Raw genomic sequence first — 72089 nt, forward strand, 5'->3', positions numbered from 1 at the left:
AGCTATCCCCCTCTACCTATTTCTGGCAAAGTTTGACTGAAGTTTCCAACACTTATACTGGGGAATTGCTGATTAAGTGTAAGCTTTTATTTGTTTGTAGGAAACCATAATTGATCACTGCAGCTTCAAAAGCTGGATCTTTTATCTTTATGGCAAAGGGAACGAGGTGGAGTTAGAGCGGTGTTGTGGTGATGGGTAAGTCTATACACGATTGGCAGTTATCAGGCTTCTTGTATGTAGCTTTTTCCCTTTACACCTTTATTTAATACTTTTGTTTCTAAGCTTTTTCTAGCATCATGCGAACGACCTTGCAGCCATTTTCTGAAACCATGCATTTTAAAGAGTCTGACAGTCTAAGCACAAGAGGGCACATTGCTTGCACATTGCTTCCTTTCTCTAACTGCTGGGTAATGCCTTTATGCATGTAACCCTGTTGTTTTCAGGTTTTATTTTTTGGACATATGCCTTTACAGGACATTTCTCCACATCTTCAAACTGCAGATAACAAGGACGATAAAAGAGCAGGAGCACCATCTGGTATAAAGCTTAAAAATGGTCTCAATCTTGTAGAATTTAAAAAAACAAACACCAGAAAAAACAGAAAAAGGTGAGATTATATATACATATACAGATATGTGCCTCAAGGAGCTATATCTTAGAGTTATGAAGTGACATCAAAGTTTCAAGCTCTTTTTAGTTCTTCTTTTCTTTTCTTTTCTTTTCTTTTCTTTTCTTTTCTTTTCTTTTCTTTTCTTTTCTTTTCTTTTCTTTTCTTATTCTCAGTTCTTTGTTACACTGCAGCTTACTTTCCTGTGACATTGCCTTTGCACAGCTTGAGCATCTGAGTGTGTCCTGGACAACAAAGTCCATTAGGAATCTGGCACTAAATAAAGGTCTTGGCCACCCTCCCCCTGAGTCACATGGCAGGACGTGCAAGTAAGAACATCTTTGTTGGATTTCAAATACAGAATTTCTTCAGAAAGTTGATAATGTTTTGGGGTGAAAGAAGGAAAGTTTCTACATTTATCAATTGGAAAAAAAAAGAAAAAAATGTAAAATCTACAAGTTGGATGCTTTGGCTACTCTATTGCTTTGTTCTGATGGTTTCTTTATTGTTTCCTTCATTAACTAGAAACGATCCTTTATTGGAAATAATCATCCAACACTTGAAAGAATTTTATGTGTGAGACAGTAGTGTGGTTGGGGTTTTTTTTTTTATAATGAAAGGAGTTTTAATCCTCTCCTTCCCTATCTCAGAAATCTGCAAAACAAGCTTTTTCATATTTGAACCAGCAACAGGAAAAGTGCTGTGTAAAGGTGCGTGATGGTGACATATTGCAATATATTTCTCAAATCATAAAGCTGTCAGAAAGTGAAATTTCAAGATCGTTTAGTGGTAAAGGTGATACTCTGTTAAAGTCACTTTCTTATCAAGTTATTGTTGCTAAATTATTACAGAGATACGTTGCTGAAAAACCTAGTGACTGGTGAAATTTAAAAAAAAAGATTAAGCAAGCTGTGAATAAAAAAATCACCTTTCACTTTGCCTCGAGCTCTGTTTTTTTGTAATGATAGCTCATTTGGTTAGTGAAAACTGTTCTGGTTATTTAATATAGTTAATATTTACTGAGTGTGCTTAAGCATCAGCCAGTTCAATTGAGTGGTTTAGAGTCAACAACCACTGGTCGTTCACTGTTTCCACATCTCTAAAATTATTGAAAATTAAGTCAAGAGAAACTGAGCAGGGAAAGAAGGAACAGAAAGTCTCCAGACACTGGGATTTAATTCGACACAGAAAATTGTTACAGCCAAGCCAAACTGGGAGGCCTTGTTAATCTTCAGGAATATGCAGTGGGCACGCTGATTTTATCAATGTCATTGGTATTGTGGTACAGTAATGTTGTCATGGTAAAACACACTGCGGATTTACTTAAACAACTGCCTTATTTTGTAAATGTAAAGCTTCAGAAGACACAGGACTGGAGAAACATAATGCTGGTGCAACATGCCTGGGAAGAGGAGGTTTTTAGAAGAGTATTTTGGGATGAAAGGCAATAATTAGACGTGAGGAATCTGAGTAAATCTTTAAGTCAATGACTTATAGAAAAGAATTTTGTTTCTAGTCTTTTACCATAGTGAGTTTTGTTTAGTGTTAGACATCTATACTCTTTTTCTCAACTTCTTTGATGATCCATCGAGATACCTTGACATTTGATCTTTGAGCCATTTGAACTGTTTGGTGTTTTGCACCAGGAGGTGCTGGTCCATTATGACCCTGATAACAAAGGCACTTAGGTAAGGTACCATTTAAAAAGCTATCTATTAGAGCTAATACTATAAGAAGAGAATAGCATACATATACTTATGTCCCTTAGATGCTGGGAGTCCTGAGCAGTGTATAGCATTGAAAAGGACTCCAAGCCACCCATAGCACACCATGCAGACCTTGTCCATAGCAGAGATTCTCCTCTTTTGGTCATTAAAGCTATTATAAGATTTTCTTACAAGGGAACAGCTCCATTTATCATGTCTACAGTCAAACAGAAATGATGTTTTCATGAGAACTTGCCGCGCTGTTAGATAAAGGCAAGGCCAGGCAGGTGGTGTAATTGCAAGTACGGAGCAGGAGCTGCCTGCAGCCTCCTCTGTTGGAGTGAGCTGGTGGAGGTGATCCTGCAGCCAAGGTGTTTGTGCAGCACAGGCCCGAGGGACAGGCTGTATGTGCAGCGGAGCAGGATCGGTATCACTGTATTTGCACCACAACTTTATGGCTGTGAGTCATCCTCTTGATTTTTGTGGCCTTGCTATCCGTAAGATTGTGGTCCTAGATAAGGCCTTTCCATGAAAGCAAGGTTTGGGGCAGCAGACTATCAACGTAGACCTCATTGCCCATATCAGTGGACCACACTAGTCATAGGACCACATCAGTGCTCTGCGATCCTTTTAAAAAAGATACTGCCGTCTGTTAACAGTCTAAAATAGGACCCATGAACAAACCAAACAGCTTGAACTGAGATGAGAAATGTTGCTTTGAAGGTGGATTGTGGGGAGAAAAAAAAAAAGGCACAGGGTAACTAAGCCTTATCCTTCCAGAGGAAAACTGTATTGAGAATGCCAAACTAGCTGTAAAATTACTGACAGAGTGAGAAGATCACTGGTTGGGATTTCACATGATGTTCGTTATGGGAACCTAAGCTGCGTGGGAAACAACATCCACAGAGCAATTGTATGCCAGATGAGTAAATTTGATAAAATATTATACAGCCAGTGTATTTTTGCATACTTCTTTTCGGTCATGTTTCCTTTGAAATATATTTTTAGTAGTATGTAAGCAGCTTTTGTGGTATAAGTAGTATTTATTGTAAAATGCGTGTTAAGCAAATTAAAACAAAATTTTCAACCATTGTTACTCATGGGTGTGTTAAGTCAGGCTCCTACAAGGTATTGAGCATGGCTGAATTTTTCTACTGACATTTTCAATAAATACTTATCTTTCTGTCAGTGAGACAGTCCCTGTGGGATGTTTGCTGTTTTTGTTCTTTGTTCTCTGTAAAAAACCCAAAAAACCTAAAGGTATAATTAAAGGAATAAATGCTAACTTCCTTGTGCACAAAAGAAGAAGGTTTAAAGCGATGCAGATGTCATCTGTCCAGACATTCACAGTGTGGAAAGGGAGGAAGGCTTGTAACATTGCTACAACTGGTTGACTCTAGAACTAGTATTTTGTGGGCAGGATGGTTATTATTTTGTTGCTGAAGTCAGTAGGAGACATGCCTTTCAAGCTGTTTGCTCTGGGTTTTTACAATGGTTTGTGGCAATGAACTGTGCTGCGGGGTAACCTTGTGTTTTACTGCGTGCATAAACACAGGATACTCACAGTGTCTGGATTCTAAACTCCTACCACAGGTTCCTGTGTCAGGCGCACGGTCTGGGCCCTTTGCAGTCAGTGAAGACAGTCTTCGCCAAATGCAGCTCGGAGAACGTAAATCAGCTCCTCTACTGAACTGACAGCAGAACTGGGGAAAAGTAGTCTCTAACTATGATAGGGTGGTGTGGTTTTCCCCAGTGGTAATTTTACAGTGGCCTAAGTAATGAAAATTTTATTTATAATTCACAGTAGAAAAAGAAGAGAAGCTTGTGTCTTTATTTACACAGTACAGCCTGGAAAAGTGCAATATTATTTTGGTAATGGTTGCATTATTTGAAATTGGTCCTGTACTTATATTTTCTGTATGTTATTCCAAGAAATACAGCAGAAAATCCACAGTTCCTATTATAGGCCTCTTTTTGTCTAAGAAGTTATTTATGCTGAGTGGTTTTTAATATATTCTGTGCTTTAAATAGTTGTGTGTAAGGAAAAATATAAATGAAGTTTCCTCTGGGAAATGCTGCTATTATAAAAGGCCTAGTTTAGAAGCTGTTTTTTCACTGAAATGCCCCTTAGGCAGTATCAGCTGTATTTATTGATATCTGCATCTGGCATATTTAAATCAGAAGCTGGATCAGACCTGAGGCAGGTTATTTTAAAATTTTTCAGATCCTGATGAGCAAACAGGTTTTATTGTCAACTTTCTCACCAACGTCAACATTATTTTAGTGCTGAGATTACTTTGTTTATTTTCGTACAAGATCTATTTCTGCCCTCTACACCTCTAAAATTATTATTTGGACAAGCCAAACAACAACAATAAAAAAGAGATTTTTAAAAAAAAAGTTTTGACAAAATAAAATTTCTGCATTTGTGCTATGGGAAACTGAGGGTCTTATCCGATTGCTTTCACTTGAACCCTCTTTGTACCATGCAAAATCAATACACGCCGTGCCAAGAGGCTTGTTCTCAACACTTAACCTGAATGGGAAGCAGATGAAATGTTTAAAGGGCAAAATGCAAATAAATGCAATAAAGGGAAAGCCTGTTTATCTGCATATGCAGTGTTAGTTCTAGGGCTGTGTCTAGTAACCTGAATAAAGCTGGCCGTCTTGGAGGTAGACTTGTGTAGAGACTACCTAGCGAGCTGTTTCTGAGCACATTAAAAAAAACTGCTGGGAAGCTTGTTGCTTTCCTTAATGACCGTTACGTTTGCTATCACTCCTTAGAAAACTTTTCTTTGTAGTAGTAAAATGCTCTGTATGCTGTCCTGGTGATACTGCTTCACGTTCTTCTGTCCGAATAGTCCAGACTCTGGTCTTAAGCGTCCAACCTGGTGTCAGGCATGAAAGGCACTGATTTTTGTAATGTTTACTCTTGCCTTACCACTGGGTGGGGATGGGGCGGGGAGGAAGGCGGTGGTGGTGTGTGTGTGTGTGTGTCTGTGTGTGTAGAATATACATCTGTGCTCTGAAGATACCATTTCAGTGGCACCATTCTAGCCTGATTGCCATAAGATAACTGAAGGTTTGTGAGGATCTGTGCTGTTAAGACAACTGGAGTTTGGATGCGGTATATAAACATGTTGTGTGAGCCTTGTGGACATACTGTGAAATTGTCATGGCATAGCTGATTAGGTATGGAGCTGCAGTCCTGGATAGAAGGCGCTGGGGAAGCAGGACAGCCAGAAGGGGTGGGATAGAGGAGTAGGTATGAGAAGTAGCTTATGAAACAAAGCAGTGTAAGACTGGTTGGGAAACACAAAGGAAGAAAAAAAGAAGTAACTCAGAGGACACGTGGTGCAGAATTCCCAATAAATCCTTGTTTATGCTAAAGACATTTTGCTATCTTCTGTGAAGTGCAGCACTAGATTCTGGAGGCTTGTGTTAACTCGCAGCCCACTAGCTAAAGAAAATGCGTAAGACCTAGAAAGCGCTCTAGCTTGAGAAACAAACAACATACACATTGGCTTGCCCTTCACTCCAACTGAAGTTATGCTATATGCTAGTGGATTGCCAATACATTTTTATCTCTTTATTCTTGAGTACAAGCTTTTGTATTTGTACATAAGTAGATGATCTAAAAAGAGCTATAAATATAGATTGGGCTGTGTAAGAAGTAAATCCTGAGTATGTGCCCAGGCAAGGAGGAGTTCTTATAGAACAGTGCTTGATTTTATTGCAAATACTGGAAGAGGGTAAGAAAAGCAAAGAAAGAGAAGGCATGGAAGGGTAAGTTGGCCATATTACTTTGAGAAAGGGTTTTACTCATGTTCTCATGTCAGGCTTTGTCTGTAGCTATGTAAGAACAAAAGTTTCCAGTCAAAATGTGGATTTTAAGGTGATTACAATGTTTTAAATCAAATCACTCAGATTCAAATTAAATTGAAAAGTTTTGCCATTTTATCTTCAAGGTGAATCCCTTCTCAGCAAATGTCTGCAGATGTTCCGGTAGGTGTCTGAGCCATCTTCTGCCAACCATCTTTGTATTTACCCACTTAATGAGGGGGGGAGCATGGACAATGATCAGTGTTCTGCATGGAGCTTTGTTTGCTGTGTGGTTTCCCTAGCTATTTCTCTGTATAAGAAAAGGGCAGGTAGGGCTTAGTTCAGAAAGGATACAAAATGCAGCTTTGCCAGCTTATCTGGAGGATATTTTGAGGTTCCAGCTTTTATAATGAAAGGGAACTACTCATGATCCTGCCTAAGAGATGGCTTATCACCACTGTGCTGAGCCCACACGGTTCTGTCTCTGTGGGACTGGATAAATGTATGCCACATCCCCAGTTTAGAGGGAAAGCTTCATCCTTGTTAATGTAAATGGCATTCGTCCCCTCTAGGCAATACACTTGCTAGAACAGCAGTCAGACATGAGTGCCAACTTCTGCTGCAGGAGGAGAGGTTCACTGCATGAATAGGGAGAAGCTTTCCCAAATATCTTCAAAACTTCTGAACTCTCAGTATGAGAGAGATCAAAAGCTGCTGAACTCTTATTGTGGGCATTACAACAAAAATAGACAAGATTTCCAGCTAGCTTCAGTAGACCTGTGGTGTGTGCAGGAAATGGAGATGTCCCTCTTGCAGTAGAACTTGCTCTCTGTTGCCTGTTCTCAATTACAGAAGCAGCACGGGGGTTGGCCTCTGAGCAACTAATCAGGAATGGGAAATTGATATCAGCAGCACATCAGAAGAGTGTTTTATGTTAATTTTCCAAGATGTTCTTTGTGAAATAAGGACAAGCTTGGCCAAAAACCTAAAAATAAATAAATCTCTCACCAAGGAAGGCCAGAAGAGAAGATCCTTCTCTCTACCCTTACAAAGCTGCTGTATATTATACTAGACAGTGTTTATGTTCACAGACAGTACAGACTGAGCACCAGAGAAATGTCAGTAAATAATAAAAACAATAATCAGCGAACTGCCTGAGAGAGTCCTTTCTCTTTTATTCTGGATGTTTGAAGTGATTTTCATATGGGGTAACTCTGGTTTAGTAGTGAAACATTAATGCAGTGCCTCAGACAATAGCTGTAGGCTGCTGGAAAAGATTCTGCTGTCTGTGTAGAAAAATAAAGGACGTACTTCAGTGAAATATTCAAGAAGTGGCAGAGAGATTTTGTTACTGTGTTTTACGAATGCACAAAAGAGATCCCTGCAGAGATGGAGAATGAGATGAAGGGAAATCCACAAAACTGATTATGCTGAAACCAGTGCTGCAAAGACATGCTTGAAAGGACAAGGTGTAGGGGCTTGAGAAAGTCTGTGTGCATGCACACTTGTATGCTAAAACAGTGGTAGGCCAAATCTCAAGAGCTTTGGGTGACTGAAATCATATCTATTTTTGATTCTCTCATGGTGTCCCTAATCACGTGTGAGAGAGGCATTTTGCAAGCGTGCAGCTATTCTCAAATGTTCTGAGGTCCAGAGCGCTGGACTTCTTTACTAGTGTTTGCCATGGTGCTTACCTTTCCACACAAATGAGCATGACAGCCAGTATTTGAGAGGTGGCAATACATCTTCTTCCTTGGTGTTAAGTGCTGTGCTTAGCTTGCTGTAGCTGGCTTGGCTTTTTCCCTAAAGCTTCTCTGGATGCTATGGCTTTAAAGTTTGGAATAAATGAAATCTCTTGTATTAAACAGATGGTTTTAGCAAGCCCAAAATATTAAAGACACTCATTCCTCCAGTGTTTTGGTGATTTTTTTTTTTGTTTGTTTTAAATACTTGAGTTGAACAAACATTTATTATATGTAGTGCTTATTTATAATCAGCTTCATAACCCATATGCTTGAACCTCCCAACCAAAAGCCAGAGCAGCTCTCGGAGTCCTTCCCCCCTTCCTCCAGGACACATTAGTAATAATTTAAAAAACTTTTATTGATTTGCTAAAGATAAAGTTTTGCTTAAAGAATTACATGTAATAATGCATTAGTACTCCATACTTCCCTGTCTTGACGTTCTTAGCGTTACAAACATCAAGGGACAGAGCCTGTGCATTGTATGCGCGCACAAATGTGACAGTAGTTCATTTGGCTCTGAAAATATATGCATTTTCCTTGGAATGTGCATTTCTAAAGTCTGCATTTCACTCTGCATGTTTGTCTGCCACTGCATACAGACCTGTCCTCTCCTGTTCTTCCTTTGCATAGCTCGCTGCTATTATTCTCTCGTTCCTCCTGCCCTTGATGAAAATGGAGCACGTACGGTTAAAAAGGGAACTCTTTCTTGTTTCATTAGGATCTTTTTAGTTTGCCCTATTAACTGGTTGAAGGGGACTTTTGTCCTTCAGCTGACTCCATCTTCCTTTCACAAAGGGCTTGTGTTCCTCTTAGAGGCTTTTTCCTGTCACAGCTGGCTTCTGTGGCCATTAGCTTCAGAACAGGAGTGAGGCACTTTGACATCCAGAGCGCCGTGCTGCTCTCTGCATCCTGACACCTCTTTCCTGCCGCTGCTGTGGACCAGCAGCCCATCTCCCAGAGTACTAGCGGTAAGTTTGCCCTCATTTGGCCCCCTCTTGCCTTGCACTCTGCCCAGTTCAGTGCTTATCATTTGATTAAATGCAATTCTTCATTGTCATGAGCTATGTGTTGTGACATAAATTCTATGTTTTGAAGAAAGTGCAAAGAAAGAGAAACCTCAAGCCTTGTACAAATAAAATGTGTCAGACATATATGATGGTCTTGAAAAAATTGTTCAGGGATGAACAAGTGCTGGTTGACTTTAAGTGTCAGAATTAGTCTTTTGTGGTGTGGTTTTTTTGTTTGTTTGTTTTTGGTTTTTTGTTTTTTAACTTTTCTTTGCTACTAACCCAGAACTGACTCAGGCTGATGATATACACATTGCTCTTTGCTGTGTGATTTGACAAATAAATGCGTGACTATTTCCAGTGATAGCTTAGGTCAGCCGTGACTTTGTGTAGCCACAGCAAGTCTTTATAAGCTCCAAGAATGGAGATTCCCCAACCTGTGCGGTAGATCTAAGTATGTGTACGCGTACCTCTGAAGGAAGCAGCAGAGAACAAATCACTCTGAATAGTAGGGCTGAAGCACTTTAATAGACCTGAGGTTTGTTGCTGCTACAGCCGCTGATGCTAACAATGGTCATCTTTGCAATGGCACAGCACAAGTTTCATTCACAAGCTTTTTCCTGAGAGGAATAAACTAGGCGATACTTCTGCAGTGTTTCATCTCTGTTGGTTTTAGGATGTGTGTAATGGCTTTCCCTTTCTTAACAGGGAGCTTTGTTTGCAGCTAGTAGGTTGCTGATTATAATCCTTTTGTTTGCTTTTATCAGTGTTGCTCAGTCACTTGTCCTTCAAACAGTGTAATTCTCCTTGTGGGTTTGCACTTCAAACAGTACATCATCATCTGTCTCACTGAACAGGGTTCCATAGTCACCCAGTGAGCTCTGGGTAATCCTTGTAGTCAACATCTCTGGAGGAAAAAAAAGCATCACTGTATCTTGTCCAAATGAAACAAAGGTGCAGGAATCTAGTACATACCTGACTTCTGCATCTCATGCCAACTGGAGAGGCTAAGCATTCCTACTACTGAAAACAAATGACCAAACAAAACATCAGCACTGCTAAGGCAGGCAGTAGGAATTAAAACTGGAAAATTTGGGTGCAAAATTGGTAACAAAAAGAACTAAATGTATTCAGTCATCAAAAGCTAATTTGTCTCACTGCCATAAATAACAAAAGAGGATTTTTTAATTTTTTTTTATGTCTAGAAGACCTAGTTGTGGACAAGGACTCTTTGCACTAACTGTTGTAGCAATGTGCTACAGAACACAGAAGCATTCCCTGACAGCAGCAGAGTTACAAATGTGCAGACAGACGCAAACCCTGAAACTGATTGCAGCCACCAGTGGGGATTTCAGTATCAAAGACTTGTGCAGCACAGCAAATACATTGGACACCGATAGCAAGAAGGGAGAATCCAACCCAAAACTCATAGAATGACAAATCTCATCTTGACTCCAAAAGATAAGATTTTGGTGTTTGGGGGGTTGTGGTTTTTTTAGAGCTGGCTGGTAGAAGTCAAACGAAGCTGTTATATGAGTAGCAGAATTAACAACCCTAGGTTTTCTATGGATCTGTCCCCCATCCCCTAGTTTTTTGTCCTTGTCTCCGCTGTGCTCCCCTACCCAGTATGCTTGGCTGAGGAGAAACAGCAGCACAGATGTACAGTTACAAATTAACCACAATGTGCTCACTAATGGGCTGGGCGCTGCCACTTGATTGCATAAGGACCATCAGTTATAAATTGTTATTTAATGATCTACTCAGCCACCTATTTTTTTAATGAAACTTGTAAGGATTTAATTAATATGTTTAAGGCAGCTCCCTTCTGTCAAACTCAATCGAATGTAGCTAATATATTCAAAAGTTAGAGGAGAGAGCAGTGCGGTGCTACGCCATAAAGTCAATGTGAACGAGAGAACATCTTACAAAGCATCGTATGAGCGTCACAGTGAAGTGTGCTCTAGTATGCTAAAAGCGTGGTGCAAGGTCTCTGGGAAATGAGAGGTAAGGTAGAGGTAGGTGCCATATTCCACAAGGGCTTGGTAGCCTCACAAAAGCGCATCTGCAGGCACCGAAAGCAAAAGTCAAAGTAAAGGAAGAGCAGCAGCTGATCTCTGAAATGGAACAAAATTCTCTTTTCAATTAATAAAAGACTGTAAACAGAGACAACTGAGGGCAGGTCTGCCATATAGCAAACTGATTTTTCATACGTGCAGGTTGAGGTTAATGTTCTGACAGACTGAAGAGAATAGTTTGGATTTTGACTAATATTTGAATTTTCCGTAGTGATTCTTAGTGTGTATTTGCTAGCAATAACAGACAAAAGGTGCTGGGAGCTAGATAAACCAAACATTGCACAGACTTACTGTCATCACCATAAAAAGAAATGGTCAAAGTTTACAGAAAGATGTGACTGGGTGGGAGTAATGTAGAATATTTGTGGTAGTTCCTTAAATCTGCCTGTTTTAATTTGAAATACCCACAGTGGTTTTAGTTGTTGAACGCATTGTCTGCAATTGGTTATTTTCTTTCTGTAAACTTAAATGCATAGTGAAAAACAAGTAAAACAAGAAATGTATAAAGAATGTATAAAGAAAACTTGCATAAGGCATACATGTCATATCTAATAGGAAAAATGCAGTCTTGATTTTCACTTAAAAATAAGCGAGTGACATGTTTAGCCTTGGTCTGTGGTCTGATGCAGTATTTTAGAAGTGTAGTGTACTTCTGTAGTCATTTGTATTTTGAGTAATCACAAAATACTTGAAAATTCCCACACATTCAAAAAGGGACTTACAGTGAGACAGATGATTAGACTTTAATGTAAAATGAGCAGCAGCGATCACTATATAAACTCCTCCTTCACTTTGAGGCTGGCTCATGTAAACTCTCTTGGGCTTCATGATTAAAATATATATTCTTGTAGTAGGAGAAAGCCAGAGTAACTTTCAGTAAGTAATGGTTTGTTCATTCTTTGAAATTGCACAGCTTGATTTCAAGCAAACAAAACCCCCTAATGCTTCCCTCAACTCTCCCCAGCTGAAGTGCTTTTCTTTAGGAAGTGATATATAAGCCACGAGTTGGTTTTCACAACAATTTTAAGTCACAGTGTTATGTTTATATAACATACAGTTTATTCAAATCATCCCTCATCTGAATAATACTCTAGTTCATTGTGGGTGTGAGTCAGGCTGCGTAGAAAAGTTTCAAACTCTAGCTTGCTTTTGGTGTCACTTTTTTGGCTTCTTTGTTATATTCTTTTATTTTTCTAAATGTATCTTCTTCTGATTTCCTTGGCTTAGTTTTTGTTTCTCTGTTTTCTATTGTTATAATTCAAGCATTTTGTACTGTCTCTTTGAAAGCAGTGTAATCAATTCAGTATAGCATTAAAATAATTCACTGTATAATTAACTTCAGGTCTTTCAATACTTGCTTTTGATATGATGTACAAAGTTATTTCCCTTATGAATTTCAATAAGTTAAAACTCTACAGAGCTTAATGAAACTTTAATGAAATGATGTTTTATCACACTAGTAGTATTTTCTACCATCTTCAGTTTTGAAATGGGTGACAAATCAGTGAATGTAACTCTTGCATTTCCTAAATATCTTTGTGGAATATAAGGGATAAATACAGGCTGCATTAATGGTTACTGGTTAATGATTGTTCCTTCTATAAACACGTGCGAGCAATATTCTTTTTCTGAGTTCTATTCACATTCTTTTAAACTGGAACACGTTTCACATCCTTTAAAAAAACCATAATGTTGGAATTAGATTCACCACTTGCTCAGTGTGTTCTTTTGCTGTTCATCTTTTTTCTATTTTTCTTTCTTAAGTATCCAGTTCCTTAATTTAAAAAACAAAACAAAACAAACTCCAAAAAACCAAACCAAACCCCCAAAACATCAGGAAGTGAATTAAGAGCTGGCATATGTGAAATGGCTGCGGGATTTCATTTGCTTTTCTGGTATGTGCTATGTAAGGGACCTTTCCTTTCTTTCCATAACCCCATAATAATAGAAATGTGCAGGAGTCGCACAATGCAGTGAAGGGGAGGAGTGAAATGGAGGGCTGAATAATACAGATTACAAAAAGAAAGGTGATTTATATGAATTTACTGATTCGCTGTAGAGTTTCTGAGTGACCTTACTAGCTAGCACATTTTTTTTTAATAAAATGTTATTTCTAGCATCTTGTTTCTTCTTCCTGAAGTGTTTTCTTTAGTATTTTATCACTGTTCAATTAATGCATGTTTTTCACATAAAAAAAAAAATTCTGTAAGTTAAAAAAGAAATATAAAACAAAGAAAAAAAGTGGTAAATAACAGGGCAGGAGAATATTTCCATTTCAAGGTACTATAAAATCCACAGTTTCCAAGACAGCTTTTGAAGTCGGCTGGAAAAGCTGTTCCCCCCCTAACCCCACCCCTCCCCCCCCTTTTTTTTGATAAAATGAAACCTTGCATTGTCTATAAATCCAGGCTTCTTCTGTACAGCTACATTTGATAAGACAGTAGGTCCATTCTTTGGCATAGGAGGAGATTAATTTTTCCATTGCCAAAGGAGAGATTCTTGCTTTCAGTTTTAATCCTCCATAATCCCCCTACCACCTCCATGCAAAAGTGCACAGAATAATTTAGATATGTTCCAGGCTCAGAAGGGCTGAAGGTGGATTTGGGATTTAATTTAATTTTTCCTCACAACTTTGTTCTGAAAGCATGAATGATAATTGAGTTGTGTGAGCCTGCTTGGTACTGCACTGTGAGGAAAGGCAGTCCTTTCTACAGAAGCTGCTAGTTAAAAAACTGTAGGCTACACAACTTGGATTTTAGACTCATGATTTTTGAACATGATTAGCAATAGCTGAGTTTTGATCTATCAAACTGACAACTGCACCAGTAATTGAATGGAAGTAAAGTTAGACCAATGTACATTGAACTCTTCGTGAAAACTTGTTTTTTTTGGCGTAGATATCCTTTCTCTAGCCGAAGTTACAAGATAAGTAACTGCCATTCAACCCATCAGTTTTTTATTTAAAAATTTGATCTTAGATCACTTATTAGGTATATTTTGGATAGCCCCTTATGTGTAGAAAGCAGAATAGCTTGGTGACTGTCATGGAAAGGCACACCGTCTAGAACAAAGAAAGGGAATGGTCAGGGGCTGCATAAAGGTGGAGTGAGTTTGCAGAGGAGATACACTGCTTAATATTTGGTTATGTAGGGGAAAATGAGGCTGAGAAGGTAGTTTGGAGTGCGTGCTTCAAAAGAACTGTTGTAGGAGCTCATGAGCAAGCCAGGAGAGGGTGCGACTGGAAGATGGCCTTTAGCATCAGTGTTTTGAATGAGTTATATGTTAAAAAAAAAAAAGAAAAAAGTTTAAAGGAGATAGACAGCATGCAAGGAATGAGTAATTTAGTAAGGATGGGATTGCTTTCTGTCAGGAAGTTGAACACGTAGCTTAGTATGGTTTGCCTGGATGCCCTCAGTGTGCAACACAACTCTATGGAACAATTCACCCTATGTCTTTTAAACACCTCTGTTAAAATAGAGCCAGTTGTCATTTGGAGGTGCCTGTTTCTCTTTCCTCAAGACGAAGAATGTCTTAAGTGGTGGCTTCAAATGAAGTTCTTATCCTGTAGGCAGCTGGAGCTAGGAGCTTCTCATCCTAAAGCAGGGTTAAGAACTGGAGGACTGTCAAAAAAACAGAGGGACAAGGGAGTGTTGGTGAGATTCCTGACTTTGACAAAAACCTGAGTTCAGTGGTCCCCAACCCACGCTTCCCTGGACACAGAAGTATCTGTCCTTCTGGCCACAGGAAGATCTGTAGCCCCAAAGACAGAGCCAATTGTGATATAACCTGGAGCATGCTGCTTTCTCAGGAGGCTTCCCCGGCTTCTGATAGGATTAGGCATCCTTGCTTTGGTGTTGTGGTTTAGCCCCAGATGGCAGCTAAGCACCATGCAGCCACTCGCTCACCCCTCCCCTGCCTTTTCCCCCGGTGGGATGGGGAGGAGAATCAGAAGAAAAAGGTAAAACTTGTGGTTTGGGATCAGGACAGTTTACTAGAACAGCAAAGGGAGAGGAAAATAACAATGACAATAATTATAAATGAATATACAAAGTGGGTGATACACAATGTAATTTGCTCACCACCCGGAAAACAATGCCCAGCCTGTCCCCAAGCAGCTATTCCTCCCTGGCCAGCTCCCCCCTTTGTATACTGAGCATGACGTCATATGGTATGGAATATCCCTTTGGCTAGTTTGGGTCAGCTGTCTTGGCCATGTCCCCTTGTAGCTTCTTGTGAAAATTAACTCTATCCCAGCTGAAAACCAGGACATTCAGTTAGCCTGAAGAGTCTGTCTCTGCATTCAAGAACTAGTCTATGCATTTTTGAGTAACTAAGGTGTCTCTGCTATTCCTGACAGTTTTTCTAACAGAAAGAAAGAACTATTTATTGATTTCTTGCAAATCACCTGACTCTAATATTCTCTTTCGAAGCAAATCCCTAGAGGCCACAGAAATTGTAAGTAATGCACAGTTTTCATGCAGTTCAGTGGACTTCTTTCTATGAATAATGAAAATGGAACTTTACGTAAAACTTAGAGAAATATACTATATGTTTAATTAAGTAAGTTTTCCACATACGGCATTTTCTCTACGGTTATTTAAAATGTTTGTCTTTTAGGGAGGATTTAATCCCCTGGGCCTTTTTAAGTCTCTAGAGGTTTCTGTCCTGGAGCTTAAAACATTGCATTCATCATTTCTATTTTCCTTTCAAATGGCAATTGTTCTTTCATAATTTTAAGGGTTTTTTTAATGTTACTATCATGTTGAATAACAGAACATTAGACTATACTGCAGTAAATTTGTATTCAATGTGCATAGTTGTAATAATGAGAAATCACACTGAGAAACCTCAAAAAATCTGTGTGTTGGAAGGAGGCAAGTTTTTCTTACATTCTGGGAGAAAAATTGCTACTGTGGTGCTTCTTAAAAATCCAGCTGCCTTTCTGTGCGGAAAGAATTGCTCTGTTTATTCTAAGCATTTTATCCTGGACATTTGGGAAGACAGACGCGGGGGAAGGAATATAGCTTGACTAAGCCTCCATTTTCAGTTGTCACCTAGGTTAACTGAATGTTAATGCATAACAGAATGATGTCTCACTCTTTTCTTGAATTTTTGCATTCTTTGAAGGGGCTGTCCGAGTGCTTCCCTTTTAATCAGTTCCCAGCCTGTCACAGGACTTCTGCTGTTTTCCCTCAAGGATGCCGTGCTTATCTATGTAAAGATGAAGCAGGCATTTAAAAAATTGTTGTCTGTTCTGAACATTAGAAGTCCTGACCTCCAGTTTTCAAATCCTCTAGGAATTTCCCTCTAAATCCATTACCTTCTGTATTATTAGGAAGTTTTATCCCATGAGCGACTTCTACATGCAAATATATTATCTCATGGGTAAGTAAATGACAATTTAATTAAGTCTAGTTGCAGTCAATAGGAATTCTCATGCACATGGCTTTGCAGATGCTAGAGGGTAGGTCATTTTGTGTTTGGGAACAGGGACTAGAAATCAAAAGCAAACATTCATAAAACATGCTTGAGAGTTTGTTCTGGTTTTATATTAAATGCTTGTCAGTTCATATGCTCTATCAGAATAACAGTATTGTAGGAAAAATGGTAATTCAAAGACGTTTAAAATATTTGCTCTTTAATGCAAAACAGAGTCAGCAAATATAAGAATTTAAAAGATGTATTTGAATATCAGCAATCCTGGCTAACTGGGGAGGTCCCAGTTGACTGGAGGTTAGCCAATGTGACGCCCATCCACAAGAAGTGCCAGAAGGAGGATCCGGGGAACTAGAGGCCTGTCAGACTGACCTTGGTGCTGCGGAAGGGTATGGAGCAGATCATCTTGAGTGCCATCATGTGGCACGTACGAGGCAACCAGGCAATCAGACCCAGTCAGCATGGGTTTATGAAAGGCAGGTCCTGCTTGACTAACCTGATCTCCTTCTATGACCAGGTGACCCGCCTAGTGGATGAGGGAAAGGCTGTGGATGTTGTCTACTTAGGCTTTAGTAAAGCCTTTGACACTGTTTTCCACAGCATCCTCCTGGAGAAACTGGCTGCCCATGGCTTGGATGGGTGTACACTTCTCTGGGTAAATAACTGGCTGGATGGCCAGGCCCAAAGAGTTGTGGTGAATGGAGTTAAATCCAGCTGGTGGCTGGTCACAAATGGTGATCCCCAGGGCTTTGCCCTGGGGCCAGTTCTGTTTAATATCTTTATGAGGGGACCAAGTGCACCCTCAGTAAATTTGCAGACGACATGAAGTTGGGTGGGAGTGTTGATCATCTTGAAGGTATGAAGGCCCTACAGAGGGATCTGGACTGGCTGGATAAATGGGCCGAGGCCAACTGTAGGAGGTTCAACAAGGCCGAGTGCCAGGTCCTGCACTTGGGTCACAACAACTCCATGCAACGCTACAGGCTTGGGGAAGAGTGGCTGGAAAGCTGCCTGGAGGAAAAGGACCTGGGGGTGTTGGTCGATAGCTGGCTGAACGTGAGCCAGCAGTGTGCCCAGGTGGCTAAGAAGGCCAACAGCATCCTGGCTTGTATCAGGAACGGTGCAGCCAGCAGGACTAGGGAAGTCATCATACCTCTGTACTTGGCACTGGTGAGGCCACACCTTGAATACTGTGTTCAGTTGTGGGCCCCTCACTACAGGAAAGACATTGAGGTGCTGGAGCATGTCCAGAGAAGGGCAGTGAAGCTGGTGAAGGGTCTACAGCACAAGTCTTATGAGGAGTGGCTGAGGGAACTGGGGTTGTTTAGCCTGGAGAAGAGGAGGCTGAGAGGAGACCTTATTGCTCTGTACAACTACCTCAGAGGAGGTTGTAGCCAGGTGGGTGTTGGTATCTTCTCCCAAGTAACAATTGATAGGATGAGAGGAAACAGCCTCAAGTTGCACCATGGGAGGTTTAGATTGGATATTAGGAAAAATTTCTTCACCGAAAGGGTTGCAAATCATTGGAACAGGCTCCCCAGGGAAGTGATTGTGTCACCATTCCTGGAGGTATTTAAAAGACATGTAGATGTGGAGCTTAGGGACGTGGTTTAGTGGCAGTGTTAGGTTAACGGTGCGACTTGACAATTTTTAAGGTCTTTTCCAACCAAAACAATCCTATTAATTTATAACATTCAGGATTGCACTAGTCAATAAATATAAAAATATATGTTTAGAGACACACTCATTTTCAAGAATCTAGAAGATTCCACACTGAGACATAGTGGTTCTTAGAAAATGATTCTAAAAGATTGACTAAAACTGTTTCAAATTCAAATGTGAGTTGATGTTCTTTGCACCGTTTTTTATACAATCTTTGCAGCAAACCATTATGCATATATTCATCTCTGTATTTTTCTAAATGAATACAATTTCTTGTTTATATCATATCTGTGCTTTTAGTATTATCCTATTAGGTATATTAGGAAGCTAACCTTTAAAGGACACTGAGTTTTAAAACGTTCTAAGACTGTTGATTATTTTAACATCAGAAAAAAAATAATGAGATGCAAATCAGTCCTTCTGTAATCCCGAATCAAAGTTCTGTTAAAAGTAAATGTTTTCTTCACAGTATTAGGAAGAAGAAAAGCAGACTTACGAACTCTAAAGGAAATAATTGTGCAGTACATTGATTTTTTTAAAACAGTAAGTACAAATGTTTTGCTCCAGGGAAAACTGGGTCCATTTCACTGTCAGAAGAATTGGAAATTAAGTTTTTTTTTTTTTTTTGTCATAAAGCCCTGAGGCTCCACAGGTCTACCCATGTCTTCTTTATCCAGCTGAGTATGGGACTTGGGTTTTTGCATTAATTAACTGTTTGCACCTTTGCTTCTGATTTTTTATGTTATCTGGTAAGGTAAATCCTCATTTTTTTATTGTTGCTGTTTTAAGAAAATGCTGAACTTCACAAGCAAAGTTTGAAGTTTCTCGCTAGGTCTTAACACTTGTGTGCTTTTCTGAACTTGTATTTAAACTTAAATTTTTAAGTAGAGCTTACCACCTCATTGGAAATGTACCTGGACATCCAAATAAAAACAAAGCAAAGCCAATGCCAATAGCATTATTTATTTTAAAAAATGCCAAGCCTGCTACTGTACAAACAGTATCCCAGTCCTCTTGTCCAGCCAGGCTAATTAGCAGTGCTTTGTTAGGTGAAAATTTCCTGCATACAGTTGCAGAGCACATTTTGTTTACAGCCGCCTCTGTTTCACAGGTGGGAATAGCTCACCCTCTGCGGTACTTGGATTGGCGCGTTGAGATTCTGTATCGAGACGGAGTGCGTTCGCATATGTGTTCGTAGGAGCTGGCTGAAATGCTAGGAAAGAGATCTCGTGTCAGCTCACCTGGAACACTGGCTGCTTATTAAGCAAGAAAGTCTTCAGCCAATCAGTCCAGTTAATTAAATGATGAACTATTTTATTAATAGCTAAGAGTCAGACTCAAGTGAGAAAAAGTAATAAACCAGCAGCTGTAGGAATTACTTGCTCTTTGGGGCACTTTTTAAAGTTCGTCTAATTGGAATATTTAATCAGAAATTGGAGGTGGCAGTTGCAGATTTGATTAAGGGATGGAATGAATAGGAGATAGTTAGAAACTCATAAAAGGAAACCTCAGGTCATGAATTACAGGTTTTTGCTGCAGTGCATGGGCACTTTCTGCATTTTTTAGTAATATTCTGAAATGAAGCAGTAGTTGAAAATTAGCAAGCAAGTAGTAAAGAATAAAATAGACCAATGTAGATATTATGAATACCAGTGTTTACTAGGTATCAATATTGCATAAATATATGCATCTATGTACACAGACACACATATTTTTGTTACATATGTATAAAATAATCTAAGACCCATAGAAGTGTAAATGGCTGCCAACGGCTTTCATAAAACTATTGACTCCAGTTCTGTTAGGAGCTTTGGGTGTGTATGAAGTTGCATAATGTGTTTGGTTGCATGATCAGTGAAATACTGAGTTAAATCAGATATTTGCTTTTACAGCAGAAGTAGACTGTTGAGATGCTACAGAACCTGCCACCACCTGGTGAGACACTGCAGATTATGAACAGCAGATCAGATGTGGCAACACCGCCCCCTCCCCCATTATTTCAGTGTTTCTCAGCATCTCCTTCTTTTTCATATGAGATTGGAGTTTAAATGTACATACATTTATGTTGTTAAATAATGCAAATGAAAATGAATGCGCTGTGATTCTCATTGGAAATCTGCTGATAACAATGAAAGGAATGCTGTTAACTTCAGTAAACACTGGGTCATGCTTTGCATTAAGAAACACTAAAAATGGACTCTAAGTCAGCTCATATTTATTGAACCAATTCCTAATGCTGTTACTGGTTCATTGAGAAATACAGTCTCGCTCAAGATATTTCCCAGGAAACTTTCAATCTTTGATTAGAGTCTTGTAATTTCATACCACATTTCTACACACACACCTCCCCCCCCCCCCAAAAAAAGCCCCAAATCAGATTCTAAATTCACAACCACAGTCGGTTTAAATGTTAGAGTATATCTCACTGACATGTTATTTCCAACATCTAAGTTAATTTAACAATTTTAAAGCTTAAAGTTTGGAACAATTAAATTATTTTTATCATATCATATATGTACGCATACACATGTATGATACTGTATATGTCTATTCAGTTTATCCTAGGAAACTTAAAGCTTTAATGGTATTGGTGTGAACTGGTGCTTAAATACATAATGTATTATGTATCTGTTGAACAGTACTTCGTAAAATATAATTAACATATAGTTTCTGGTGATTTAGACTGGAGAAATGTACATCTTAATCTTCAGTAGCAAAAATCTTAGGTCCAAAAAAATTATGTATAAATGATCAATAATTGTAACAATTTTGTTAGTGCATGATGAACCTGAAGTTATTCATCTACCTAATGCCCAGAGGTTAGCGTGAGAGGTGGTGGAAATTGAAGTTCATTGCCGTTCCCCCATCTGTGCACATCGTACACTTCACTTGCTTCTTTGTGGTCCTTCTTTCAGGCTTTTCTGTTGGTTATGTTAAAGGCAAGATGTTTATTTACAGGGACTCCTGATCCGATTTTCTGTTTAATTTCTATATTTCTAAAGATATTTTTAATTTTCAATGGTTGTTTAAAATAATGTGTTAATTGTACCAAAACTCTGTCAAGAGTTTTGGAGAGAGGACTCCATGCAGAGATGCATGCAGACATGGAAAATGGGATTGCCTAGGGAGCAGGTTTTAAGACACACCTACAGATGATCCTTTTAGTGTGGCTCGGCCCTAAACAGGTAGAAGCAGGTTCCATATCACCAATGGCACAAATTCTTTTCAGCTGGATGTCTCAACAGAAAATTTTCTGATAGACCCATGCGTGAGCATTTAGGATCTTGAGGGATGCTTTGGCTACTGGGCTAGTTCACTGGGCAGGGTTGTGTGAGCAAGAGGACCTAGCTGGTACCAGCCCTTATTCATATGGGCCAGATTTAGTCATCCTGCAGTACTTGAGATTATTTTGTGACCAAGGTACATAAAATCCCCAGCACAGCTAAACTACAACTGTAGAACTTAAAAACTACTGATTAAAGATTAATTTAGTAAAATTACTTATTAATATGTCTGTGGAAGACAAGCCCTTGGCACCTTTTAATGTTCATTTTTTAATTCATATAGAACAGATCAGATTTCAGAATATTGGGCAGCTTTGTCATTGTCACCCATCAGCTATCGTGTGCACTATATTGACATCCATGGCTTTGTTTGTTCTGTACCTAAGTGTTACTTTATTTGAAAGATGAATCTATGGTGAAGCATCATCTCATGTGCAGCATAATATACTTCTAGTTCTGAATACTGTTGAAGCACTCACGTTGAGATCAGGGTGAATTTCTACCCTATGGAAACCTGCACTTGATTAAATTAGTATTTTCTTGACAGCTTTATAACTTTCAGAATCTGTGACTGCTACGTCTGATAAATGCTCTCCTTTTGAGAGAGTGAGAAGTACTTTTCACAAGCGGCATTGTGGATGCTTCTGTGCCAAATGCAGCACGTGGTGTGTGTTCAAACCAGTTTTATCCCAGTCTGAAAAGATCTGTTTTACTTACCACGAAATTTAACTCAGCCGCTGTTGTTATATTCCTTTGGTAATTATATACACAGAGCATGGGCTGATTACGTACAACAGACCTTTTCTTTTCATTTTGGTGTCCAGCATGCAATGATGGCTTGTGCAAGCATGCTGTGATGACAGTGAGCAAAAGCAGCAATGAACAGTGAACAGCCCTGAACAAATGTTATATTTTAAGTGAAGCTAAGGATATGATGGCTGGTAGCTTCTTGGTTATTGGCCTTTTATTCTACAGCTAAACAACACTACAAATAACATTTTCTGTTGATGTGTTCAAAACATGAATTTGGTTAGCAAGCTTACTGTAGATAAAAAAAAAAGTAATTGACTATTAAAAATGTTGGTTTAGCACTTTGTTTTAAATCACAGGGCATAAAAGAGAGGTGCATATACCCAGATGATAACTCAGTCATGTCGTTCTTACTGTTGGCAGGTTATCGCCATCAGGGCCCTGGGTTCACCAGCAGGTTCCAGTTGTCCTGACCAGCCTGTAACCCTCATGTCTACCCAAGACATGTTGGTTATTCATCAGCAATCACCCCGTTCTTGAGGACGGTGCAGGAGGACGTGGTTGCAGAGGAGGAGAGCTACAGGCTGACTGGAGCCTGCTGGCACACGCGGACCTCAACGATGGGATGGAGCCTTTGGAGTTAATCCAGATCATGTAGAATGCTGAGCAAAGGTGTCCTGTTGACTTCAATGGAATTTGAGGCAGGTTTAAAGGCAGTAAACGGCTGTGCTGGTTCGTTTAGCCCTTTTAAAGAACACATGATCACTCTCGCTACTCATCTCTTTGTTAGCTTTCACGGCCAGCATTTTTGTGGGAGGAGGCCTTGTTTTTGTCTTTTCTGCAAACAGGTATGTGTATTGCCACTTTTTACGTTTTCTTTGTACTTAAAGTTCATTTCATTGCTTCATAAGACTTTATTTATGTTTACTTAAATTTGTATGAAGTCCTAGGTCAGGCTGTTAATAGATTATCAATCCCTTATCTCTTTATAAAGGAGGCAGTGTCCCCCCAAAAGATTGGTTGCAATACTAGAAATTCGATCTGTGAACTAAGTGCTGCAGTTCTGTGTTTTTTTGCGGTGTCGCATGTTTTCTTGTATATAGCTGTCTCATATGCCCTGAATTCATAAAAATGGTAGAGAAGCATATTACAATCTGCTGGTTATTTTTATGGTGCCTGAAGAATGTTCTAAGAGGAGGTTTATTTATGTTTTCAAAACGTAATGGGAAGAATTAATTGATGAAAATTTCATGTTGAGTTAATGAACTAATAAACAATCTGTCATCAGATTTCCTCCATTGCTAAAAATGGGATAAAGAGTTGTTAAAGGGAATTTACAGAGACTAGAAAAAATTATGTACTGTATTTGTAATATCATATGGTTACATTAAAAGCCTTGGTTTTAAAATTTCTACATTTGAAGAATTAAATCAAAACATGATAAGTCTGCTGTTTATTGCCAGTATAAATTCCACAATTACAGATTTATGGCTGCTTTCTCCTGCAACTGTATTAATTTCAGTAATTTAAGACTTTTTCATTAACCAGTATTTTTGAAATGTTCAAGATTGTTCTCTTGTTAAGTGTCACACATTTCTTGTTATCTTTATAAGTTTATTTGGTTTTACTTACTATATATTTAGCTTAGAAAGAAATATTATCTAACCTTTCATAACATAAAGTGTGATCATGACCATTGTCATCTTGTTTGAAGTTTGAATAAGGAAGGGATAAAATAATACTCGATGGTAACAACTTTGGATTGGTTAAATGGGAAATAGTGAAATGCAGATTGATAAACTAAAATGTTTTCAGCCAAATGCAATCATTGTGATTGTTGCGGCATTAAGGTTAAAAGAAGTCACAGGATTTCAGAGTGGGTTTGGTTTGTTGGTTGTTTTTTTTTTTTTTTTTCCTTCCAGGAGAGCAATCTAAATGCAAATTCTATACCTGAATAAAATCCAAGAAGCAGGTACAAATGAGGCTTGAGGGGAAAAATCAGTGGTGATGACACTTGGTAAGTTACCCTGTCCTGCACTTTGAATGTGAAAGCATATTATTTTTTTTCTTGATTCATATTACATTTATAAAGTAATAGAACAAAATCAGCTTTTTATGCACTGGTGATCTAAAATTATATGGATGCATACTGGGTGAACTAGTCTGAACTAAAATCAGAAAGAGGTCTCCTGTGATGCCAATACATTAGAGTTCTGAGTCTGTGAATCGAGTGTTCCATTGATTTCATTCAAAGTAAGACTGTAAAACACAGTTTCAATGACAAAGTCATAATAAGGAAGCATAAAAATGAGAAAAGGGAAATTTTTGAGTTCTAGAAATTTGGAGAAGATTGCAGTATAGTAATCCAGTGCTGGTATTGGAGTATAGTAATCCAATGTCTGTGACTATTACATTGAAAAACATACCCTGGAAATTGCTGATGTCCCCTATTTCTTCCTGCTCCTCCCAGTCTGATACCAAACTCTAATTGAATAATGTATCCTTGGCCTTGGATGTCTCCAACAGAAATAATTCACTGTTTTCAGAAAGATATGGTTCCAGGCCTGTTAGTATATTTGCCACATTTCAGACACGACAAGAACTTCTGCAGTTACTACTGGAAAACAGTATTTTTTCTTAGGACCCCTGTTATTGAAACTCTTAAACCCAACCAGTGAAGTTTTGAGCCAAGACCTGTTTATTACCTTCTGCATACTCTGCACCGATTTGCTGGGGAGCATGTAGGAGGTATTAAGGATCACGATGTGTGAAGGTCTGGAATACAATGAAGTTGAACAGTTAACAGGGGGTCATTCTTAAGGTAAGCCAATTTAAGATAAAATACCAGTTTAAAATAGTTGCTTACACGATTTGATATAGCATATCACATTTACTATGAAAAATACAGATGAAGAAATGAGAGAATATTCATCTGCTTTATTAGGATCAAACTTAAACTAGTTCCTCCCTTCAGTGTGCGTGCAGTTGTGTTGCTGCAGGTATCGGGGAACCACCACGTTGCAACACTGTTTGCTACTTTAATCACATTCACAAGACAGATCAAGTTCCTGGTGAAGCCTGTAGTTTTTACAGCTAGTCTTCCTTGTGGTTTCCAGGCGTTCTCTTTACATCTGTTTTTTCTTCCTTAAAGCTCTTTTGTTTCTGAACTTCTCAGGGAGCAGTCTTGCTGATTCTCCCCTTATCTTGTGAACTGCCCTTCTTCATTAGAAATACCAATCTTGTTTTATCAGATCTGTTGTAATCCCTGAGTCAAAACTGGCTGATTGATGCCTTCACTTGAGGCAAAGTAAAACTTTCTTTATAGCAACACAATGTGTGAATATATCCAGCATGTTTATTTAGTGTCTCAACCTGCTGAACCTGGTGTTTCACTTTGACATGTGGAGGGTGAAATATTTTATGTAATCATTTAAATTGCACCTTAATCACTGTTTTTTTTGCTTGAGATCTGGTATGATAGCAATTACCCACTGTGAGCCATAACAACTTTGGGTGTGACTGATTGCAAGCTGTAAGTGCAGTCTATTTAAAAAAAAAAACACAAAAAACCACCCCAAAAAAACCCCCAAAACCAAAACAAACAGCCTCCCCCCCAAAAAAAAAACCCACCCCACCAACCCAAACCCAAAACCCACACCAAAAACCAACCAACAAAAATCCAAACAAAAACCCTCTTACAGAAAAGCTTGGGTGATTTTCAATCTTCAGGTCTGTTCAGAAAAGTTACTTTACAAATGGCATTGAGAGCCTCTTTTCTTGTTCCTGCAAATCTGCTTGAATATGAGAAAAATTTATGCGTGTCTTTTATTTCACACGCACAATTGGTGAACTGGAATTAGGAACTTTCACTGGCCACCTTTCACAGAACCCCTGGGAGACAAACTGATACTGGCCATGTATGCTAACATCCAATGGTTAGCATAAGGATCAACTACTCAAGCTCTTCCTTTTTCAAAGTGTTCATTGAGTGACTGGAAAATAATGGAGGAATCCGGGTGTGCATCTCCCACTTCCTAGGAATGTCTGTGCCTTTTTGTGCCTTGATATACATAAATATATTTTTTAATCTACCAAATTTCTTTGGCTGTATGGTTTGTGAATAAGATATGGAAATGTGTCAGAAATATATTTTTAGAGGAATGGATGTAGAAACAAGCAATACTTTCTACCCCTTTCCTTCCCACACACAGATGAAGAAAAAACCCTATCCAAACCAAAAATCTTACCATGCAGACAACATTATCAGTCCCAGCACTGAACATCAAAGAGTGCTTTTGTTCCAGCTGTAAAGCTCTTCTCCTGCCTATAAGTAAATGAGTGATCACTGAGCATACATAAAAAAGAGCAAGGGAAGGGAAGATGCGTCATACACTGAGTTTCTTTTTTGGGATGTTTGACATGTTTAAGTTAATTAGTCATTTGTAAAGAGACAGCGTATTAATGAGAAAAGTTAATGAGTCTTTTTGTTTCCTGCTGAAGTTAGGCTGGCTGAATGTAATTTTTGTTTTCAGATACTGATCTCAAGTTCCTCCATCTTTGCTTGTCTTGTCATATATTCATCTTCCAGACCTACACTTTGCCAATGTATTAATCTACACATATGGCATTGTGAGAGAGACTTGGTTTTAATTAAATTGTTGATGGATCTCATTAAATAATGAAAAATGGTTTTAGACTCTGAACTGCAAAACCTCCATATAATAACATATAATATAAAAACAGATAGTAAATTATCATACTAGTATTTCTATTTCAGCAAATTGTATCACGTGGTTAAAATAATGTCCTTATTTCTATCACAGTTTCTATGCATATTTCCATTTTAAATTTGTATTTATCTACTAATCTGTTCTATATTCATTAGGATTAGAGGAGCTTCCACCATATATTTAGTTTTCTTTTAAAACTTTACAAAATGATCATCTGTCATAGGGGAATTAAATCTCTTGGTGCCATATATACCAAAAGCACTGGTGAAACCAGATTGGTCAAGCTACAGTCCTGAAAATAAGTGGCTGGTAGCTGGCTTTGTCATTGTTACCTGTCAAAGCATCCATCGTGACATGACATCGTGTGATATTTTGGCTATCGTATATGAACAGTGAAATGTCAAGTGTTCTGCTAAAGCTTTTACGTATGGATCCAATGCTGTGAATATATTGCAAAGATGAAAGTCCATCCTGTATTGCACCACCCTGTATCTTACTTTGCTTAAGGCTTACAATGGAGTTATGAGAGATCCTGAAGCATTGTTCCAGACATAGAGCTAGGATTCAACCAAAGATTACTCATCTCTGGCCATGTAAGAATGGGTCTTTTGTCATTTTATCTGCTCTTCTTGATTGGTTTGTAGCCCTTCCAAAATAGATTTTCTACCAGTTTATCAGCTTACAGTAAAGGTGGTACCAAGTCAAGAAGCAGCCTAATTTCTTGGTTAATGGCTTAGTTAACCCAAAGTGCCAAGATAGAAATAATTAAAATTATATCTTCTGCTATTTTTGTTCTGAAAATCATATAGAGAAATGAGAAAAGTAATTTTACATCTGAATAAACCGAACTGTAAACATTAATGATAAAAGTTTTCACAGTGTACTTAAGACAAAACATTATGCCTCTGAAACAGTTGGTTATAGTGCTGTCTCACCAGGTTCAGAATCTGGCTTTTTGCATTGCCTAGACATGAAAAATGGCCGTGCTTTAATGTATTTGCAGTCTAGATCAGAGTTAAGCAGACTGACAGTCTGAAAAGGAGAGACTTCTAAACCAGTGGGGTTTTTTAATTCAGTAATATGGATTCCTACTTGGTCCAGAAATTTTATTATTTCAGTTGCTAAACACATGTTGTGTTATAATCTTTTAGGTCTTTCCTGGAAGAAATAGATCTAAACTTATCAATACTATGATGTTTCTTCAAATGCAAAATTGGAGATCATATAAGGAAGGCACTTGGAATTGCGTGTCTTGTATTTTCTCAATCTTAAAAGTGGTGTTAGTGAAAAGAATTTTTAAATGTAATGTTTTACCTAAGTGGTAAATATACAAGGTGTATTATTCATATAATGATTTTAGGGAATGTATTGGTAGTTGGAAGACTTAATAAAAAAATGAACAGTTGCTGGGTATAATAGTGTTGTTTTCTCTTACTAGCAAAGACAGCTTCTAGTAGCATATAGCACATCAATGACTTTTACATTTAATTGTATTGCTTAGAGGGAAAATTGTATCCCTCTGTAAGCCAAGGGCAGGTGCATGAATAGGTAGATGGATAGAGATATAAAAACCTAGATTGCTTCATTTGATGACGGACACACTTGGAATAATAAAATGAAGGGTAGAAATGCACAGGAAAGGATGCAAACTGCATCACTCACAATTTTTGCTCTGCATATTTCCAATTTTCATTTTTAAAAAAATTGAAAGGAAAATTGCTGTTATAGTCTCTGTGTGTGCATGGTAGGAAACCAATTTTAATAGAAATAATGTAAAATGTTTCTGCAGGACTTTGAAAGAGAAGAAGAAAATCCCTTGGGCTTTTCATGCCTTGCTTCCTTTTATATGTTGACAATATTATTCTTATCTGGAAATGGAAAATTATGAACTGTGATTTTACATCATGTTTTGGTAAATAATTAAAAGAGTTTTGTCAGCTTTTAAGATGTTTTGGACATCTTAGAGGAAAAAGAACAACTTTGGATTCACTTGGATCCAAGGGATTTCCCAAAGATCGGAACAGTTAACAGCAGTTAAAATATAATTTAAAATTTAAAATATAAATTCAAAGAAATTTTCTAAGAATTAAGAATTGACCCTGGTGGAGAGCTTGTACAAGGAGGAAAGCAAGTAGTTTCTGAGAGCAAAGGAAAGTTACGTCAAATCTTGTTCCTCACATTTGGATCCCTGACCCAGTGAAAGATTCTGTCTTCATTTGCCAAAGGTCCTAAATTTGTACCAATTAACGTTGTTCGATGGCAGAAGTTTGAGACCAGTGTTTGAAGCAAAAGAGAAAGGAGGTAGGAAATAACTTGCAGTCAAGTCAAAAGATGGTGGAAAGACATTGTAGTGTTTGGTAGGAACAGTAAGAGTGAGGTGGAAGTGGAAAAGGACCATAAAAGATGAAAAAGTTATTTTTTTTCTTGAGTTTCACATGGGAAAAGAAAATTACCAGGTATGGAATTATATATATGCGAGCAGAGTTTCTCTGCATAGTAGACTTTCCCATAGATTTATATATGTAAAAATCTACTAAATCCCCCAAATTATAACAAAATGTAGTAAATGGAGAACGTTCAGTGTTTTTGACCGCTGGCATAAGGTGTAACGGAATTAGGAGATGAATACTAGAGAGAGTTCTCTTTCTTAGCATGCAGATAGGAGAACAACTGTGGAGAACGGAAGAAACTTTAATTTGGTCCTAACTGAATTGGTTGTATGATCTGGTTAGTGGTCTGGTCTTAATTGTGATCAGAAGCAGACTGCTTGCCTGCAAAATAAGTGAGAGATTGATGAGCAGACCAGAGTGTTATCTCAGCACAGCCCATCACAAAATTAATAAAGTCAAATGGGATTTGAATAGCACTTAAATGATCCCTGCATGCAGATGAGTTTGTTGGGGTTATTTTAAATCACATTTGTTCTCTTCTTCTCTTCCCTCACTGATACTTCTAGATACTCAGTTTCATACTGGTACAGATTTGGAATGATGTTCATCCATTTTGGCAAAATCGGGTATAAAGCCACAGGAAAGAAGAACAAACTGTTTCTCTTTACTAGACAATAATTTGGAAGAAACAAGAAATGAGATGGAATTTTCAACTTTAATTGCTTGAAAATTGGAACATTGTATAGGTGGAGCAGTTTTAGGAAACACCATGAATTATCTAGAAAAAAAGAAGGTAAAATAAACTTGCAGAAGAAACTTAAAAAATAAGAAATGTTGAACCATTTATTATATCCTGAAACAAAAAGGTGACACTGAAATGTTGAAACACTGACTAAAATGGCACTATGAAGAAATATCTAAGAAAACAAAAATATGAGACAAGTGAATCAATAAATAGGACAAATGGGAAAGGTGGAAGCTGGAAGATATACATTGGGTAGAAGTGTCCAAGAAGGTGACTAGAAATTCTGAAGGCAATTCTAGTCTGATTGAAGACAGAACTGAAGAATGGAGGAAGATGGAAAAGATGAATTTGAGTGTTTTCAAAAGTGATTTCCTGGTGTAGCTGCAGGTGGTTGCCTGAATTCCGTAACTGGTGTAGTAATCAAATTTTATTATAATACTTGGATGAAACAAATTATGATATTAAGTAAATATGCAGATGAAGAACACTAATAACACATCAGGAGTTCGTACCATATCAGTAGGGTTCCTGAAAGTAAGAGGACTCTCTGTTGTGAAATTGTTTAATCCTTGGATGAAAGAAATATAGAAGAAATTAAGGTCTGGAATTTGAATGACTTATTACAGTAGTTTAATTCCCATATAACTCCATTGAAGATTAAGTTTTAGATGGTAAAATTTTGATGGTTATCTCCTGCTCTACATCTTAACAATAAATGATCTCTCAAAATTTATTTTCAGAAGAGAATAATAATTTATGTGCAATTGTGCTTGCTATTTATGTAACTATGTAGTCCTAATCATGATTAAATCTGGGTACGTACTTGGAATCTGGACACCCAGATTGCATTTTGTATACTTTCTTTAACAGCTACAAGTCTGATTAAGATGAAGATGTCTGACTCATTTAAATATTGAAAATAAAACAATTTTGAGAGCATTTTTATTCAATTATCAGAATAATTTGCTACATAGTGTTAAGTATTCAGAACAGAAATTAAACTTTATTTATGTTTAATTGGAGAAGTATGGAAAAGAAACAGCCAAGAAAGACTTAAAGCACACTATGAAAGTTCAAAGATTCCTCTGTCACCAACCCCAGCCTTGTACATTTCCCATAATTATTTCATTAACCAGCATCTCGGCATCATCTCTCCCTTGCGTACTTGTTGATTCATTTGACAAAGAAGGGTTTAAGAAGGCTTTTCCTTTCAAAATTGTGATCTGTGACTCCAAGGCCTGGAAGTTTGTATCTTACCCTCTTAGTCCCAGTTAATGTTAAACCAGGCCATATGCCAGCACTCCTCTCTCTATTTGGTCTGGTGAAATATATTTGACCTTGTCCCTGCTCCATCTAATTACATCCAAACTTCGCCTGATGGCCACCTCCCCTTTGCCTACATTGGATTCCCCCAGTGCTCTTGGAGGGTGACTTATACTTAACTCTGCTCCTCCTATTCCTGTTTTCTTCCCTTGGAGAATAATATTTCTCTCTTTTCTGTGTTCTTATCCTGAGATACTGTTTTTTAAAACTGATAGGAGTCAACTAGTATGTCTTTTGACAACACCTTAAACCTTCCCAGGACGAATCTTCAGTAAGAAGCCTTTCCTCACAGGTTATTTTACACCTGGTTTCTGTAGAACTTATACCACCTTTGGGAAATGGACGTGTCAGACGGACAGCTTCTGGAGTAGAACAAGAAATGCTAGAAGAAAAATATCGAGGTATCTTTTGTGTGCTGAGGCCTCAATTTCAGTCTTAATCATGTGAAAAGGCTTGTTAACATGCTACTTGTCCCAAATTCTTGACTGGAGTAGGTTTGAAACTTGCTGTTTGTAATTCTGTTGTTCATACTAAGCAAAGAGTATTCCAGAGGGAACCCTGTTACACTTTCAGGATGCATCTAAGGAAACCATCTTGCACTTGCTGAAGACCATGAGCTGTGTAGGTTCGTTGATACAGCTGTCATAAAACCATTGTATTTGGCCGTTTAGTTCTACTTGGATATGCATTTAACTTTCTTAGACAGAAATTTTTGAAGATTTTTTTTTTTTTTAAAATGAATTATCACCAATACAGGCTAAACTATTTTGTAGCTCTTAATTCTACAGTTTACATTACTGCTAATATATTTCTGCTGGAGTACTTAATTTTGACGGCTTATTTTTGTTTGATAACATTTTCCTTTTTATGTACCATGTAAAGAGGTCCAAATCTGTTCTGATACCTTTTTTGCAAGGATATTCTGCACAGCTTTAACAGCTATCTCAGTAAATACAAAACATGAAAATTCTCATACCATAAGCTTAGACATCGTTTAGTACATGCTACACAGCCGTCTAACCTGTAGCCCACTTACAGCTGTTAGAGTGGTGCTGTGTGCTACCTCTTATAGAGAGACCAACATTTTTTGAGACTCTCTTACCTACATAAAATAACAAAGTTCAGAGAGAATATTGGTGCATACTTAAGCAGGTGATAGTTGGCTGTAAAGACAAATGTCAGTGTTTTTATGCATCGGTAATGATTCCTAAGATTTCATTGTAAATCAGCCCAGGAAACAAACAGTAGGTGCAATGTCTGATCTGCATCAGGGGTTTGATTAGTCACGATTTTTTCATGTCTCTAAGCAAGCAGATTCAGCTGGTGGTGCTGGATAAGCAGTACTGAATCTGTCTAAAAACACAGTAATGTAAATACAGAGAGGTAATTAACCCTTATCAGACAGGTTACCTGAAGCAGATCCTCACATGCTTGTGAGAAAAAATGAAAGACAGAATTTATCTTCTAGCTTACAGGGGAGACTCTGTTTTATTATATTTCTCTCACTGACACTAAATATGCCGCTTTTTCATTCTAATCAGGTTTGTTACTTTCTGCTGCTTTGATGAACACAAAAGGTAGTACAACAGACTTGTGTTGTGTTCTTTCATAGTCTCAAATGTCTTCCATAATTGTTCTTTTTTGTTTCTGATAAAGTTCTTTACTACTTCTTACTACGGTCTTGATTCTAATTAGAAGCCTTTTCCAAAAGGAGTTTGCTGGTTTCATTTTTCTCTACAGTCATAAGGCTCTTCTCTCTTATTAGCTTCTTTGGCTACAGGGCTGACAAAATTAAGCATAAAAGAATGTATTAAAATCAGTACATTTAAACAATGAAACATAATATAGAAGAAATATATAAATACTTACATGTAAGGAAATTGTTATTTTTTTGCAGCTGCTTACTGCTACAATATTTGAGGACAGAAGAAGGACTGCTTCAGTTTGAATGTGCTGATGGAATATAAAAGCCCTTTGTGGTTTAGCCTGGCAGGCAGCTAAATACCACACAGCCGTTCGCTCACTGCCCCCCTCCTAGTGGGATGGGAGAGAAAATCACAAAAAAAAAAAAAGGAAAAACTCGTGAGTTGAGATAAAGACAGTTTCATAGGACAGGAAAGGAAAGGAAAGAAAAAGGTAGTAGTAGTAGGAAGAGGAGGACTTGTTTTGTATATATTATTATTAGTAGTAGCAGTAGTATTACTACTACAGCACAATTTCTCACTGCCCGAAGCTGACGCTCAGCTAGTTTTCAATCATCAGCCCCGCCACCCAGCCAACCCCTCAGTTATATACTGAGTGTGACGTCATACGGTATGGAATATCCCTTTGGCCAGTTTGGGTCAGCTGTCCTGGCTGTGTCCCCTCCCAGCTTCTCGTGCACCCCTCGTCTCCTCGCTGGCAGCGCAGTATGAGAAGCTGAAAAGTCCTTGACTGCTTGGCAACAACCAAAACATCAGTATATGATCAATATTTTTCTCACCCTAAATCCAAACCACAGCACTATCCCTGCTGCTAGGAAGAAAATTTACTCTGTCCTAGCTGAAACCAGAACAACTCCATATATATGTGTGTGTGAAAGGGCATCTTTTGTATTACTGAATGTTAGAAGTTAACTAGAAACTAGAAAACCAGAAAAATGGATCTTTTTTATATTAAACCTCATCAGTTTTAATAGAATAAATTAAGACTGATTTTTAGGTTGTTCTTAGGAAAAGATCCACAAAAATGAATTAAATATTTCTTTAGATAATATTGGAATGGTATTTATACATTTCTAAATTTTAATATAGATATTTTTCTAAATTTTCTTCTTTGTATTATTTTGAATATGTTCACTTTGAACTGTTAATTTACTGGATTATGACATAATATTGCTATTATTCCTATCACTTTTATTTTTCCATTTATTACAGGTAGTTAAGAACAATTGCTTCTTGATTCAAATAAAACATACCTTTCTGCATGCACTTGTCTCTATTTGATTTATCATTTGACACAGCCCAACTGGGTTATGTGAAAGAAACAAAATTTGTCCTTTGTTTCCGTCCTACCACAAGGTAATCAAATGCTAGCTGCTGACCTCTTCCTCTCTGGATTTTTCTGTGACTAAACAGGGACGGAAAATGGATGGCTAGAGACTGACTTCACTATCTCCTCGCTTGCTGCTCTGTATAGTTGGCTGGATATTGAAAAATGAGAAGGATATGTGCTTCTTAAGGTGACACATTTACTTTCCCTCAACTTTTCATCAGTGTAAAGGAAAGGGAAGCATGTGGAATGGGGTAGACGATAATTTGATGTCCTGGGCATTGTTATTTAGTATTATTTTATTTAGACAATCTTTTCTTAGAAGCCTTGAAAATTCAGGATTCCACACTGACCGGATTCCTCCTTCCTTCCTTCCCTCCTCACTCGGTGAAGTGCAGAGTTACAAGAGATTCATCCTCCCTTTCTCCACCCCCCCCCCCCCCCCCCAAATTCCCCTCCATACCCTAGCGACAATATTTGCATAACTATGGTCCTAACATATAGAGGGGCTTTCTTCTGTCATAAGCAGTTGATCAGCTACTGCCTGTGAAAGAATAGGCTGATACTTCCTCAAAAACTAATAATGAAAAGAAGAGCTTAAAATTATCATGTTCTTTTGCAGATGATGATGCATTTTTGCCTATCTACTGTTTCTTATTTCTTTGTAATGTAAGTGTATTTTTAATCAGGTTAAGCTATGTGGTTCAAATCTTATATTCCAGTAGGTCCACAAACATTGCTTTTTTAATATGTTATAACTTTGAAAACATTGCCATGTATAGAAGGAAGGCTAAAATCATTCCGTGTTGCTTCAAATAGTCTGATGCATGTGACGTTGCTGTTCTCAATTAAGAAAGTTGATAAAAATTGTCACTGGCACATAGCAGATGCCGGGTAATTTTGGGTAAACAGTTCACTTCAATCTACCATGCACTGGGGAGTAATTAGCACTCTTAGTGGCTCAACATACTAAGTGCTTAATAGAACATATTTTTCTTATTGGTCTCCATGTGGCTGTAGTTCATCCACTTCATTATTCCACCAGGTTTAACTGCATATGTTTGCTCAGCTTGTCTGGAGTTCAGATACTTCTCTGCTATTGAAGAAAATGCAGCTTCAAGATGTACAAATCGGTCCCGGATGATGCTCAAACTGCTATTAGTTGTTTTTGGAGCATTGTTTCTCGTGCAGTGACGTCAAGTATCAAATCCTTGTTTGTGAACTAGATTCTGTTTCTTTTAACTTGCAATTTTTATTGCTTGTCAGAATGCTCTTTCATGCAGTTGTAAGAGTAAGAAGTCAATTCATAGTATGATCTTAAATTCAGTTTCAGCTCTTTCACAAGCTGGCTTTATCCTTTAATACTTTACTTTGAAGGCCTTTAGGCCTTAGAATGTATCATAATTGATATAAATTGTATTTAGACTACATTAATTCAATTTCCTATGGTGGTGAAAACTTCAGATGTACTCCTTTGTGATTTCAGTGAAACCCTCTTACTGTTTTTATTGCCCAGATGACAGGATATTTAGTAAACCATGTACTGATTTTTTTTGCAAATAGTTTATTGAGATTTTCTGGAATTTTGGATGCCAGTGATTTGAAGTCTTAGTTCATTATTGTCATCTCCTAATTACAAGTGCACAGTTCACATACTAAATTTACCAAGGCTAAGCCTCAGAATTAATTTCCTGGGAAAATTTCTGTAAAGCACTATAAAACTTCAACTTTATAATTGTTCTGCTGCTGTTCAGCATTGCACATTCATGTTCATGTATTTTTAATATGTTTGCTAATGTCTTTCTTATATGGTGTCTGAACAGCTACTAGCTGCTGCTTATTTTGATTGTGTATAAATTTAATGAAGTAATTGTGATCTCGAGCTTCTATCTCCCTTTGGCTCTCTTCGTAAATGTTTTTTCAAGCAGAGAAGTGACCAGCAGGAATTCAGTGAGCTGGCTCTCATTTGATAATTATATTCCATGGGTTTTTTTGCTCTTCATTGTTCATACTTAGGTGGCTGAAATTTAAATTGCCCTTCTTTTAGCTGTCTTTAAAACTGTACACATAATGTGTTTTATGGTCTGAACATGGTTTGGACAACTTCAGCTTCATCTCACCAGTACAGCTATTTATTCAGAATGACAGAGGCCATTCTCCAGAGATTTTTGTCCCTCTACATTACAGGACATTCTTCCTTAAACCACAGCCAGAGAACAAAATAACAAAAAGACTTTATTTTTCTGATCTTGCGCTATTTATGAAGCTGCCATCTATCCATCAAAGTCATTAACCTTGTTATTGACTGCCTGAAGAAAATTATGTTATGAAACCCCAATCTTTACATCCAGAATGGAATTAGTTACTTTAGGATTCATCTTAGATCAAGTGTGATTGTTGTGGCTAGGTGGTGGTGGTCAGTTTATTGATAGATAAGCCAAACCATTTTCAAGGCATCAGTGTTGATCCTGAGATTCCACTATAATATGAGGAATGCAACATGTCTCGTTGGAGAGATAAATGTTACAGAAAATAGAAATTTGGTGTGATTGATTGTTAATTCATAAATTATTTCTAAGTGAGATACTCACTCGTCATTAACCCGTGGAGCATTGCATCGTGTCTTTTGAAAGACTTAGAGTACCCTTTACAAACTTTCCAGGATTGGAAATGATCCTGCATTAAAACTTTCACTTATACTATAAATTTTTTTACCAGATTTAAAGTTCTAGAGATACCGTAAATTGTAAATACTGCTGTGTATGTTGTTGCATATTTGTATTTCAGCTAGAATTACCTATTTCATTCATGTGTTAAAGAATAAAATTCAACTTTTTTGAGTCTACTTTAGGTGAGTTTTAGACTTGCAACTCAAAGAGGTAAATCATGTTAACTTTATCTGCTAGATCATTACATGGAAATGTTTAAACCCCTCCCCCAAATAAAACCCACCCTCTATAAAGACAGATTTGGATATTTTTGTTTAAATGGATTCCCCTCCTGTCACGGTGTTATTACTGTGATTTAAAAGTACACTGGAATGTATATAATAAACATTATGATGTGTGTGGGTGTAACTTCATATACTTCGTTAGCTTAATGAACTTGCCATCACTGATGAGCCCTCCGTAAGAGGTAACTCAAGATTTTTGTGCATTAAAGAACTTGTTGACTGCACACATTTACATGTTCACAATATCTTCTTGTTCAAGTAGCATCTATGATGTTGACACCTGAAGTGGCATGACTTCCACAGAGAAGGAATAAGAGGAGAAATAAGAAAAAGAAAATTATGAATGATGGAGACTTCCTTCTTGTGACACTACTTTTCCAAAGCCTGGCTCCTGGTGAAGAAGAGGGCAATATCATAATCTTCTGATAAAAAAAGTAAAGGAGGCACACACCACACAGGTCATTAAAATAGAGATGGATATTGGTGTGGAATTTGGTAGCAGAGAAATGGGAGAATATCTGGGGCTAAGAGTCAGATCATGCTGAAGGTTTCTATGGATCTGAGATGAAAATGAGAGACTCAACTGATCTTTGACCTCAGAAAGGTAAGACAGAATAGAAAGGAGAAGCAAAGGATCCTCCCAGATGTGAATTACATAGATCTCGTACTTTAAGGGATTTGCATAATTCCATTTTACTTAGAAGTGGTTGTGGTTTAATATAGCATTTTATTACTTTCAGATGCAAAACAGGAAAAAAACCTTCTGCTAGGGTTTTAGCTGTCGCAGGACAGAGCTCCGTGATATGTGACAGCCACTGTATACATAAATAAATATATGTATGTAAAGGTGCATGTATTTTTTTAGTTTAAAGGTCTGAAAAGGCTTTTGTGTTAAAGTTAAAATATGTTTTGCTTGACTCCCCTAAGCAATGAATTTGGGGATTCTGTGCAAAAGTTTGTAGAGAAGCTTTGGTGTTTTCAGTGGCCTTGGTTTCTGTACTGTGCACAACCTTCTATTGTACAGTCTGAGAATCTGTAGCTATTGCTGAATGGCATTTTGCTACTCAATCTGGAAAATTGTGTGAGGCATGGTTGCCATTTCATCACTGTGCAAAACACAGGTGGTAATGCACTCTCTTGATCAAAATTATTCCTTACTTTTAGTAGTAAAGTAAAAGAGATCAGAGGGGAAAGAAGGCCGTGCAGTAACCTAAGAAGAAACGTGTGTATTTTCCTAGGAGCTTGCCTAGGCCAACAAATTGCCTCTGACTCTTTGTGTTTGTGTATCCTAGATTCAAGTTTTAGTAAGAAAAGTTGCACAGTTTTTTCCTTAGGAAGTATATCTTCAAAAAGCCTATTCTGTCCTAGGAAATTATGTAGAAGAATGTGATATATATTGTATTGGGTTTGCATGGCAAGCTTTTGGCAGCAGGGGTGCTACAGGGGTGGCTTCTGTGAGAAGCTGCAAGACGCTTCAGAAATTCACTTCTGACAGAGCCAATGCCAGCCAGCTCCAGGATGGACCCGCCGCTCGCCAAGGCCAAGCCCGTCAGTGATGGTGGTAGTGCCTCTGGGGTAACAGAGTTAAGAAGGGGAAAAGCTGCTGTGGAACAACAGCAGCAGACAGAGGAGTTGAGAAGATGTGAGAGGAATGACTCTACAGACACCAAGGTCAGTGCAGAAGGAGGGGGAGGAGGTGCTCCAGGCGCTGGAGCAGAGATTCCCCTGCAGCAGCCAATAGAGAAGACCATGGTGAGGCAGGCTGGTCCCCTGCAGCCTGTGGAGGTTAATGGTGGAGCAGATATCCACCTGCAGCCCCTGGAGAACCCCACACAGGAGCAGGTGGATGTACCCGAAGGACGCTGTGACCCCGTGGGAAGCCCACACTGGAGCAGGCTCCTGGCAGGACCTGTGGCCCCATGGAGAGAGGAGCCCACGCTGGAGCAGGTTTGCTGGCAGGACTTGTGACCCCGTGGGGGACCCACACTGGAGCAGTCTGCTCCTGAAGGTCTGCACCCTGTAGGAGAGACCCACGCTGCAGCAGTTTGTGAAGAACTGCAACCTGTGGGAAGGACTCATGTTGGAGAAGTTGGTGGAGGACTGTCTCCTGTGAGAGGAACTCCACGCTGGAGCAGGGGAAGAGTGTGAGGAGTCCTCCCCCTGAGGAGGAAGGAGCAGCAGAGACAATGTGTGATGAACTGACCACAACCCGCATTCCCCGTCCCCCCTGTGCCCCTGCGGGGGAGGAGGTAGATAAAATTGGCAGTTAATCCCAGGAAGAAGGGAGGGGTGGGGGAAGGTGTTTTTAAGATTTGGCTTTATTTCTCATTACTAGACTCTGATTTGACTGGTAATAAATTACATCAATTTTCTGGAGTTGAATCTGTTTTGCCCATGAAGGTAATTGGTGAGTGATCTCTCCCTGTCCTTGTCTCAACCCACGAGTCTTTTGTTCTATTTTCTCTCTGCTGTCCAGCTGAGGAGGGGAGTGACAGAGCAGCTTTGGTGGGCACCTGGCCTCCAGCCAGGGTCAACCCACCACACAGAGAAGGAATCTTCAGTCTTTTTTTCATTCTGGTTTCATTGTTGCCCATAAAACCAGCCAAACAGCAGTAACAACAATTATTAGAAATGTCCTGTAGGTTTTTTTTTTAAGTCTATATTGCAATTCATACATGATAAAAGATGAGAAGAGGGTATTTGCAGTGTTACTGGAAAAGGAGCTGGTCTAGAGTGAGGATTTATAGTGAACAGAAGAACGACTGCCTATGTGACAGGAAGTAGCATCCAAGATTTCAGAAGGAAGCCAGTGACAGCTCAATTATACATTCAACTTGTCAAAAAACAGTTAATGCAGGAGGCAGCAAAACAGCCCCACATCCTTCACTGTAAGCAAAGCGCTGTAATCTAGGGGCAAATCAGTACAAGTCTTCAGGAAGTCTGCTTTCCCTTTTCCTGCTGACAGCCACAGCACTAACATGATACGGACTCTTTCTAGTTCTGCTTTCTGCTGTGATGCTCCAGTTGGACAAATGAAACAAATAATAGCATGCAAATACATGAATTCCTCCTCTTGGTGAACTGCTCACAACCTGTAGAACAAATGAATGCAAATCAATATGCAGTAATTCTATCAGATACTACATGTTAAATCTCATACAGAGTAGTTACCATCATTCATGGTTCAGCCAAAACCAGTCATGACTAGCGTAATCTGTAATCTCTGTAAAGTAAATCTTCAGAACAAATCTAGTGCAGTATAAAAACACCTTCTCTCCTATAGCAAATCATGAGTTCTCTTTTTATGGCAGATAATTAACTTCTTTGCGAGACATCTAATTCTTCTAAAAACAGGTACAGCTACATGATTATCAGTGCATATTTAGTACAAATAATCTCTTTATAAAGGACTACTCTCTAATCTAGATATAATGAGTTACTAGTTACAACTACATAAAAATTAATATAGCCTGAAACAATATACATTATCGGTTATACAGTATGGCAATGTGCATTTAAATTCTTTTGACCTATTTTATGTCGGTGGGTTTCTTGTTTGTGCACATGTGGCTCCAATTTAGTTTCTTTTCCAAAGCACAGTTACTTTTCATAGCTTTTATTCCTGCTTTTCTACTTATTTAGCTAATAGCACACAGTTCCGTTTTGTAAGAATCAGAGTCCTGGAGTCTTGTCTGTAGCATGCTTGGTGTCATTGAGACACCAATAAAACTTTTGCAGACCATGCCTTTCAGCCCAGACTACTGGATTTTGGAAAACTCCTGATCTCCTCTATCATTATAGATGGAACATAGCTATAACAATAACTCTTTAAGAGCAATGAAATAGTAGAGATTTACGGTTCAATAAGCACATTACTCTTCTTTGTCTATGCTGAACTTTCCACTCTTTTACCTAGTTGATTTATTTCAATTATCAGCTGGGGAAGTAGGATGACTTCATTACTAATATTTTTGTACTACAACCATACATGAGGAGCTAAAGACTTCTCAGATCCCAGTTACTAACGCAACATGCCATAAAAGCCTCTATTGCTAAATAGCTGACTGTAGAGTTGGTTTCCATACATCTCCTCCATATACTGGATCCTACTGCATTGATTCTGGTTTTGTATATAAGAATACATTGCATATATAATGTGTGTCATGTGACAGAATACACTAAGCTGGAGTTCAAGATTAATAGTTTTCTTACTTTTATCTTTTCCCCGTCCAAAAAAGTTCAGGATCTGAAAAATAAAACAACAGTATAACAGAAATACAGAATTCATAAAGCACCACTTTGGTCACCTCCACCCCAGGACAGGACTGCTTTTACAAATGTTATGGATTCTAATTTTAAATATACAAGATGTTTTTATGCCACTGTTTCCCATGCTTAATTCCTCAGCCTAGAAGTATGATTTGTTACTTAGGCCGAACAGCCTTTTTAACTTGAATTATTTTAGCTAGCAAGAGATCTTCTCTTATGCTTAAGTAAGTATCTACTTTGCTTGGGATTTGACCTAATATAGGTGTGGACATCTGATTAGCCAATGCATATGTAATTCATCTAATCCTCCTTGTAAATCAGTCTTCCAGTTCTACCTAATCTAAGTATAATTAGCCACTGATTGCAATTAGATCAAATTAATACATCTTTAAGAAATATACATCATTAATTATGTTCTAGGAAAATATGTGATAATATTCACTCTAATTGGATGGGCATCTTCATTTCATGGATGCAGCTGTGTTTTAAGTTTTTTTTGAAGCAATTACAGTCTTTATGTAAGTCATCACTGAGTTCTGGACTCAGCTTCTAACATTTGATATTAGAAGTATATCTAGGACAATTTCAGACGTAAAAAAATTCTTGCAAAAATGCTTTATGAATTTACTTTAGGAATCAATCTACAAATTCAGATCTGCTGTCAATTACATTGCTGTTATCTGCAAGCCAGCAATTGTTTGGAGACACTGGACAGAGACTGTGACCCAACATAGCACAAAATCCCTTCAGTCACACTTCAAAAAATGACCTACAAGTGAAAGGTTTTCTAATTTTCTGCTGCATTTTTTTCATGAATACTGCAGCTCTGTTTTGATCTACACATTTATTAATGTATTTCCAATATGTATTTTTCAAAACTATATTAGATGGAATAAACTCTAAACCTATTTTTTGTTGTTGGCTTGTGTTCTTTTTTTCCAAGATCTTTAACAGACAAATAATATTTTACATTCTCATAGGACTACAGATATAACTTAAGTAATATTTGGACATTATTTCACACAAGCTGATAAAACTTCTACTGCTCTCTGGGATGCTAGGTAACTTATTAAACTTTTATTGCTTCCTATACCACATGCACATAAATACTGAAAGCCACAGAGAGAAGACACCTTCTGACATTATTACCTCAGTGCTTCCTGACCAGAAAAGCTCACACTTGCCCCTTTAAATAGCATATTTCTTTCCATTTGGTTTCCAAATCTTAGAAATAAAATACGCATCATGATAAATAAACAACACGAAGGAGTTCTAATTGTTAAAGCCATAAGTAAAGAGGCTATCACGTGCTTAGCAGCAGCAGCAGAATATCCAACACCTGTATTAGTCATTTCAATACCATGGCATTAGTCAATTGAATACTGTAGCAAGGTAGTTTTAGACATAAGTAATTAAAACCACAGACTACATGCAAACTCAGGGAAAAATACCATGTCTTCAAAATGGGGAGGAAGCAGATTTGCTTTTGGTAGCAGCTTATGTAAGCAGTATACTAAATCTCTAAATTTTTTAAAAAGCTATTCCCCTAAACAGGACCTAGATAATTTTTCTTATTCATTACTATCCTAGCATGCTCAATATCATTTGCTTATAAGGAATAATATTGTAGTGGGTTGATGCTGGCTGGAGACCAGGTGCCCACACAGCTTTTCCCCTTCTTAACTCTGTTACCCCAGAGGTGCTACCACCATCACTGGTGGGCTTGGCCTTGGCCTTGGCCAGCGGCGGGTCCATCCTGGAGTCAGCTGGCATTGGCTCTGTCAGACATGGGGGAAGCTTCTCGCAGCTTCTCACAGAAGCCACCCCTGTGGCCCTCCCCCACTACGAAAACCTCACAAACCCAATATACTCTGGAAAAAGGGTCATTCTAGAAAAATGAGGTTTAGCGACAGAGATATAATAGCATCTTATGCAGAAAGTAGTAATATCATCTACACATAATATTAAAATCTACATACGATATCTAATATTTTAATTTTAATAAATGTACCTTATCACTTGGTGACTGTAATTGCAATGTAACATTTGGCAATTACAATTCAATTACACTTTTGTTGTTTTTTATACCAGTGGTTACTGTATATTAATCTGGCCAGAGAGATAATTATATAAGCCAGAATATTTCAAAGTAAATTTGGTGTGTTTTCTGATCCTCAACTTTGAAAAAGTCAATAGGGAAATATGAACCCAGACAATGAGAATAATTTAGTCTCTAGCTCATATAACTGACTTGAGATTTGACTAAGAAATGGTAATTACTTACCATAAATTCTATGGTAGGGTTTTTTCCCTACTATGATGATGTTTTTAGAATGTCGCCGCAAACACTGTATTGTCATGTAAAGCAGTGATTAGAACATATAGATTGCTAAGTTTGAGCATGTAACTTTTTTTGAAGATACAGGATAATTAATTGGGTAGATAAGCATATGTTTCTTGCAGGTTTTTGTTATAGAAAACAGCTACTGTTAGGTTTCAAAACACAAGAGCAAACTTTTTTGTTTCAGTCTGTGCTGTTTTCAAGGAAGATGAGGCCTCTTCTAGAGTTGTCACCTGCCCACATTACTGAATAATATAAATTAACCAGCTTTACTTTGGCTTCTTTCATGGATTAATTAGAATTTGTTCATAAAGCACGCCCCCCACCCCCTAGATTCTGCAAACCTTTAACTGATAAATAGCAGTAGACCACAGGACTGGAAATCAGTAGTATTGACTCACAGTCCTAATCTAGTGTTTGTGATTATCATTTAATCAGCTTTCCTTACAATTCTTGACTTTTTATATGCATCTGTAATGCTGCTTCCTTTCTTCCATGCAGGGGACTTTATTAGCTCAGATTTGTAAAGCATTTGAATGTAAAAAATGTTATTTAAACCCTCAGTTCTGAGCCGTCAATGCAATTGCATTTACACACACATAAGCAGTTGTCAGTGAAAATTCAATTGCATGTGCCAGTGCAATCTTTCCAAAATGAAGGTGAGTGTTCAGAAGCCCAGAGAAAAAATTAAAGGGAAAGAAAAAAAGAAGAAACAGCCCCACGTATATGTTACATCTGCAACACTGAAGGTGTGGTTATAGGACAGTTAGTAGTGACAATAGCCATGGAACTGTATAATTTAAACACCCACCACAAGAATTATGTCTTCATCACTCAGTAATTAGCTAAAATCTATTGATCAGCAAATATATCCATAGGTGAATTACTGGTCAAAATCCTCAGGCATGAGAAACATCTGAATGAAAATTCCCAAGGCACATGCAATTATCTTGGAATACTAGGTGCTTGGCATCTCTTGCAATTTCGCTTCAGCAAGGGGACAATGCAATACTATTTTCTCACATTTCTGTCAATGTAGACGAGTCCCCTTTCTATATTTGTTTCAGATCCAGGAAACTGTATTGACATATGTATTACGTCTTGTTTTTAACTGTAACTCAGAGCTTTGTGTTGTGCTTTGACCTTGTCACAGGTTGGCAGGTAAAACCGAAACAATTACATGTAATGTGACAAGATTCCCTTATTTCTACAGTCTGAGCACTTGACAAGCAGCTGTAGGACAAGCTTTGGAACCGTTTTGATCCAAGTCCAAATGTCAGAAGCAGAATGATACTACTTAAATGGAACTTAAACATTTAAAATTCTGGGAGCACTTTCACGAAAACAAGTCTTGGGTATCACCCTCCCAAAAGGAGTTTAATATGCTTTGATTACTTTTTTCCTAAGATAAAGAAAAAAGATTAAGATAGAGAATTCTCTATTTCAGACAAAGAAGATGTTCTTTGACCTTAAATCATGCTTCTACCAACTAATGAATGTCAGTAGCTGGCAGACATTCACTATGAGTCTGAGTGCTCCCGATCTAAGAACAGCATATGTCAACACCTTTTGGCTTTTTTTTTTTGTTTTTTTCATACTCATGAGGGATCATATAAGACTGTGGCAGAAAAAATTGCTGATAAAAAATAAACCACTACATTTAGCAGTTGTTTTAATTTTATCTTCCTTCATTCCTGCATCTTCCTACCCCTAAGGGCCACCCACACACTTGGCCTCCACAGTTCCCTGAAACACTTTAATAGCCACATATTACGCTGTAAAATGAGCCGAAAATTTGCAGTGCATTAATTACATTGTAGAGCTTGTGACTAGAGATATTAATAAATCATAGCTATGTACTTATTGCTCATTAGAAAGGCATGAAGAAGGTTCCAAGGACAAGTTACCTTACAGAGGGACCTTTGTTTGAAGGCAGAAGTCACAAGTTGTCTGAAGAGGGAAGGCTGGGAGTAATGAAGCCCATGATTCATTTTCTGCCCGTTGGGGTACTTACTGCTACTCAAATCCTAAGCAAGAGAGGGACTCTGACTCAGAGATGTGAGTGAAGCATTACTGCAGCAGAAAAACCAAGGGGAGCTTGGATGCCCTTGTAGTAAGACAAGTCTGTGAGAGTTACTGCTCCCAAAACTATTTATTGTGCATTTTCAGGTCAGACACTTCAGATACTACTTTTAAAGCACTTTTAAAAGCATGCAGTTGCTCCCAAACGTTAGTCACGATTACTATTACTGAAGTTTGGTTTAGAGGTCACTTTTAAACATGAGTCTTTAAGTACAATTTTTCCTCCTTCATTTCTCTATGTTGCAACTTTCACCCACCTCAAATGGAACCAATAATGCTATCCTACCTTTTTAGAGCATTTTCCTCATTAAATTAAGGTTGCATAGAACTGCAAAGTTTTAACACAAAAATCCTTGTTCAAAAGTTGCAGTAAGGCCAAAAGTTTTACTTCCCATGCCCAGAGCTCCTTTGATCATCCCCACTCATCAATCATCTGCAACCTCAGTATTATCTTTTCCTGCTATGAGAAGTTACTCTGAGTAAAACTTGTCTGATGGATAGTGAAACTGCCACCCATTGAATTTATTGTATTTATTTCAAACTCAGGACTTCAAAGTACTCTGAGTTTCATTTCGTGTGAGGTCACACACTTTTATTTTTCTGTACAGTAAGACGTACTCTTTCAAAAGTATTAAAAAAGCAGAACTTTAAAGAGACTTAATTTTTCACACTTCTCTCACTCACCATACATAATCAAAAAAGGAGGCCTTGGTAACTATTTCCCATTTAAACATTGCTCTCAATTACAGCTGTCAAATATTTTTCTCTGACAAAATCCATAATCACCAGAAAATGCAACATCATCAAAGTTTTGTAATAGCATATTACTTAACCCACACTTTTAGAAAGGACTTAACATCTTTTCTCCTTAAAGTCATTATTTATCTATAATAGAATGCTGCATAGTCTAACATGTCAAAATGAAGATGGTATTTTAGATTTATAAGAAAAAAATTCCAGGATCTCAACTTATTCTCATATAGCCACAAGACAAGCTTATGAACACTTAGAAGTCTACAAGGAACAAAAATTTCATTTTTTAGTGACCTCTGTCACTATTTCACATTTGGAATTTGAAACTGATTGTGAAAAACTGTTACAGTTCAAGCTTTAAACACAACACTTAAATTGAGAATGGTCAAGATTCATCCTGGGTGGAAAGGTAAGGGACACTTGCATCATAAGAACTTCAGGCTCTGAGAAGACTCTAAGAAATTCCATAAAAATTCTACAAATTCTACAAAACCAGAAAAGCCTTGCTCATTACCTCCAAGGCTGCAAAACAGCTCTGGGCACACTTGTACAGAGCACTTTCACACAGACCTTAGGACACAAAGGTGGACCAGAAGTTTAGATAGGTAACAAAACCGTCCAAGTTCTAATATTTAAACTAAGCATCAAGCATTTGAGGACTGCAAAAAGCCTTATTTTAGATCTTATGCAGTTCTAAATATTGGGCATTACGACAATGCTTTTACTAATAGAAAATTACCACACACTACTCTACTACAAAGTTACTGTGATCAACTTTTAAACAGCAAATGCAAGAAGAAACCATAACAATAGATTGCAGGACCCATTCTCTTTGTGACTTAGACTGGATGCTCAAAATCCTCAGACACTATTGCAAGTTTCTACCTATGAAAAAATGATAATGATTTAGAAAGAATTTAGGGACCCTCATCTTGCAGAATACAGTAATCCTATTAGCTTTGAAAATGCACACCTACACTCTTTTTCATCTAAAACCCTTTATAGGCCTTTTAGTTTTAACCTAAAATAGAGAACATATATTTCATCATTTTAACCCGTTTCATTCTTATTCAATTTAAAACAACGAATTACCCAGAATGATAAAGTAATTTAAAAATAATTTTAGATTAATTCTTCCTGAACTTTCTCTATCATTTTTTAAGTAAAGAATTGCACAGGGCCAACCCACAATCACACGACATTTTAATATGTGACTTATGGCATAACCATTCTCACATTTGTGCATTTAATGGTACTTGACTTCTAGCCTTATACTTCATAAGTGTTCTATTGCATCATAATTCACACTCTGTCACATCCATGGCAGACTCAGAGAATTTGAATTTAAGTACACTAGAAGACTCGGCAAAGAATTACAGCTGAATTGTAACCTTATGAAATACGTAATGGGAACCATAATTTGGTCTTTTTTAAGATGTCTCTAGGACGGACAACATAGGGTACATGGAGAGAGAAAATACAAGTGGCTAGGAAGAGCAGGTAAAGAAACAAAATAAGGATTTATTTACAAGAAGTATGATACTGCAGGCACTGAAAAGCAATCATAATCCTACCCATTATACAGCTGAGACAATAATACATCCAAGATGCAAGAAATACCATATTTTCAACTTCTTTTTTACATTACTGCTATATAAATGCAATATGCACGACACATCCAGACGCTACAGTCTAACTATACTACTGTCATCGTAAATCATAAGTGTGTCCTTCCCTTCCTATCCCCTCACCTTTTGGAGCAAAGAACAAACATCTTTTTCTTTAAACAAAATGCAAAGGAATAGCCTGACCAGTTTAACTGATACCTCCATAAATTAAGAAAGTGTGAACCATCACAAAGCACGAGAACACAAAAGCACAATAGCAAGTGGAAGGGAAAAATGAATAGGGATATTTATTACAATCTAATAGACCAAAGCTGCTCTTTATCTAACTGCTAATAAGCTTTAGACCTCTTCTCCTGTTGATAATCAGCAGAGTTGCTCATACACCTTGTTTATGCATAATAATCTACATCAGTTACATTTGTACACGATGGCTGGTTATTGGTATCTGCAAATTCAGTCAGTTGTCTCAACCTATTTTATAATATACAAGAGTGCATGTGCCCATAACAATAAAGTTATTTATGGTACTAGCACTAAAAAGCAATCTCATCAGAACTTGGAGCAGAGGGCAAGCACTGAAGATGTTCTATCCACAAGAGAGTTGATAATTCATAAATCAGTTACAGATAGATATCTAGTTCTGAAAACCTCTGTATGGGGGGGACCAAATGTCAACATTTTCTAGGATCAGTGCTTTCTGAAATTAAAGATAATAACGCACAGTTTTGAAAAATTTGGTCAAGAACAGAATTGCTCAGAAAGCACTGGAAAAATATTACCAAAAAAATATCAATTTTTTTTCATAAATAAAAAACCCAAAGCTTTTCAGTTTGCAGCTGAATGTTCAGTATGCCAATATAAAAATGATGCAGCCAGCCACCCCTCTTTCTTCAAATAAAGACACTGCATGCAAATTTCAGATAAAAGTCCATAGCAAATGCTTTAGATATATTTATAGTCCTGTAATTTTGGAAATATCTAATAAACATGAATGGGCTCATACACATACTTTATCACACGTCAATTGGATGTCCCAAGTTAAAAAGAAACAAACACTAGCATCTGAGAAGTTTGAAAAAAAATTCAAGCTATACCTAACTTTGTATAGGAGAACATTTTCACACTGAGCAATTGTTTATTGCACACATATAATCCTTCTGAAATATTGTAGAATGTCTTCCTCACTCCTTTTATAATATACAGAACTGATGTATCTTTTCACGTATGTGTAAATTTCTACCTAAAATCATACAGGTTTTAATTTAACAACCTGCTTTTTTTGAAGCCTTCCTCTTTGTCTCCTGGTGTCCTACAGTCCAAAATGTATGTCATCTTTTTAATATGGTCTCATCAGAAACCATCAAGCCATGACAACAAACCATTATTAACCTAGCATGAAGAAGCAGACTAAGCTGTGAGGTAGAGGCAGACAGGAGGTAGCGGCAGACGGGAGGGCAGCAGAGGACAGCATCTCGCAACTCATGCTGAGCCCACCTTGACCCATGTGATTGCTCTACTCTACGCACTTGATGCATTTGCAATGCCCACGCTCAGCAGCTGTGTCACCAGGAGAAAAGTAGTCCATCTAAACCGTTTCTCTGTTCTCCTTAGCATACACAATAAGAAGTAACGTACCTGCACTGCACAAGCCAACGCAGGCAGAATTTGGCCTGTTACAATTACCAAAAACTGAAATACCCACGCACAACGTGCTTGTTTACTCCTGTCATCTGTCCCTGGCGCAGTCTGCAAATTGAAAGTAGGCCATAATCCTCTCCTAAAAAGCTCAGATTATGGTGAGTAATGTCCTAAATTGCTTTAAGTAGGACTATGCAAATGCTTCTGTTGGCACATCTGGAGCTGGACCTGTCAGAGGCCTAGTCCAGTACCCATTTAAGAAGAAATGTAAGAAACAAATTTCAATAAGTTCAGGATTGAGACTTAACACATTATACAAGGCAATACAGTATGAAACATGGTGACTGAAGCTTACAAGAATACAATTCTATAAAAATTACTAAATAATTACATAGATCATACATTTTGATTCCCATTTCCTTTAAGAAAAAAACCACACAGCCTTCTATGAGAAAAAAATCGTTCATGGAAATGTCAACACATCCATTTCTAACAGCAATAAAAATGCACATTCTTTAATTTAAAGTATTACTTCTTTTCTAAAACCCATCAACCTAATTTTAAATGAAAACTGGATCAACTGGGCTGGAAAATCTAAGGCAGTATAATGGGACTGCTGGTCACAACATTGAATAAATGCAGAGTCACAAAAGCACTTGTTAAAAGGATCGTCTAGGCTTACGAGGCTTATATAACCTGGGTTGGGTTCATTTGCTGTTACTAAAGTTGCCCAAAACATTCAGAACCAACATGTTTTTGAAATTGTACAAATACAAAATTTATAAGAGGGTCAAGGGAAAAGCAGGAAAAAAAAAGGAGAATATTAGTTTTTGCATATCTGTGAAACTCCTGAGGGAATCACAAGCAATGATTTATAAAAATAAAAGAACAAAGCTAAACCTTGCCTATTCCTTGGTAAGTACTGTAATTGTTTATTACCATTGAATTAGTGCCTGCTAGAACACTGATGGAACACACTTGAAGAATTAACCATGGTTTCCTCAAACAGAAATGAGATATTGGGAATTGTTATTATGGGATGGGCTACAAAAGCAAATAATCTGTTTCTTCCTGTTCCTGGAGAGGAAGGACAGTGTACTCATACCAAAAAATATCAGAAACAACATCTGTATTTACTTAAACTTATCAAACCTGTCTCGTTCCGAGATCCTATTTTCCCTTCAGTGCAACTCCTTGGCAGTATTTGCTGTAGGTTATTTGGAAAAATCATTAGGAAAAAACCAGCCTATTTTAAAAATGCAATTACTTAAATATAAAAATTCCAACAGTCATTTAATAGGAAAACTCTAATTGTCTATCTGTGGGACAAAGATCAGAAGTTTGTGAAAGACAGCATCCACCCTATACCAAGCATGTGCCATCTAACGATGGTTGTCTCTCTCAACATAATAAACCACAGAAAAACTGTATTTTGCATATACTGAGTGCAGGCTTTTTTTCTGAAGGCTCGGTTTTTAGGATTTGGAAGCTGCCTTCTCCAAAGAACACATATCAATTAAGTAGCTCACCCTATGGCTAAAGCCAGCAATTTTGCCCTGCAACGTAAGCCCATGAGCTGTTTTAGGGACAGAGCCAGGGAAATGATTAATCAGTGCTGCTGATGCCCCTCCTCTGCTGATGTCCTCTGACACGTGGGGAAACAACCTGCCTCAACGTGGGGTGGGGTGAGGGGCAAGAAGGCAAACTGAGATGCCTCTAGTAAGAGACTAGAACTGGCAGAGCAGCGACACTGCAAAAAAGAGAGAGTGAAGAGGAAATGAACAGAGGCTTGGGGAGGGATCAGCAGGTGGCACAACATGCCAACTCAGGAGGGGCTTTCTCTGACACCAGTGCTGACCCTCTGTTGAGCAGCAACAGATGTTACGAGATGGCTTCTGACTGAAACCATATACATCCTGGTATAGATTGAACTGTACTTGTTTCTAATAAAATACGTGTAGTCACAGAATACACGCCATCAAGCATGCAAGTCTATTTCTTCCTATCCTATCTTTAAATCAGAGCCCACTGCAAATACAAAACCTCTGTTGCTGCTTGCATACCTTCTTCTCTCCAGACAGAAAATTTCCTATGCAGCTTTGCATGACAAACAAAATGAAAAATAAAATGCCTTTTTAGATGATCCAACATGTTTGCCTGCTGTTCTCTGTAAAGCCTTACAGCATCCGCTGCCACACCAGCAAACTTCAGCAGCAATGGGACAGGAAACTGTAATTCAGGTAGTGAGGAAGGCTGCTTGTGCTTTTTAATTCCTTCATTAAGAAAGGCTGGGACACCCTAGATCAATGGACCTAAGAAAACAGATTCTATGGAGCAAAACTTGAAGTTGAGCATAGGTACTTGAGAACACTCCCTGTGGCTTGAAGACTGACTGATTGGTTTCCACTTTCCATGCCTACAACATAAATAAATTGCAACAGAAATAAATTCACAAGACAGCCAATTTCCATTTCTGTTGATTGTTCTACAAATTCTATTCTCAAGCTGGAGACTGGCATGCATGGGTGATGATGGAATAAGGAAAATAAATAGAAACAATACTTCTTGAACAGATTCTAACACAAAATTGGAGAAGAGATATGGTGTATACCTATCCTCTGTGAATACATAATACATTTTCATAACATCTCAGAGAGCTGGTCCTACACTGTCTTACATTTTCTTCCAGTTTCTCAATGTGTTGTTGAAACTAAAGTGTACTCTCTGGCACAAGGAGTTGGTTAAATTAGGGGCATTGGCAAGAATACAGGAGAGACTAAGCCACAGTATAGGTTTTAATTGAGTAAAATGAAAAGTATGGATCATTTGTTTCCAAGTAATGAAAGGCATTGCATATTCAAAAATTAAAAATCCAAAACATTTTCTGCAAGCTTTTGCTCTCTCAACTTTTTTTGACAATAGAGCACTTCCAGTTTCTTCTCACAAAAAACCTCTGAACTCTGTATTAACTTCTGAAGCATAAACAATTTTGTTAAGTTACTGTATAGGCTTCACTTTTTATGTCAGATTCTCAACTTTGTTTCATTTATATTTTCAAAACCCAAAAGGATTGCATCCATTACTTTCCACTGAGAAGTCTTCCGATCATTACAATGTCAGCTTTAGTAAACCACGGACTCACAGGCTTTCCCTTCCACAGTGAAAGGATGCTGAAGGGTTTTTTTGGGGGGTGGTGGGGGAGAGAGGGGACAGATGGGAGACATAAACCAGGCCCAAATGTTCCATAGTTCTACATAAAAAAAAAAAAAAAAAAAAAAAAAGCAGCTAAATAAATTCCCCGTGTGCAGAGGGAACCTCCCGTGTTTCAGGTTGTGCCTCTGGCCCTGTCACTGGGCACCACTGGAAAGAGCCTGGCTCTGTCCTCTTTGCACCGTCCCTACAGGGATTTATTAAGCAGCTAAAATCACAGGATTTCCAATAAAACAGATGATGCATCCTTTTAAAGCTAGGCTGTCAGTTTGGAATTGCATCTTCATGTTTTTTTCCTGGATAAAATTGCAAGCCCCCAGTAGTTGTCCATTTTTCTTGTTCATTGTAGCATGGGAAATGTTTTTTGTTTGGTTTTCAGTTTTATCTATATATTACTCTCTACCTTCAACCTTATCCCTCCCCCGTCTTATTTTTCTGCCACTTTTCCTCCTGGCCTCTATGCAAAAGAAGCAGTTTTTTCCTCCTACAGTGGATCTTGTTGTTCGGAGATAAGCATGTGTGTCTATAAGACAAGAAAAATAAATGTTTTAGTGGATGAGTTCCATTATCTGCCAAATGGCCCTTGAAAGTTAATGAGGAGTCTTCAGGCTGGTTCATTCTCCTTAAATGTAAAATCATCTATAGAATTTTTATACCTGTTCAAAAATAAATTTGATTTTATGACTTGCATTCTTTTCAGCTCCTTGAATTAAGCTTACAGAAAATTTCATTGCTTCTTTTCCACTGTAGTAAATTGCCACTTTAGCCTTATAAAAATCAGTTTTTTATCTTTATTGCAGTAAACTACTGTAAGTTATTTCCTTTACATTCTGATGTACCACACTAATGAGAGAAAGCATGAGAATGTGTGTATCTTCCTTTGGATCAGAAGAAATGTCAGCACTGATCCAAATAATCACAGCCAGCTTATTCTCATTCATAGGTTCTTCTTTTTCACTAATTAAACATGCTCTACTATGTCTGTACAGACTGACAATGAGCTGATTGCCCAGGACTGTGTCCAGACAGCTTTTGAATGTTTCCAAGGGTGGAGACTCCACAACCTCTCTGGGTAACCCGTGCCAGTGCTCGGTCCCCCTCACAGTGGAAAAACGTTGCCCCGTGTGCAGAGGGAACCTCCCGTGTTTCAGGTTGTGCCTCTGGCCCTGTCACTGGGCACCACTGGAAAGAGCCTGGCTCTGTCCTCTTTGCACCGTCCCTACAGGGATTTATTAATAGAATTCCCCCTGAGCCTTCTCTTCTCTGGGCTGAACAGTCCCAGACCTCTCTGTTTCCTCATATGTGAGGTGCTCCGGTCCCTTAATCATCTTTGTGGCCCCTACGCTGGGCTCTTCCCAGTATGTTCATGTCTCTCTTGTACGGGGGGAGCCCAGAACTGGACCCAGCACTCCCGGTGTGACCTCACCAGGGCTGAGCCGAAGGGAAGGATCACCTCCCTCCAACACTCCTCTTCCTGCGGCCCAGGATAATGCCATTCTCCCTGCAAGGGCACATTGCTGGCTCACAGCCAAGTTGGTGTCCCCAAGGTCCTCTTCTGCAAAGCGACTTTGCAGCCAGTGAGGCCTGGCATATACCTGTGTCTGCAGTTGTTCCTCCCCAAGTGCAGCACTACCCAGAACTGTAACCTAGTAGTGATACAGGCTGGAAACAATTACCGTCTTCTATAAATAAATACAAATATTTATTTGCATGCATTTGTATATATGTACATAACATTGATTGCTAATTTTATTTATTTAAAATATATGTAATGTGTACATATAAATGTTGTATACATTATATAACTTGTATGTCTTACAGATGCAAGAACTTAAGCCTGCACATAAAGATATGTGTAAAAGCCAGTGGAAGAATAGATGCATCTCCTTCAAAAGAAATTCATTTTTAATTCCTTACTTTTAATTATATTTGATCTACTCTGACAACAAAGAGAAATGAACTCCAAAAATACTTTTAATGAAGGCCAAGAAAAGCCTCCATTTCATGAAGGTATGATTGACAGTACACATAGAGGCAGCGGAACTCCACTTGATGCAATGGTACCTTGCTTTCACTTTGGTGGCAGGCAGACCTTAACAGCGGACTCCCAGAAGCCTTCCACCAGCACATCACAGGTTTATCAGGAGTTCAGCTGAGAATAAAGAAATCACATTAATATTTTTTACACAGCATGGAACATACGCTTTGCATGGCCATTGACATAAGCATCTCCCTCAGGTGAGGTTGGTTTGTATTTTTTATTCTGTATTTGATGATATAATTTGCCTGAGGCTAGGACAGAGTTAAACTCTGGCATTCCCTTTTCTTTGGCCAGTTTCCAAATCACATCGCCAGGCAGCAAATGTGAAATCGAACTATAAGGATGCATTTTGCTCATCATAAGGCTGCCTCTTTTTTTGGGTTTTTTTTTTTTTTCAGGCTTCGATCTCCTCACTACTCTTGCAAAATATTATAAGAATACAAGAGTGCCCTTCCTGGGTCATTGCACATAGCCATTGTGGTGGGTTGACCATGGCTGGGGGCCAGGTGCCCACCAGAGCCGCTCTCTCACTCCCCTCATTCACTAGACAGGGGAGAAAAAAGGTATAACGAAAAGCTTGTGGGTCAAGATAAGGACAGGGAGAGATCACTCACTAATTATCGTCACAAGCAAAACAGACCGAACTTAGGGAATTCATCTAATTTATTATTAGGCAAAACAGAGTAGAGGAATGAGAAAATAAAATCAACTCTTAAAACACTTCCCCCCACCCCTCCCATCTTCCCGGGCTCAACTTCACTCCCGGCTTCAACCTTCCCCCCCTCAGCGGCACAGGGGGACGGGGAGTGGGGGTTACGGTCAGTTCATCACACGGTGTTTCTGCTGCTTCTTCATCCTCAGGGGGAGGACTCCTCTCATCGTTCCCCTGCTCCAGCATGGAGTCCCTCTCACGGGGTGCAGACCTTCAGGAGCAAACTGCTCCAGCATGGGTCCCCCACGGGGTCACAAGTCCTGCCAGCAAACCTGCCCTGGCGTGGGCTCCTCTCTCCACGGGTCCACAGGTCCTGCCAGGAGCCTGCTCCAGCGTGGGCTTCCCATGGGGTCACAGCCTCCTTCAGGTGCCTCCACCTGCTCTGGTGTGGGCTCCTCTCTCCACAGGGCCACAGGTCCTGCCAGGAGCTTGCTCCAGCGTGGGCTTCCCACGGGCCACAGCCTCCTTCAGGTGCCTCCACCTGCTCCAGCGTGGGGTTGTCGCGTGAAGGCGTACAAGTCTGATGTGTGGCTGAGGGAGGCCCTCCTGTTGAGTCACGAGGTTCAGAAAGGACCCCCTTGCTTTCTAAACTCCTTCTCAGAGAGGAGCCTAGGTGCGGCTAGGTCCAGTCTTAGTCCCAGACTTGGTCAACGGTTTATGTCTAAGGATTATATGTGTAGCCACATATCAGAGTCAACGTTTGCCTGTCAGAGCCCCACTAAGGACTTTCACTGAAACAGTTTCGCAAAGCTGAAAAGAAAAATAAGTCAGAGTCAACATTTGCCTGTCAGAGCCCCACTAAGGACTTTCACTGAAACAGTTTCGCAAAGTTGAAAAGAAAAATAAGTAATTTATTGAGGCAACAGATATAAAAGTTCGGAATTGCCGTTCATAAATGCACTTACTGCAACAATTTTGAGCTCAAGTTAATAGTTCAGCGCTTTTGTTAATGATAGTTTTCCCGGGGTAACATCCGACATAATCGGAGGCGCAAATCTTACCAAAGAGGCGTCCCTGCTTGGGGAGGAGAGAGGTCCAGGCCCGTCAACCCGTCCGGATAGTTGGAGTTCTCGTCCTCAAAAAAGAGGATTCTAAATGCCAGATTTATACTTTTGGCGAGGTGGGACTGAGTCAGGTATTGTATGCCGATTGGCCCTTAACAAGGCTTGTTGTGCAGTTGATCGGGGCTGGGGGGGGGGGGGGGGGGAGTGGCAGAGAACAAAGGCATTCAGTACAGAGGAGCGGTGGTCTGTTTAGTTTTACCAAAGTAACGTCAAGCTGTGAAGGCTCCCCCTCACCCCAGGCATCACTTAGTTGATTGAGGAGTAGACCCGTCAGACGTCAGACACTGCAGCTTGTTAAGATGAACAAATTGCTCATCTCCTGCCCCTGATCAGGTCCAGTGCTTATCAGTGCAAGATAAGCAAGTTGCTCAATCCCTGCTCTTGCCCAAGCTGGACTCCCCCAGGGCCCTGTCTGCTGGGTCATAATGGCCCTGTATTCGGCACCAACAAGCCTGGACTAGTCCGGCATCCCACAGGGGTCCTCCACGGGCTGCAGGTGGAATCTCTACACCCCCTCATCCTTCCTCCATGGGCTGCAGGGGGACAGCCTGCTTCACCATGGTCTTCACCACGGGCTGCAGGGGGATCTCTGCTCCGGCGCCTGGAGCACATCCTCCCCCTCCTTCTGCACTGACCTTGGTGTCTGCAGAGTTGTTCCTCTCACATCTTCTCACTCCTCTCTCCAGCTGCAAAAGCTCTCTCTGTTTTTTTTTCCTTCTTAAATATGTTATCACAGAGGCGCTGATTGGCTTGGCCTTGGCCAGGGGTGGGTCCATCTTGGAGCCAGCTGGCATTGGCTCTGTCAGACACAGGGGGAGCTTCTAGCAGCTTCTCACAGAAGCCACCCCTTTAGCCTCCCTGCTACCAAAACCTTGCCACGCAAACCCAACATACCATCTAGTTTCAGGCCCTATCCCAGCAACAGCTAGGACCAAAAACTGCAAGAAAAGCATAGAGAGGCAAGTACATAGTGCAGTGATACACTTTTGTAAAACATATTCATCAGTGACCTGGATAAAGGGACAGAGTTTGTACCCTCAGCAAGTTTGGTGACGATACGAAACTGGGAGCAGTGGCTGACACACCGGAAGGCTGTGCTGCCATTCAGCGAGATCTGGACAGGCTGGACTGCTGGGCAAAGAGGAACCATATGAAATTCAATAAGGGCAAATGTAGGGTCCTGCACCTAGGGAAGAACAGCCCCAGGCACCGGTACAGGTTATGGGTTGACCTGCTGGGAAGCAGCACTGCGGAGAAGGACCTGCGAGTCCTGCTGGACAACAAGCTCTCCATGAGCCAGCAGTGTGCCCTTGTGGCCAAGAAGGCCAACGGTATCCTGGGGTACATTAAGAAGAGCATGGCCAGCAGGTCGAGGGAGGTTATCCTCCCCCTCTACTCTGCCCTGCTAAGGCCACGTCTGCAATATTGTGTCCAGCTCTGGGCTCCCCACTTCAAGATTCAAGAAAGACAAGGAAATACTGGAGAGAGTCCAGTGAAGGACCATTAGGGGACTGGAGCATCTCTCGTATGAGGAAAGGCTGAGAGAGCTGGGTCTGTTTAGCCTGGCGAAGAGAAGACTGAGAGGGGATTTCATTAATGCTTATAAATATCTAAAGGGTGGGTGTCAAGAGGATCAGGCCAGACTCTTCTCAATGGTGCCCAGTGACAGGACAAGGGGCAACGGGCACAAACTGGAACACAGGAAATTCCACCTGAATTTGAGGAAAAACTTCTTTACTCTGAGGGTGGCCGAGCACTGGAACAGGCTGCCCAGAGAGGTTGTGGAGTCGCCGTCTTTGGAGATATTCAAAACCCACCTGCATGCGATCCTGTGCAACATGCTCCAGGTGATCTTGCTTTAGCAGGGGGATTGAACTAGATGAACTCCAGAGGTCCCTTCCAACCCCTACCATTCTGTGATTCTGTGATATTTCTGCACATACTGTCTCAGCTTCCAGCAACATGGTTCTCATAAGCCAGAGGTGACACCTTGGTGTTAATGTCTTCTTTTTGTATTTGCATCTTTTACGTACTCCATTGCTTTCTCCTCTGTTCATTCTTTCCTTCCTTTCCCCCCCCATTACCATCTTACTCCTTCTTTCCTAGATCACTAAAAGTGAAATATCTGCAGCAGCTTCAATCCTGCCTCCTTTACTACGTCTCTCTCTTCAGAAAAAGCCCTTTCTTCTACTTCATGCAGCCCATTGTGTCCCATGTCCTACAATCAAGGGAAGCAAGAGCATCAGCACTTTTTCCCTATTTACTTAAAAGGAACTGTCATTTTACACCAGCTGTTACGCCTCTTGACAGGCTATATTGGGACGGGATAGGTGATGCCCACTATTTTTTTGGAAATGTGAATATATTGCAGCAAAATCAAAAGTAATCAAGACTATTGCTGCTAAGGGTGATCATTGTATAGTCCTACCCCTGTGTTAGTTAATGTATATCTAAACAATGTATTAATTAAGACTTGATTGTCAAGAAGCAGAAGCCTAACTGATAGATTGTTTGACCAACAAGCCTTGAAGAATCGTTGAGGGTTGCCAAAGAAGAGGGAAATTAGGGGAAAGGTAATTCCAACAGGGGGAGATAGCAACCACTGACCCACGGACCACCTACCCCAATTACACCACCTACTCAAAAGATAAAAGCGGAGAAAAGAACTGAGCATGCGTTCTAGTTTGCATGATAGACGAAGAAATCTAAAACAATAATTTAATAGAATAACCATGCATATGTATTAGAAAGATGAATATATTAATGTTGTATTTATAAATAACCACTGATTTGGAGCTTTGGGGTGCCGTCTTGGGACAGACACCCATATCTGCGCAAATATGCAATAAAATACCTCTGCTCTGTATGTATGTTGGCGTGTTGCACACCGGGTAAACGAGCTCCCAGTTTTGGGACAACAAATATGTGAAAGTTCTAATAGATTTCAACATCTCTAGTTCAGTCAAGTGGATTCCCATATTTCTTAACTTCATTCCTTCAGTAAAACAGATAGCGGCATGTCCAATCCAATCACTGTTTTGAAAAAAAAAAAAAAAAAGACTGGGGCAAAAAGACATTTCTAATAACTTTTAAAAAACATTTGCCTCCCCCTTTTCCTAATAGCCCTGTTCTAGCAATAATTTCTCAAGTTTTCCTTGGTATTTAGCTCAAATTTTTCCCTACACTCAGATTAAATATGCCATTTTTAGCAAAGAAATACAAAGTTTACTAGCATAAAATATTTGAAAACCATTCTTTCATGAAGGGGCAGTTGCAGCTTTAACAAGGACTACTGCCTTTCCATTGTGTTTTCCTTTCTTTTATAATTGAAATGCTGATGGAAAGGAATTTCATTCCTAGCAGAACACTATCTACGCCGAAAGTTGTAAAGTTTCTGTCATGTTCAAACATCCACAAATACTTTCCCAAAATGTGTGACTGTACTAACAGCAAAGTGAATTTCAGTAACAAGGCAAAATTACCCATTTAAACAAAAGTATTTCATTCTGCTCCATTACACAGACACACCATGTTATTATGCATGAAATGTTCAGCTGATTATCACATACTGTAAAAGGAAGAGACTACCATATGGTCACAATCCATACAAAAGCACACAGCAAACCCCCAGTGTTTACTTGTGGGTTTGTCCAATACACTGTATGGGTGTTATCTTACCTCATTCAAAGGAGCATTACTGCAAAAGATGACTCATTCTTGCATCAAATGAGGTAATAAGCTTGTAAATGGCTGTTTTTCAAAAGTGAGAATTAGCTCAAACTTATGTATGCATGACTTATTCTTTCACCACTAAATTATGACAGTATTTGTATGTAAAGTACCACTATAATCATTAGAGTGTTATAGTCTAATGTGGAAAAGCTTTTAGGAACAAGGTATTATTTAGACTGAGCCAGGGATATGTGTCATTTTTGTGTTTAAAAAACCCCCACAAAGTTATTCCAGGACTACATCCTGGATGTTGCTGCAAATTCTGTCTGTGTAGTTGAATGAATGATAGGAGGATTTACTACATACAAATAACTATGTTTTGTACCTGAAGACTTTTACTCGCATCATCCAACTGAAAGACCTGCAGCTGGAGAACATTCTATTCCACTTAAATGGAACATAAACCCACTGTAAATCATGGATTAAGATCTACATACCTAGCTTAATTAAATCTAAGGTCAGATCTAGGTCTTTGACTAACCAGTAAAAAAAGGCTGTAGCACAGACTTAGAGTAGGATGCACTTTGCAGAGAAAGCTCTAGCCTAAAATTTACCAGACATATCTTCAGAGGAAATTCTCAGTTCTCACTGACTTCACTGGGTGTTGAAGGTTTTCATTCATTCTGGCAGTGAAGTGGGTTTTTTTAAGTGTTTTGAAGTGTTCTGTAAGATTTATCATCTCACATGGTTAGCCCTGTGTTAAATCTAGCACTCTCTGTTATTATGAAAAAAGCCTGAGAACAACCACCAAATGTGAGAATTCACACTTTTTTACCAAAACAATCTAAGATGACATAAAATAGATTATAATATACTGCAGAAGTTTTCAAGGAGTAATGTGTTACATAGAAATGGGCAACATCGTCTAGTGGAGGGTGTCCCTGCCCGCAGCAGGGGGGTTGGAACTAGATGATCTTTAAGGTCCCTTCCAACCCAAACCATTCTATGATTCTATGATTCTGTGATTCTATGAAGTCCTTAAATATGCCTGTCTTAAATCAGCTGTGATTCTCTCAAAGTTCAGAATGAAACACAACTTCATTATTTAAAAAAAAAAAAGAGGAAAAAAAGAGGAAAAGTCCTTCTGAATATGGAACTTTCATCTCTATCTGAATGGCTGAGATTTAATCACATATGTTACACTGTTTTTTTCAAATTGAAAATACTAAATTTTGTCTTGAATCCCACGGTGTCTATTCTGTCATTGATGGAGGGCCAACGAATGCCATGACTTTTTTTTTTTTTGGATGGAGATAAAAATTATTAGCCATCTGCCTCAGCTATGTGATTTTGTGTAGAAAGAATATAAAATACATTACTCCCAGACTATTCCTATTATATCCAGTTAATTATACCAGGCATTGCTCTTCAGGTTTTAAAAAACTCAATATGTCTGCACCTGATTATTTCCATTAATTAAAACTCTTCCTTACTTCAAAAGGACAAAGATAGCTGGGAAAGACCAAGAACAAGTCACAAATGAGATTTTTGCCCCCCCCAATCCTTTCAGCCACGTAAGCATGACACCAATACTTGCAGCGTGATGAGATCCCCCAGACTAGTTTCGTACTGCAGTCTCAATGCCTGCAAAAACTCACCAGGAGTCTCTGGCAAAGGCAAGACACAACTGACCAGCTCTTCCCCTCAAAGCAGCGGCATCCGCGCTCTTCCTCCCAGTGCCACAACCACTGATTGCCAGTCCAATTCCCAAACCAGCCTGCACTGCAATGCTAGAAGCAAATCACAACCTCCTCCACCTGCACAGAAGCCAAAGGAAATTTGCTCTGGTCCTTGTCTTCCCAGCATTCATGGCCTCACACTTTTTTTTTCCTACATTGCAGTGCCTCTATGAATGCCCTGCCTCCGTCACTGCCTTACACTGCCCGCCTCAGAAGGCAGCAGCGCTGTTCCGCCTAGATGTAAACGAGCTTCACCAGATCTGTTCTGCGGCGCCTGTATTGCTGTTATCAGACTGCTGTCTCTGTTATGTGACAAAGATGTAATTCACAAATACAAGCAGAAAACTTTCACATCGTCATGTTCTTGAATTTGTTCCTGACTTTTCAGTCAGGGGTTTTGTCATACTGGCGAAAGGATGGACTTCAGCATGTTGGATACAAACCTGCTCTGTAATAATATCCAACATAGCTAATTCCCTTATTTCTGCACACATGCCTATTAAACACACACACTAATAATACTAATTAACTGATTACTGGACTTATTTGGCTGGGACATCAGACCAGCCCCACATACCAGAAAAGAGTCGCTTGGAAATAGCAGCCATTACCAACATCACTGCGGTACAAACAGAAAGAAAAATCTGCCTGCAAGAAACATCAAGACAAAGCTGAACTAAGCTATAGTAATATCTTGGTTCAGAGTACCAGTGCAAATTTGAAACAAATCCCTTGCTGTCCTCACTTGCCGTACATTTGTTCAGCACGCTGGATGGATTGTGTGAGCACAAATTAGATTCCCTCTACACAAAATCAAACTGGAAGCTCTGCTTCAGAAGTACACAAGCCACTATCTGTTCCCTAATACTGAATCAAATACATTGTGATCGCATACGTGATGGGGACATTCAGTCCAGAAAACGAGATTAAATCCAGTCCAAAGAAAAACCCTGAGTAGTGTATACCACAGGTGTAGGGGCCTTAGCTTCAGCTTACTGATCCTCTCCTACAGTGGCGAAGTACATGCTGGTGTAGACACAACCAAAGTCTCCTAACCCTCTGGCCAACAGCCCGATGAGTCCGAGCCTGGCAGATGCAATGCAAAGAGCAGCCATACAAAACCCAGCCGAAGATCTGTCCAGCCCTGTACGGGGTCTCCAGCAACGGCCAGTAGAAGATGCCTAGGAAAGAGTTTGGGAACAAAAGAAAGAACGCAGGCATTGCTATGAATACTCCCTAATTTGCTACTCAGTGAAATCTTGAGCCGGAAGCACGGTGTTTGTCAGCATAGGAAGAATTCTTGCAGATTCCTTCTTTTAAGAAATTATTTATTTGTTTTTCATAAATCCTAAATATCCACAATAAGCAAGGGATTGTAGAGGTTACTTAAATGAGTAAGTTAAAGAACCACTACCATGGGTTTGTTATGAACATTATACCTGCATCATCTGACGCTCCTTATCCTTTCTGTGGGAAGCTATTTTACCTCTCTATGACCTTTATGATTTTAGTAACCTTTACTATATATGTCCTTTACTTTTCATCAAGAAATAGATAGTTGAAATTTTTCAAAGTGCTGAGCAACTATAAAATAATAAAGAATAATAAATATAAAATAATAAATAAAAAGGAAACATACAGAACTGTGAGATACCTGACCTGATACAGGTGCTGTCAGCTCCCAGACACCTCCTGGGTGTGAGAATGAGTTTTCTGCCATCGGTAAAAGCTGTTTTATATCACCAATGTAGTTTTTACTTCTTGGTTTCCCAGTCAGAAAAGACACTGCAGCACTTCCCAGCTTCAGGTTGAATCCATTGTCATTCACAGGGCTACGTTAACCTGCCACACTGAGGTAACACACCCAGCTCTATCTGCAGATAGCTTTACTTTTATTTTCTTTTTTTTTTTTTGGTCTGCTATGTGTCCTAATGTATTGACTTCATTAGGACTCTCAACCAGAAAACTCTGATTTAGGATGATTTTTAAGGGCATTGCATTAGACAAAAGAAATAGGAAAGCAGGCAGAAGGAAGGGAACGTAAAATTTATTTGCAGTTTACACGAAGATTCAGTTAATACTTCTAAAATCTCTTCCTTACTTTGCCTGTTTTTCTGCATCCTAGGGATGACTGTACATTGTCAAGAAATGTTGTAACTTTTGTTATCTGATTCTGTCTCCAAACAATTAATAAAGATATCGAACATCAATGTTCTCATACTTATCTTAAGGGAACCCACATTGCATATTGTTGCTTTGGCTTTCACTTTGGTGAGAGACATAAGCAGCCTACTCAGTTTAGATCCTTTTTTACTCATCCAGCATCAGGCACTCTCGCTGCTTCTGCCTGCCAGGCTACAGTTGTTATTAGTACCTCCTCAACCATTTCTCAAGGTCTGGCAGTGACTGCGAGGCTTGGAACGCTGTGTAGCCTGGGGGTCTGAAATTTCAGGTGGAATGTACATATGAGAATTCTGCTCTACACTCAATTTGCACAGAATAAAGTTTGCTCTTCACTAAAGTGGTGTTTGAACACAGTTGCGGAATGTGTCCAAGTAGTCTTTCTTTTTTTCTTTTCCCCTCAAAGTTGAAATTCATTTTTTTTTAATTTCATTGGCCTTGAATTTGATAAAGATCAGGACTCTGGGAAAAGAGGAAGTCTCTCCAACACATACCAGGCTGAGAACTGATATATTGTAAAAATAACAGCAACCAGCTATGATTAGATTTGTATAATCCTGAAAGTCCTCAAACCTCCGAGAGGTTTGAGGGCTGTGGATTTTTTTAAGGCTTGTTTATTAGTTTCAAAGCAAGGGGGTATACTTCCACAGAAACATGTCCCTACCGAAGATCAAATTGTTGAAGAAAAATTGTACTGGCAACTTAGTGTTTAAAATAGCAAAAAGTCATCTCTGTGGATACAGAGAGCCAGCAACAATAGCTGGAACTGATCCAATGTTTCCAAAGAAATAAAGTTTCTTCCTGGGACTAAAGAAGCCTTTGTCATGTTTTAGTTCTGAAAACTGCCATGTTAAAGACTTTTGGATCTACTGACATTCTTCTGCTTCATCGGTTTCACCCTAATCCCTAGACAGATCTGGTCAAAAAAGTTTTGTCTCCTGACAACTGTCTTCTCTCTCTCCCTCCATGGCACTTCCAGGATTCAAATAAGCCATAAGAGGAGTTGTGAAGGCATATTGTGATTTATCTAACACTTACCTAGGTAGCTGCATGACCTTAACGCACTAATGCATCTCACTCTCAGAGCCTCTGAGGGTAATAGCAAAGTGTTAGCTCCACATGAGAGGGGAACTGAGAAACTAGGCACAGGGCAGGAGGTGGAAAGAACCCAGCCTTATCCCCACACCTCTAGTTAAACTAATAGCCAAGTAAAATAAAATAGCATACAATAAAAATAAAAATAAAATTAAAATATTAAAAACCCCCACAGTTAAACCAATGGAAAAGAACAGAGACAGTTCAGTTCAGTTTTTAAAGTAATTTTCAGGGAGCAAAATTAATGGGTGCAAAGGTACTCACTGCTCTTTACAGCTGTGTGATAAGATCCCTTCCTTGGGTAGCAGGTTAAAACAAACCCTCAGAACACAACTGTAAACTCATTGGGAAGAATTCAGGGAAGGGAAGTTAGGTCCTCAATGCAAGGTAGTCAAGGAGTAAATGCATGCAGACAATGCTACCTTGCAGAAAAGTTGAATTTAAATATTTACATATTCTGATAAAGAACTCTTTCAGGTACCAAGGTCTGTGCCCAAAGTCAAAGTTCCTACACGAGACAAGAGCGAGTTCTCACAACATCCGACAATCTGATATAATGTGGTTATTTAGTTATTTGTTATCTATGATCTAGCATTTAATCAACTGCTGTATCAAAAAGCTAGGTCAAGGGCTAAACCCCAATTCTGCCCTCAGAAGACAGCACGTACAGAAAACACAGGCTGTGTTTTTCCCACAGCGCTGGCAGTGAAAACAACGTCACAGAACCAGCCACTACAGTAGGTTTGATGCTTCTGGAAGATGATTTTTCTGCATCCAGTAATCCGGATAGCACTGATACAGAGCCTGCTGCCCTGGGACTGAGCTACCAGAAAAGGACAAGAGCCGAACCCTCGCCTCTCCCTTACCTTGGTGGGAAATCTGATCGGTTTATTGGGCTTTGTGAGAGTGGGGTCCCTGCTTTTTGTGCTGGCATTTAGCACAGCTATCCAGGAAATGTCTGGTGCTATAGTCACACTTTGTGGATTTGTATAAATACAGATTACAGTTTGATTCTTATTGGTACTTGTTTCACTGAGTGTTATTACTAATTAAGTAAATTGACGGATATTTTCTTTCTAGTTTTACTGAACATCACTGAAAGTGTTCCTTTTTATTCTACTTGTAGCTAGAGACAGGCTGTATCTCTTCATCTGGGAGCATTCAAAGGCTATCTATCTGGCAATGCACTTTCAATTACCTTTTCTCATAGCTTTAGTTCAGGCAGACTAAAAGAAAAAAACTCCAGTGTACTGTTTGGTGGGGAAGCAATAATGGATTCCCAAATGAAAACAGGGATTCAGAGACTTCAAATCTTAACGTCTTATACATTACTCACTATAAAATATATTGCTTCTGGAAATGTACTCCTTAGAGTTATCTCTTTCCTACCAATTAGTTTTAAACAACATAATAATCCTGCAAATAAATGTAAGGTTCTGTTACTACACAGAAACACACTTCTTAAGGCTGCATGAACTAAAATTACCAAAATATTGCTCAAGTACAACCTCTATCTTTCCATTACCACCACTATAAAGGATGGACCAGGCCTGTGAGGTGATAGAATTAAAACAGACTTCCCTAGAAAATAAATTCCTTAGGGAGCATATGATCATCAGCCCTTTATGTGAGAAATAAACCCCCACTGCTACATCACCTAGCATCATCTTAATCATTCTACATCATTCTTAAACACGTACAAATGCAGATGTGAACCTATCTAAACCAAAACATACCACATTTCACTCTCAGGATATTTCCAATTCAGCACAATAAATACTAGCTAGGCTAAAAGGATTTTGGGGAAAAAAAAAAAAAAAAAAAGATATACAGGAGAACGACATGTTTCTTAGGAGTGAAAACAGACCCAGTGGCCAATTTGGAAACCTTAGTCAAGCAAAACCTCCAGTGGCTTTCAGTGGTGTTTTGCCGCATAGGGACAAAGTAGTCTGATCCTAATGTGTGCTGAGCACATCTGCTAAGGTGGTGAGCACAGCCAATTACAGTCAGCTCGCCTGCCAAAGTCACTCTCAGTTCTGATACAGAAAAGGTTGGCTCAGGTCATCGGCATGCCTACTTGCAGCCCAGCTGGGGAATACTTGAACTCATTACTATATCACAGATACAAGTTGTTTCAGCATAGCAGCTTTAACTACATAATGCACAGCTCCACGTGGCAGTTGTATTTGCCCGGAAGATTACCATTAATTCTTCACACCTTCATTTTGTACTCAATTATCACATCTTATTTGTAGGATTTAGTCTCTGGATTTATGTGTTATCATGCTGTAAGCTTTGAAATAACAATGATCCCATTACCACCTAAATTATATCATCAAATATTCCTCCATAGTCTTGTTGCCTTTACTGATAGCTGTGATATGCGTTACAACTGCACTGCTTACTGGGGGTTGGGTTTGTTGGTTGGTTGTTGGCGTTTTTTTTTAACTTCCCAAAGTCAGTGGTTCCTTTGGAAAAGCACAACATAAAATGCAGACGTGTTTGAACACAGTTTTAACAGTGCATGGCATACAACCTGTTCCAGTTAAACTGCTTAGATATGTGTGTTTGTGTCATGTCTCTTCAGGCAGTGCTAGGACTCTGACAGATGGTAAGTCTGACACAGTGCTGTGAGTAAAAACTCAGCTTTGCCAAGAGGAGGGAAGGAAGAAGTGAGGGGGGAGTGAACTGAAATGCAACTTGTCAGCTCTGGAAGGCAAGTGATATCTTTTCCCATCTCAAATTAATTGCTTCATTATTAGGAATCCCTGATTAATTGATTTAGAGCTTATACCCTAGGGTATCTATTCGTATTTACATGGTTTGATGCACATTATTAAAGCTACCTGCTAGCTTTTAATCGCAGTGTTTTATTTTAATACAAACCATGAAAACAAATTGTATAAGGAACAAAAAATACTTTTTATAAATTGTACAGAGATGTTATAGCCTAATTTTAATAACCAAACAGGACTCATTTCTCTGTGTCCTCAGAGACTGCAGCAATGCTCCGTGCACATATGTCAACCTGTAAGCAATGCTGGAAGACAACCATCCCTGCAAATAATTTCTTCCTCACTGTGCCATCAGACAGACTACATTTTCCACAGCTGCAAATGTTCCCAGATGTCTGACGTTAATCTACCATGTACCTCAGAGAGACTTTAGCAAAATCAGTACCTACCTCCTCAGCAGATGAACACCTTCAAAGCACTGCCATCATTTAATATATTTAAGTTGCTTAGTATCACAGGTAACAGTAAATTTAACTTCCTCAAGAAGGAAAAGTAGTCTGTCGTCTTGTTTTGTTTAATGGCACTTGTCACGCAGCAGAGAACAGGAATTAGCGCATGTAGCAGACATAGTACAATCTCGGGTTTGAGAGTGCTAAAGGGAGCAAGGCAACTAGCCTGTTAGGAGATTAATTATTTATAACACCTTCAAATTACATTTTGCCATGTGTGACTGAGTGCGACTATGACTATTGTCCTCCTTATCAGATCATGGACAACTTGATCGAAAACACTAGTGAAGGATGTCCTTTTTTAATACAACTTTGACATGAAAGCAGAATTCTGCAGTGGAACTTGCAGCATTTAGATTAAGTACAAAATAAATAGGAAAACTGCTTCAATCAGATGTAGGGATGAGGAATAGAGAAGCTACATATTCTTATTAAAAAAAAACCAAACCCACTTTAATCTTTATATCTGCTCATTCAGATAACAAAAAAGATCTCTTGGGAGGTGGACAGATATTCGGTATTATTTTGGTGCTAAATTATCCTCTGTGTGTTGAAACTACTAGTAGATATGAACAAATAATGCAATCAGTTTCTATGTGGTGTCAAGCTTAGATTAAACAGTCCTTCCCACCAAAACATGATACTCTTCCCACCTCTGCAGATCCCAAATTTTTGTGAGTGGCAGAGTAATTGAAATAGAATTTCCTATGGCATTCAATCCACTGGACGGATTCTGTAATGTCTGATATGCTACACATGCAAGTGGAAGATTTTTATTCAGGTGAATTTTCTGCTATCTTAACAGTATGATCTAATACTTTTTTTATATTATTATTCTTTTTTTTCTTTTTTTTCCACCAGCCAGTCTGTCTGGATTCAGGAACTTATCCTGAAGTTCCTGCAGGAACTTAATATCATCACAATATCTGTTTTGTTTGGTTGTTTATTAGAAAATTATTGACAGTAGACAAGAGGATAGATGTGTGCACGAACAGATAGTAAGTCTGTGTAAGATTTGTCTCCTTAGACACTAGGTTAGAGAGCAAACATCTGATCAGAGTTTGCAACTCTCTAATGGTTGTTCTTACCCCTTAGAGAAGCAGCCAGCTGACTGACAGTACAGATAGTCACAACTGCACATTCAGCTCTGATCTGTGCACGTCTATATCAGAGTCATGGGATGCGTATTAGCTTGGCCGTGTCAAGGGATAAATCAGTAAAGTTATTGATTCCTACCTGTTCAAAAAAGAATACAGCCCTGGTCCTGTAAGCTCAGCTGTACGTGTGTGAGAAGGCCACTTCCACGGAGGTAATCATTAGGGACATTTGTGTGTCCCCCCGCCTCTCTCTCTTTCCTCAGAGGCTCAGTAGGCAATGGTTTGGCATTGAAAATAGCCCTGTTTATGAACCAGACACTTGAATCATTATCTGAAGTCATAATTTTTTATGTAAATATAGCTGTTATATTGAGGATGAATATACACATTAATGAAGTCAGTTATAGGAATAAACATTAGTTAATCCATCAAAAGCTGTAAACTGTATTTTTAATGTTTCAAAGGAATTGCAGGTAATTCTTTCCTTGGTTTCTCTATCCTCCTACTTTCTCACACATCTGCAAACCGTTTAGAGAACAATTTGGTTCCTAATGTCCAGCTGAGGAACTGTAGAATAACACAAGGCAGTGGAATTCAAGAGTGACTTACAGCCTGTATAAACCCACTAAAACTGTAATAAATTAGTGCAATAGTCAGCTCCAGATCTAATCTTGTAGCTTTTAACAGAAGTAGCTCATGGTAAAACTTACTGTCTATGGACTAAGCCAAACTGGAGGTAATGCATTCATCCGTTTCTTCAGTACAGATTCCTCAGTATAAGGCTTGTGTTCCTTGCAGGTAATCAAGGGTCCACTTGAAAAAGCATGTAAAATTTATCTACCAGTAAAGTTAGTGAGAATATTGCTATTAACATTATCTCGGTTTCGGCTGGGATAGAGTTAATTTTCTTCCTAGCAGCTGGTATAGTGCTGTGTTTTGGACTTAGTATGAGAATAATGTTAATAACACACTGATGTTTTTAGTTTTTGTAGTGTCTACACTAAGCCAAGGCCTTTTCAGCTTCCCACGCCCTGCCAGGTGCACAAGATGCTGGGAGAGCACAGCCAGGACAGCTGGCCCAGGCTGCCCACAGGGATACTCCCTGCCACATAACGGCATGCTCCATATATAAATTGGGGGGAAATTGGCCAGGGCATGATCACTGCTCAGGGATGGACTGGACATTGGCCAGTGGGTGATGAGCAATTGCACTGCACATCACTCATTTTGTATATTCTATTATTATCATAATCATTATTGTTGTTGTTGTTGTTATTATTACTATTATTATTATATTGTCCTTTGTTGTCCTATTAAACTGTCTTTATCTCAACCCATGAGTTTCTACTGTTCTTCCCTCCCCCTTTCCCAATTCTCCTTCCCATCCCACCACAGGGGAGGTGGGGGGTGAGTGAGCATGGTGCTTAGTTGCTGGCTGGGGCTAAACTATGACAAACATCTAAGGGAATAATGCTGAGAACATCTGAAATTCCTTCCTCGTTTATAGACTTCAGTTTTTTCTTCTTTTAAATTGAAGAGATTGTATATCAAAAGAACCTCAGAAGATCAAAAAAAAGTCTGTCTGTACTTACTTGCGTGTTAAATTTTTAGTGATTTCTTCTGGAGGCTGCTGTTTATCAGTAAAATCACTCGAGATGGATATATGAAGATGGAGATGGTGTGCTTTACTTCTGCAGCATGTGCTGGTCTGCTTTCCTCTCATCTAATCCAGTTTGTCTTGGCTGCCCAGAAAGGATTAGGATGTTTATACAATACTGTTTGCTGGAATTACCAAATCAATATTCAGAATATATTGGTCTTGGATATTCCAGAATCCAGCAGAACTTGCAATATATATAACACATGTACAGTTACATATGTGAAAACATTTACGTCACTAGAATTAGTTACAAGGGTTGAATGGTGTAGTCTAGCAATTAGTTAATTTTTTTTTATGAAGCAAACCCTTTGTGGTGAACCAATTAACTGTATAACATACCATTCATATACTCTTTATGCTACATTTCCATTCGTATTCCAATAAGGGCTTTTGCTGGA

General features: G+C 38.8%; 1 long non-coding RNA gene across 1 annotated transcript; it reads left to right on the forward strand.

Moving 5' to 3' along the window:
• Nucleotides 1-8747: 8747 nt before the first annotated feature.
• LOC129203726 (uncharacterized) lies at nt 8748-37492 on the forward strand. The gene is made up of 5 exons (XR_008576129.1): nt 8748-8848; nt 22518-22942; nt 24017-24111; nt 34399-34502; nt 35358-37492. It is a non-coding gene; the product is annotated as an uncharacterized LOC129203726 (long non-coding RNA).
• The last annotated feature ends 34597 nt before the right edge of the window (nt 37493-72089 follow it).

This window comes from Grus americana, chromosome 2 (assembly GCF_028858705.1).
Source record: "Grus americana isolate bGruAme1 chromosome 2, bGruAme1.mat, whole genome shotgun sequence".
Taxonomy (NCBI): domain Eukaryota; kingdom Metazoa; phylum Chordata; class Aves; order Gruiformes; family Gruidae; genus Grus; species Grus americana.